At 41.2% G+C, this 72,089-nt stretch overlaps 1 protein-coding gene and 1 long non-coding RNA gene across 5 annotated transcripts in view; one reads left to right on the top strand and one right to left on the bottom strand.

Moving 5' to 3' along the window:
• LOC121034521 (uncharacterized) overlaps positions 1 to 8,563 on the top strand; it is a 15,341-nt gene extending 6,778 nt beyond the window's left edge. For both annotated transcript variants that reach the window (XR_005792478.1, XR_005792479.1), the window contains exon 3: positions 8,357 to 8,563. This is a non-coding gene — a long non-coding RNA (uncharacterized LOC121034521). The remainder of the gene's footprint in view (positions 1 to 8,356) is intronic.
• A 5,290-nt stretch (positions 8,564 to 13,853) lies between these two features.
• Positions 13,854 to 62,590, bottom strand: MTAP (methylthioadenosine phosphorylase). Of its 3 annotated transcripts, none has more exons than XM_040481378.1 (8): positions 62,041 to 62,582; positions 52,914 to 53,000; positions 51,632 to 51,690; positions 48,555 to 48,722; positions 28,206 to 28,308; positions 23,400 to 23,639; positions 17,926 to 18,048; positions 13,854 to 15,365 (listed from the first exon to the last, which is right to left on the bottom strand). In XM_040481378.1, the coding sequence occupies exons 1-8, from the start codon at positions 62,071 to 62,073 to the stop codon at positions 15,327 to 15,329; spliced, it is 852 nt and encodes a 283-aa protein (XP_040337312.1). In that variant the 5' UTR covers positions 62,074 to 62,582; the 3' UTR covers positions 13,854 to 15,326. The 3 variants fall into 3 exon arrangements, with proteins under 3 accessions (XP_040337312.1, XP_040337313.1, XP_040337311.1); XM_040481379.1 differs by lacking the exon at positions 13,854 to 15,365 and adding an exon at positions 16,402 to 16,509 and having other exon boundaries at positions 62,041 to 62,588; XM_040481377.1 differs by lacking the exon at positions 13,854 to 15,365 and adding an exon at positions 16,544 to 17,214 and having other exon boundaries at positions 62,041 to 62,590.
• Positions 62,591 to 72,089: the final 9,499 nt, after the last annotated feature.

The following is a 72,089-nucleotide window of genomic DNA, read 5'->3' as shown; positions in this document are numbered from 1 at the left end:
ATTTCCCTCTTCACTCTGCTAATTGTTTTCATTGCTGTACAGAAGCTTTTTAGTTTGATGCAGTCCCACTTGACTGCGATGCCTTTAGCTTTGTTCTTTCTCAAGATGGTTTGGCTATTCTGTGTCCTTTGGGATTCTATATGAATTTTAGGATTTTTTTTCTGTTTCTGAAAAAAAAAAGCCATAGGATTTTGATAGGGAATGCTTTGAAATGGTAGGTCACTTTGTGGACCTTTTATCCACTGTGTGGATCTTTTAATAATATTAGTTCTTCCAATCCATGAACATAGGATGTCTTTCCATTAATTTATGTCTTCTTTAATGTCATTTATCAACTTTTTTTTTTTCAACGTTTATTTATTTTTGCGACAGAGAGAGACAGAGCATGAACGGGGGAGGGGCAGAGAGAGAGGGAGACACAGAATCGGAAACAGGCTCCAGGCTCTGAGCCATCAGCCCAGAGCCTGACGCGGGGCTCGAACTCACGGACCGCGACATCGTGACCTGGCTGAAGTCGGACGCTTAACCGACTGCGCCACCCAGGCGCCCCTAAACTTTTTAAAGTAGTCTCCATGCCCAGTGTGGGGCTTAAACTAATGACCCTGAGATCAAGGGCCGTATGCTCTACTGGCTGAGCCAGCCAGGCACCCCTCATTTATTGAAGTTTTGAAGCATTCGGTATACAAGTCTTTCACCTCATTAGTGAAGTTTATTTCAAAGCATTTTGTTATGTTTAATGCTATTGCAAATGGGACTTTTATTTCTGCATAGTTCATTGTTAGTGTATAGAAACACAATTGATTTTCTATATTGACTTTGTATTATAACACTTTACTGAATTAATGTATTAGTTCTTACAGGTTTTTTTTAAGTCTTTAGAGTTTTCCACATGTAAGATTATGCCATTTGTGGAGATAATTTTACTTCTTCCTTTCTAATTTGGTTGCCTTTTACTTTATTTTCTTGTCTAATTGCAATGGCTAGGACTTCCAGTACTACATTGAACTGAAGTGGAAAGAATAGGCATCCCTGCTGATTTTTCAGTTTCAAGAACGGCTTTCCATTTTTCACTGTTCAGTATGATGTTAATTGCAGGCTTTTCATATATGGTCATTATTATGTTAGGGTAATTTCTTTCAGTTCCTACTTTATTGACTGTTTTATCATGAAAGGATGTTGAATTTTGTCAAATGTTTTGTCTGTTATCTATTGAAATAATTACTGTGGATAGTGTTTTTGTTACTAATTTAATCTTTTATTGTAGATCTGTTCAGATTATCTTCTGCTTGAGTCATTTTAGAAATTTGTGTGTTTCCAGGACTTTGCCTACTTTATTTAGGCTAATTTGCTCATACAATTGCTCATAGTATCCTTTTATAATCCTTTTTATTTATTTATTTATTTTTTTTACATTTATTTTTGAGACAGAGAGAGACAGAGCATGAACAGGGGAGGGGCAGACAGAGAGGGAGACACAGAACTGGAAGCAGGCTCCAGACTCTGAGCCATCAGCCCAGAGCCCGACGCGGGGCTCGAACTCACGATCTGTGAGATCGTGACCTGAGCTGAAGTCAGATGCTTAACCGACAGAGCCACCCAGGCGCCCCAATCCTTTTTATTTCTATAAGAAGAGTAGGAGTGTCTCATCTTTCATTTCTAATTCCAGCAGTTTGAATGCCATCTCTTTTGTCTTTGTTAATCAAGCTAAAGTTTTATCAATTTTGTTGCTCTTTAAGAAAATAAGCTTTTTAATTGATTTTCTATATTTTTAAATTTTGTTTTATTAATTTCCACTCTGATCTGCTATTTACTTTCTTCTTCTTGCTTTAGGTTTATTTTGCTCTTCTTTTTCCAGTATTTTAAAGTGGAAAGTTAGGTTTTTGGTTTGGGATCTTTCTTTTCTTTTTGAAATGTTTCTGTGAACACTGCTTTTGCTACATCCCTTAAGTTTTGGTGTGTGTCTCCATTTTTATTCATCTCAACTTTGAGATGTTTTTGAGATTTTTAAAGTTCCCTTTTGATTTTTTCTTTGACCTATTGATTATTTAGAAGTGTGTTGTTTGATATCTTATGTTTCTGAATTTTTCACTTTCCTGTCTGTGGTTGATTCCTAATGTTGAAAAACATATCTTTATATCATTTCTATCCTTTTAATTTTTTAATGATTTCTATTCTATATACTTTATTAAAACAATCCTTTAATTATTTCTACTATACTTTAAATTCATTGAGTTTTGTATTATGGTCTATGATCTATTCTGGAGAATAGCTCATATACACTTGGGAAGAGTATGTATTCTGTTCCTGTTTTGAGGACCATTGTATAAATGGTTGATTTATAGTGTTGCCCAAATCCTCTATTTCCTTGTTGATCTTCTGGCTAGTTTAATTGTTCTATCTATTATTGGAAGTGGGGTATTGAAATCTTAAACTATTATTAAGTTCTTATTATTAAACTATTATTAAGTTCTTTATTTTAATTCCAGTACAGTTAACATACAATGTTATATTAGTTTCAGGTATACAAATAGTGATTCAACAGTTCTATACATTACTCAGTGCTCATCATGGTAAGTGTACTCTATTCCCCTTCGCTTATTCCACCTATCTCTCCAGAACATTTTTAGTGTTTATTTGTTTTTGGGAGAGAGAGACAGAGCATGAGCAGGGGAAGGGCAGAGAGAGAGGGAGACACAGAACTCAAAGTGGGCTCCAGGCCCTGCACTGTCAGCACAGCCTGACGCAGGGCACGAACTTACGAACCGTGAGATCATGACCAGAGCTGAAGTCGGATGCTCAACCGCCTGAGCCACCCAGAAGCCCCGTTTAGAACCTTTTTAATGTCTGCTTTTTCTGATGTTATAGCCACTCCAGCTTATTTGTTGTTGCTCTTTGCATAATGCACCGCTTTCCGTTCATTTGCTTCAAGTCTTTGTATTTTGAATCTAAAATGTGTCTCCCGTAGACAGCATAGAGTGGATCTTTAATGCACTGACAATCTCCGCCTTTTAATCAAATTATTTAATATAGTCACATTTAATGTTATTGATATATTTGGATTTATATCTGCCATTTTCTTTATGTTTTTGTATGTCTTACATCTTTTTAGTTCCTTTATTTCTTCTTTACTGCTCTTTTGCATTAAACTAATATTATCTGATGTACCATTTTAATTTTTAATAGTCTTTTATACTATATTTTTTTCAATTTTTATTTAAATTACAGTTAGTTAACATGTAGTATAATATTAATTTCAGGTGTATAATATAGTGATTCATCACTTCCATACAATCCCTGGTGCTCATCATATACTACATATTTTTTGAGTAAGTTTCTTACTGATTGCTCTAGGCTTACGATATACATCTTATCAGAATCAGCTTTATATTTATATTTATATTTATATTAATATTAATTTAATTCCAGTGAGATTTAGAAACATTACTGGTAAATAGCTCCATTCCCTTTCCTCTGTTTTCTGTTATTATTGGTATACATATTATATCTGTACGTTACAAACCCAATGCATGATTATAATTATATAATACTATGTCTTTTAGACAAGAAAGGAGAGCAAGTACATATTTATAGCTTTTCTTATATTAACCTTCTTATTTATAATTTCTGATTCTCTTTATTTATTCTTGCAGAATCAAGTCACCATTTGGCGTTATTTCCTTAGCCCAATATAACCCCCCCCCCATACCTTTTGTGCTGTTATTAGCAAACGTATTACATTTGTATGTATCATAGGTCCAAGAATACATTACATACATATTGATTTATACAGTTGCTTTTTAAATTGGGTAGGAGAAGAAAGGAGAAAAATGGATTTATGTTGTCTTTTTTATGATATAATTATCATTACCAGTGCTCTTTGTTTTTTAATAAGAATTTAATTACCATTGGGGGTCACTTACTTTCAGTCTGACTAACTTCCTTTAGAATTTCTTATAAGGAGGGTCTGCTAACAACAGATTCTCTTGTTCATCTGGGAATATCTTTCATTTACTTTTGTTTTTTAAAGATAGATTTGCTGAATATACGATTCTTGGTTAACAGTTTCTTACTTTGAGCACTTCAAATATATTATCCCATCGTTTCCTGGTCTCCATTGTTTCTGCTGCAGATGTCATATTTTAATAATTTTGAGGTTCCCTTGAAAATGAGTCATTTTCTTACTCCTGTCAATTTTCTCCCTGTGTTTTGTTCTTCCAGAATTTTTTTTAAGTTTATTTATTTTGAGAGAGAGAGAGAGAGAGAGAGAGAGAGCACGTACGAGCAGGGGAGGGGCAGAGAGAGAGGGAGAGAGATGGTGAGAGAGAGGGTGACAGTTTCCTCACTATCAATGCAGAGCTCAATGCAGGGCTCAGACTCACAAACCATGAGATCATGACCTGAGCCAAAATCAAGAATCAATGCTTAACCCACTGAGCCATCCAGGCACCCATGGTTCTTTCAGAATTTTTACTATGTTTTTATTTGTGGAACTTTGTGTTTTCCTACCTGGAGTTTGTTGAGCTACCTATATGTGTAGATTATTGTTTTTCAGTAAATTTGAGATGTTGTTCATCCATTATTTCTTCAAATATTGCTGCGCTTAATAGTGTCCATATTTCTCTGAAGCTCTGTTCATTTTTCTTCATTCGTTTCTCTCTCTGCTCTTCAGGTTGCATAATCTCTATTATCTTTATTCACATTTGCTAATTATTTCTCTTTTTAAAATTTTATTTATTTTGCGAGAGCATGAATGGGTTAGGGGTAGAGAGAGAGAGGGAGTGAGATTTCCAAGCAGGCTCGGTGCTGTCAGCTCAGAGCCTGGTGCAGAGGCTTCAGCTCAGGAACCATGAGGTCATGACCTGAGCAGAGTCAAGAGTTGGACACTCAACTGACTAAGCCGCCCAGGGCCCCACTACTAATTATTTCTTAATCACATCTACTGTTGAGCCTCTTCAATGAAGTTTTCACTTTAGTCATTGTACTTTTCCAGTCTAGAATTTCCATTTGATTCTTTTTTATAATTCCTATCTCTTTATTGATATTCTGTATTTGCTGAACATGTTCATCATTCCTTTTTAACTCTTTAGTCATGACTCCCTTTAGTTCTTTGAACATGTTTATAATGACTACTCTGAAGACTTTGTCAAATTTGACATCTGGTTACTCTGTAGGCAGTTAGGCACTTTCTGTTGTCTGCCTTTTTTTTCCCCCCAGGGTGCGGGTCATACTTTCCTGTTTCCTTGCATGACTAATCATTTTTGTTGGAATCTGGACATTTTAGATAATATATTTTGGCAACTCTGGGTACTGGTGCCTCCCCTCTTGTTGTTTGCTTGTTTATTTGTTTAGTAACATTATTTTAATAGAGTCTGTTTCTCCCTTGCACTGATAAGCTTCTGATATTGTTCTTCAGGGAGCATATCCTTGGGTTATATGCACAGTCACCCTGGGTTAATGATGGTTTTTTTCAAGGTTCTCTTTGGTTGTCTCTTTTCCTGATCATACCCAGTTGTTAAACTCTAATTGCTGGGTGATTTCTTTATGGCTTTCAATCAGTACCCTGGGGCATAAATTGCTCATCAACTAAACCAAAGAAATTCAGACTCCTTTGAAGGGATAGTTCTGGAAGGCAGTTATTAATATTTGTTCTGACCCTAGACAGTTTCCTGTAGCTATGTTCTTCCAGGTTCTCTCCTGCACACTAGCTGGCTCACAATTTAACTTATATGTCCAATGATTCTACCAATAGCATCCCAATTGCCCTTCAGTACTTCTTCCACTAGTAGTGAGACTAGTTTTAGGGGGCACCTTTAGGCTTAAACTTCTCCACACTCTCTTGCAAATAAAGTCATTTCCTTTAGGAAAAGCTTTATTGCCTACTCTCCCTCCAGGAAAAGTCTTGGAGTTATGGCTATGGACCTGGAAGCGAGGACAATGGCAAGCTTCTCTCTCAATGACATTCCCAGTTTAGGAGCTGAGTGCTCAGTGGTGGTGGTTAGGGGTGGGGTGGGCAGTATCTTCTGCTTTTTGTTTTTGTTTTGTTTTGGGTTTTTTTGCTTGATTCTCCCAGCATGTAGTCAACAGACTGGTGGAAAGATGATTGGGGTCCCAATATTCTCAGCAACACCACACCCAGGGTAGAGCTCCTTAGGGACTGGGTAGAAGAAAAACTCCACCTCTATGCTTGCCTATAACTTAGCCTCAGTAGCAGATCGGTGGGGGAAAGATGAGAAATACTGACTTCCTGCCCCTCCTGGGATGATAGCTTTCTAACTGGGAACTAGGGGAGATGAAACTGTGCTCTTGCCTGAGCCAGCCTAGAGTGAAGTTTCCATCTTGCTGAATTAGGAGGAAGGGGAAGCAGATTTCTCAGTTCAAATACCACAGACTGTCATGGTTCTTCACACATTTTAATAAATTCTCTTGAATGTGTGTTTATTCAGATGTGTGTACTTAACCATACTGAGCAATTTTAGCTGGTTGTTTTAAAATTGTTTTCACTGGGTTTGCTGGTGACTGAGTCTACGGAGTTCCTCAGGCTGTCATGCTGAGAGTCTGAGGAATGCTACCCATCTTTATTTCCTCTTTCTGGAACATGTATTCTCTTCAGTAAGATTTACATTGGAACTTCTGCCATGCTTTACATTTCAAGCTGTCATATTTTCCATCTCTTTATTTCTGTTATATTCTTTTCTGTGTAAGCTCTACACCCAATGCGAGGCTAGAATTCAACTCATAACCCCGAGATCAGGAGTCACATGCTATACCAACTGAGCCAACCAGGCGCCCCTATTTCTTTGTACATTCTGAGTTTATTTTCTTTAGTTCATAATCCATCTAACCAATTTTCTCTCCAACTCTGTCCAATATTCTGAGTTACTCTTGAATTTTTAATTTTATTTGAGTAATTTCATTTTGATTTTAATTCAGTTTTATTGAATTTTATTTTAGTTTTATTTATTAAAATTTTATATTTTAAATTTTCTTTAGTACTATTTAGTTCTTTTAAAAATCTGCCTGGCATTTTAAGATAGGGTCTCACTGACTTCGTGTATTTTCTCCTCCTATGGCTTTGTTTCTAATCATTTATCCAATATGTATTTCATAGTATATATCTGATCCATTCTTAAATTCTAAGGAATTTCTGTTTCTTGTTTACTAAGCTTTTTTGCCATGAATGACTTAAATTTTATGAAATGCTCTTTCTGTATATATATTAAGATATTTTTAATCTTAAACAGGGAGGCTGTCACCTTACATTTCATGTGTTTAAATGGAGGTAACTTTGAATCAGAATATCATTTTTTTGCAACCCAATTTAAATTAATGGATAGATGGGTCATCTGGGTGGCTCAGTTGGTTGAGCTGTCCAACTGGACTCTTGATTTCAGCTCAGGTCATGATCTCAAGGTCATGGGATTGAGCCCCATGTCCGGCTCTGCACTAAGCAGTGGAGCCTGCTTAAGATTCTCTTTCTCTTCCTATCTGTCTTCTCTCTCTCCTTCCCTCCTTCTGTACCTCTTCCCTCCTCACACACTCTAAAAAATGTTTTTAAATAAATTAATGGGTAGAGGCATTAAAAGCTGATGGCTACTAACATCCAAGAGAGATGAGACATTATGTGCCTCCTGATGAAAGAACATACCACCTCCTCTGAAGTAGCCTTGAGAAAAAAATCTATCTAGATTCAACTAATCAACTTAGAGGAAATCAGAAGACCAAGGATTATGTTAAACTACACTATGGAGATGCAGTTAATAGAATCTGGATTATATGAAACTCTCCAGGACAAACAACTGGCTTTCCTCACCAAGTAAACTGTAAGGAGAGAGAGCAGGAGAGAACACATGAAAGATGGGGAGGGAAAGGGAAAGCAAAAGAGCCAGCAAGAATGGGAGAGTGAACTCAGAGGTTAAAAGAAACATAAAATACATATAAACCAATTGCTATGTGTGGAACTTAACTGGATCCTGATTCAAATAAAGAATATGTAAAAAAAAAAAATGGCATTCAGGAGATATGTGAAGTTTTGAATATTCATTGCATATTTGATGTCACTAAGGAATTTTAATTTATTTTCAAATGTGTGCCAATGGCATTGTGCCTATCTTAAAAATAGTGATCTTTTAGATGTAACATTGAAATACTCATGGTTGAAATTATATAATGTATGTAAAATGCTTCAAAATAACATGTGATGAGTATAGTATAGAAGAAACATATAGGCTATGAGATGATAATTCTTGAGGCCAGGTAATAGATAAAGTTTCATTACTATTCTTTGTATTCTCTTATACATTTGGAATTGACTTTGCTATTACTTACTGCTTTAACCTTGTAATCTTGATTCTTACAGGGAAGGAATTTTGCTAAAGTGAGGTCAAAAAGAGCAGTTAACAAATGCATCATCACATTCCGATGTGTAGACTTTTTAAACCTGAATCATCTGTAAAGCTGAGGGCATCGTTTGAAAACACTGACAATTTCCTGTTAATTTTCCCTAAATGAAATCATCAAATGCATTTGTTTTTATTCTGAAAAAAATGTGCTTTGCTACAAAATACTTATGGAATCAAGCACACATCTCTTTTTTCGGTTCTGAAACACTTAAAATATTTCAGTGTCTGTACTTTTTCAAAAATCATTTTTTCAGGATCCTATTGATATCACAAGCTGTTCAGTTTTTGAGTGTTCAGTTTAAACTACTGATTGAGGCAAAACCAACAACTTTTTATTAGTTGCTCATTAAACGTAATAAGACATGGGCACCTTGGGAATGGCACCTAAATCAATCCATAATTTATAGAAACCTACAGTCTCCTTGGGAAGACAGATTACATGACAAGATGAACAAGAGAAATGTGTAAAAATAATTGTCAAGGCAACAGAATAAATTATATATATGTATTTTTTGTCAACTCAGAATTCAGTACCCAGAATTCCTAATTCCCTCCATCGTAAGTATTTTTTAACTGTATTAAACCTTGATTCACCCCCACCTCTGCTGAGATAACAAGGGGATATAAATGGGCAAAATAGAATGGGTAAAGGGCTCTAGTAACGTTAATTAAGGCACCAACATACTATCTGTAAATATAGTCTTTCCCTTCTTGAAAAACATGGACTTTTGGTTTCTGCCATGCCAGGACACTATGATCTTTATCCTGAATTGAACTGTTACAAGGAGCCAGACTCTAGTCCTAGGGAGAAGTGATTTGAAATGGAAATGGAAGCATCACTAAAATTTCAATAGGCAGAAGCATAATGGGTTTATACATTTCACAAATATATATAGTAATGCTTATGTGTCAGTCACTATGCTAACTGGACAATCAGGCAATTTAATACAGTGTGAACAGGGTGTTTGGGGAACACAAAAGGAAGGACAGCCAGCCAAGTGAGGCAAATGAAAGAGGGTGGTGGTGGAGCAGTCAGGTGGAGAGATAACAAAGGGCAGAAGTAAGAGGGGGTCCATCCTGCTTGGACCAGAAGTCTAAGAGCTGCTCTGATATGGCGGCCATTAGACACATGTGGCTGTCGAACACTTGAAATAAACTTACTTGACTGAGAAACAATTTGTAATTTTAGCACATAACTTAAATTTAAAAACTGATAGGTTTCTTTTTTTTTTTACTTTTATTTTTTTTTCAGTATATGAAATTTATTGTCAAATTGGTTTCCATACAACACCCAGTGCTCATCCCCAAAGGTGCCCTCCTCAATACCCATCATCCACCCTCCCCTCCCTCCCACCCCCCATCAACCCTCAGTTAAAAACTGATGTTTCAATATACTTGCAATGAGTATGTGGATCTACTTTTCCATAGTAAAATTTATAAAATTTAATAACAGATCAAATTACTTCTAATGAAAGTTTAGCATCTGATTTGAGATGTGCTGGTAAGTGTAAAATACACATCTGATTCCAAAGATTTAGTATTTGCAAAAGATGTGTAAAATTTTTTGACTTTTCACTACTGATTACATGTTGACATATTTTGGATAGAGTAAGTAAATATATTATTATAATTAATTGGCTTTTAAAAAATGTGGCTCCTAGATTTAAAATTACATATTGGCTCACATTATATTTCTAGGGATAGCACTAGTCTGTAGTGCTGTCAGGTGTGGGAGATAGAAAAGGCTGGAGTAGGCCAGAATATGTCAGGACATGCAGGGCTTTGCAAATTGTGATAATCAATAAGAAGCTGTACATTCAAAATAGTATTGGCTTGAAAGCCTACCAAGTGCCACTTCCTGGTCCCTTGGGATATCTATCAGTGAACAAGATTTCTGCCTTCACAGTGTGTACATTTCTAGGGAATGGGAGTGGAAGTTATCAAAAATCAAACAAACACAAATAAATATTAGATTTGTTGGGAGGTGTTAATAGCTTATGAAAGAAAAAAATTGAGTCATGTGGGAATGGGCAGGAGGGCAGGGGCTGTGGAGTGAGAATCATTGCCCTCCATTAAAATAGGATGTTGGGTTGATGCACTGTGATTTTTGAGCAGAGATTGGAAGGTGATAGAGTGAACCACGTGGTTATCTAGAAGTTTTTCAAGTATTAGGAATATAAAGCAAATATTCTGGTATTAAAGGCAGGAGAGGGCCTGATCTGCTCCAGGAAAAGCAAGGCCGGTGGTACAGAGGATGGTAGTTAGGAAGTCAGAGATGAGGGACATGTGCAGATTCCATGAGGACTCGTGGACTATTGTGAGGATTTGGGCTCTTATTCTGAGTGAAAGAGAGTTTGAGCAAAGGAATGACTCATGTTTTACAAGGATCATTCTGGATCCTGGGTTGCTGTATGGGACTAGAGAAGAAGAAAAGAGGACCAGTTAGAGCACCCAGGTGAGAGGTGAGTGGCTCAGACCAGGGTAGAGGTAGTAGCTGTTGTGAGGGTGTCAGTTTCTGGATATATTTTGGATGGTAGAATGAATAAATATCTTCCTGGTGTGAATGTGGGTTTTGAAGAGTTCAGGATAACTCCATGATTTTGGTCTGAGGGACCAGAGCCATAAAACTGCCAACTACCAAGAGATGGCAGAGATTTGGTGGCGGCGAGGGTGGGGGTGGAGATGGGAAACAGTCACTGAGGAATGAGTGAAGATAGAGAAGTCCAAGAATTGAGCCCTGGGGCAGGGAACATTAAAAGATCTGAGAGAACAGCAGGAATCAGAAAAGAAGATTGAGTAGCAACCATTGAGGTAGAAGGAAAACTGACTGTAGCATCCTTGGAAGCCATGTGAGGAATATTTATCACGGAGGAGGGACAGATGAAATCTATCAAATGCGGCTGATAGAAAAAGAAAGATGAAATCTTAGAACTGACTGATTTAGTAAGGAGGTGACCTTGAAAATGGTGGTAGTGGTGGTGCTGAAAGTAGAGTGCTGGAAAAGCTAGATTCGAGTGAGCTGAAGAAAGGAGGAATTGGAGACAGAATAGATCTTTGGGGGTTATATTCCAATGAAAGGCAAAGCAGTAAGACAAACAGCATACTGGATTGTGGCCAAGAATTCTTTTTTAATGGGAGAAAGTAACAGCATTATTTGTGTGCAGAGAGAAATGATGCAAAGAGGGAACATTTGAGCATGGAGAGATGGGCAACCACTAGAGTGAGGTCTTTGACCAGGTCAGAATTACACAGGAATGATCAGATTTTCATATATGCAAATATTCACTGAACTTGTGCCAAGCATAAGGAACTGAGGATTCCAGTGAAAAAGACACAGTTCCTGCTTTTATGTAGGTTTATCAAAGAGTGAGGGAGATAGGGAAGTCCTTAACTGAATGATAGCCCTTTATATATTGGGAATTCTCAAAGTTTTCCCTTCAATGGTTAGAAATTCTCAATTCCTTTAACCACTACTTATGTGGCATGGTCTTTCCAATCCTCACACCTTCCTAAACTGGTGCTTTTTAGATGGTCAGTGTTCTCCTAAAAATGTTGTGCCCAGAACTGTGTTCCAGACATGATTTAACAGAATTCAATGTCAAACTAAGAGATTATTTTATTTTACAAAGCCAGGTCTCCTCTAGAGTCCACTCCTTAAAAGGTATCAATTTAAGGGGCACCTGGGTGATTCAATGGGTTAAAGTATCCAACTCTTGATTTTGGCTCAAGTCATGACCTCACAGTTTGGGAGTTTAAGTCCCGCACTGGGGTTTCAGACTGACCGTGTGGGGCCTGCTTAGGATTCTCCCCCCCACCTTCCCTCTGCCCCTCCTGCACATGCTTTCTCTCAAAATAAATAAACTTTTTTTTAAAGGTATCAATTTAAGAGAGTAGATGCTTACAGTAAAAAGCTCAAACAGTGCAGAAAGACATGAAGTACACAGTAGATCTCTTGATTCATACCTCAGAGGTTATCACCAAGCTTCTTACCAGAAACTTTCTATGAACATAAAGCATAAATACACTATCCACACATCCAGTATTTTTCTGACTTCCACTTGTAACAGACATCATTCCATTCTGGTGCATAAAGATACACATCATTTATTTGAGCTGATGTATCTTATTTAGATGCCCCCACTCCTTTGAGAATTTTAGCCATTCCTAAGCTTTTGCCTACTATAAACAACTCCAGAATGCACTCAGGCTAACTTGCAAAACATGTCAGGTTTCAAATATAACCCTGGTATTCCACCCTTCTCCTTTTTTGGTTAACACTCTACATATGAAAGATTCTGGTTTATCCACAAAATCATGAAAAACAATGCAAAACAATGCATTGTCAATAAAGTTTTTAAGTAGATGCAAATGCACAAATCAGTAACTTGGCACTCTTCCAGAGGGTTAAGTCACTATGCTACAACTTTTCCATTATGCCCATAACCTTCACTAGGGAAACTGAAAAGTATTTCAAAACTGACCAATGTGTTCCCTTAATTTTGTAGCAAAAAAAAAAAAAAAAAAAAAAAAAAAAAAAAAAATCATGTAAAAAACACCCCATGAACAAAGTGAACAAAGTACTTAAGAATAAGGTATAAGCTAGGGCACGTGGGTGGCTCATGTGGTTAAGCATCTGACTTTTGATCTCAACTCAGGTCATGATCTCATTGTTCCTGAGTTTCAGCCCTGCGTCTGCCTCTGCACTGATGGCTAGGAGCCTGCTTGGGATTCTAGCTCTACCTCTCTCTGCCCCTCTCCTGCTCGTGCATGTGCGTGCTATTTCTCAAAATAAGTAAACTTTAATTTTTTTAATGTTTATTTTTTGAGAGAGAGAGAGAGAGAGAGAGAGAGAGAGCGCGAGCAGGGGAAGGGCAGAGAGAGAGAGAGGGAGACAGAGGATCTGAAGCAGGCTCCAGGCTCCAGCTGTCTGCACAGAGCCCTATGTGAAGCTTGAATCCCTGAAACCACGAGATCATGACCTAAGCTGAAGTCGGACGCTTAACCAACGGAGCCACCCAGGTGCCCCAAAATAAATAAACTTAAAATGCCCCCCCTTTGCTCATGCTCTTTCTCAAAAATAAACATTTTAAAAAAATGGAAAAAAAAAAAAAAAGACTGACTGATGGGTAACAACAAAAAGACAGGAGTATATGCCAAATGAGAACTCTGAAAATGAGGTTGCTAGAAAAGGCTACTGAATCAAGAAAAGTACCTAAGTCATTGGGGGAAAACTGTGCTTTCTGAAGGCAGCAAGAAAAATGCCCACGTTTTTGCCTTGATATCCTCAGACTTCTAAGAATGAAGGAAAGGAAGGTATAGTATTACAGAGTAGTGAATCAGGGTTTACAGACCCAGACAACCCTGGGTTCAGATTCATTAGGCCATCTGTGCATCTCTAATGCGCAACCAGAGTTGAATCATTGTATTGGAGAATGCGAGAGTCATAATCACATGTAACCCAAACAGCTCCATGTTTTAATGCTGGGGGTAACTGGTTTATTTTATTGTTTATAATTAGCAGATTATCTTGAAGCCAATCTCCTAGACACAAACACATGGACTTTACAGACTCTTTAAACAGGATACATCACTAAAGGATCCAGTAACAGCCCACAGTGAAAAGTAATAATTCTGAGGAAAAAAAAAAAGATCTCCCTGTGACAGAACAAAACACATTCCTATAAAATTAACAAAAAGCAGTGTAAGAAGCAAGCTTCTATTTTATGAAAAAATCTAAACCACTAACTCATGTAAAATAATTCATCAACTCAAAAAGTAGAAACAAAGATCAAATATTAATTTTAAAAATACCTGACACACTATAATGTGTGTATATAGTCTCTTACATGGTTTAAGACTATGTGAGTATTAAACACCCAGTTTTTCTCAAGTTGTGGCAAGCCCAAATATCGTTCTGACTGTACAGTCACTCATGAAGATCGAACTCAAACAGAACTCTTCTTAGAATTACCATCTTAAATTTTGTATCATTACACCTGTAATTTTTTCAAGAACTGGGTCTTTTTTATTTTTAAGACAGCTTTACCATTTGATAATATTCACTGTAGAAAAATGTGAAGACACAGAAAAATATAAAGAAAATAAAAATTGTTTCCCTCCCCCAAATATGGTAACAAAAGATTATAATATATTCATTTCTAGTCTTTTTATACATCAATGCAGAATTTAAAGACAAAATTAGCAATGTAAAATGCTTATGCATATCCTTTTGTCATTTCATATTACAGAGCAGTCATTTCTTTAGGACATTAAATATGTGAAAACATGATCTTTACTTGGCTGCTTCACAATCTAATTAGAGCTAGGTCATAATTTACCTCCAACTGTTGAATATCCAGATTGTTTTGTATATTTGTTGTTATAACTAAAACTATATTAGATATCCTTCTTTATACATAATTCTTTGTATCTCTGATAATTTTATAAAGATAAAGTCCTAGGACTAGAGTAGCCAGCACAAAAGGTGTAAGTATTTTTAAAACTTTTTAAAACTGTAGGAATTTTACCAAACTGCCCTCCAGAAAGACTGTATGAATTTACAATTACACCAATAAATAGTCTAGGAATTCCAGTTCTTCTTCATATTTCCTTGGTAACATAGGAAGCTGGATGTTATCTCCTACCCTGTATTATTACAAACTTACTGGGGGAAGGGCAAATGGGGTCTTGTCTTTTTAAGAATTTTTCCACGTGTTTAACTGGTGATTTGCTTTCCTTCTGTTTTCTGAAGCAGTCCAAGCCTTCTAGAAGGCATTTCTGATATGTGCATGTCTTGTCATGTTCTTCCTTAGCAGGCAGGGGCATGAGAGCTGCATGTCTTTCCATGTTTTTTCCATTAACTAGGCAGAAATTTCCCAAATGACTGGAATTAGAAAGTCTTCTGGTCTTCTAGGCAGCCATGCTCTTTTAATGTCTTGGTAATAAAACAGAAAACTGGGCTGTATTCTAAAAGGAAGAAAGCAGGCATAGATTACAGTTAAACAAGCACTTGCTGTAGGTAGTGATTCTTAGGATCAGGATAATCACCTAGAGTACTTATTACAAACCAGATTTTAATTTTAATGTTTATTTTTGAGAGAGAGAGAGAGAGCACGAGAAGGGGAGGCCAAGAGAAGGAGACAGGGTCTGAAACAGGCTCCAGCTCTGAGCTATCAGCACAGGGCCCAACACAGGGCTTGAACTGACAGACCTCAGGACGGTGACCTGAGCCAAAGTCGGATGCTTAACCGACTGAGCCACCCAGGTGCCCCAAACCAGATTTTGATTTCAGAGAGTGAGGACTCATGGTGTACACTCCTCAGAAAATTCTCATGTTCACCAAAGCTTAAAAACAACCAACCAGAGGTGGGACTTGGGACATAGCTCATAACTCTTTGTTCCTCTGTCTCTCTCTCCTTTCCTGTAAAGTGTGTTTATTTCAAAGAAGGTTGTTCAGATTCTCTCAGATCTCTATTCCCTTTCACATTCACTAGGACACACTTTATGCACCAACCTCCAGCCTCGATTAATTTAACGCAATCTCTGTCATTCACCTTATCCCACTGGAAAAAATCCTTGAAATTTTAACATACTGGTATCTCCAAACATAATAGGATCTTCTTTATCACAGCGAGTCTTATATATCTTTATAAACCACAGCTGGACACACAACGGGTACTAAGTGTTTCTGAAATGCATGAGTGAATGTATGATACACATTTCAGTGTACAGAGGTCTGAACATGCTACCCCAGAAAACCCCAAAAGAATAAGCGGTTATTAGCAGGGTGTCCCTTAATGTGATAGAATGGAGGTCATGATTCTTAGTTTTGTCTAGAGCAGCAATTCTTCATTTTCTTCAGAATCTGATGATCAATTTCTTTCCTGAGAATCTGATGAAAGCTACACCTATTAACCCTCTTTAAAAATGCATATATACAGAAATACACTATTTTTACATACTTTTCAGAAGTTTCTCAGAAGGAAAGGAACACATGAATTTCTACCATTCAAGCATTTTTTACTTAAAAATGAGGCTGAAATAATTTATTGCTTGGGAAATTATCTTCAAATTCAAAAGACCATGGTCAAAATACGGTCAGTTGGAAAACCTAAAAAAAAAAAAAAAACCCATCATATTTTGCAGGTGACATTAGCCTCAGCAGCTGCAAAAGTATGAGTCATATTTCCCACAATCAATAGTGTGCTTGTTTAGACAAGCTAACGTTATGCTGCTCCTACTGCACCGCACTCAGGAAAATATAACGGTTTCTGGTTATAACACTCCCTATTCTTAGAAATTATTGTTTCCCTTTCCTTCTTAATTATAGGGTTGCCTGTATTCAATTATGATGGGGGAAAAGGGCTATCGTTTACTCACTTAAGAACATGTAGTATTTCCTAGGTATACAGGTTGAAACCAACACAGGTATTTCCTGTCCCTTATGGACTTGAAGTCTAGTGGGAAAACAGAATACAAATTCCAATATTCTTGACTTTGCCAGTCCTTAAGGCTAACAGACACCTTGTTATAGGGTGTGCTGCAGCCTGCTATATCAGTTTGCAAGAACCAGCTCTGTGTATCTATCAGTGGCTTTGTGTGGACAGCTTGAAGTCAGCTGTGCTGGAGCATTTATACCATGCAGTCAGCATCCACTCCAAATCATGGTTCCTCCAAGCCCAGCAGTTGTCCATCACTGACCACCACACGGTGTCTTCATCACACTGAAATCGTGGCTCTCATTCCAGGGCTCCTTGGTAGTAGCAGTTCAGGTAGGGAGGGCTTTTACCAACTTTTCAAATCCTCTCTCAACTACCTGTCATAAGATCCAAGAGTACAGGTGTGTTCTAGGCCTTAGAACATGCTAGTTACCTTCTCTGGATAGTAGGGGAATATAATATCCAATCCATTTGAGGCAATTCCTTATCCAATGGGGTTAATCATCAGAGTCACAAAATGTCCAAATAAAAATCATGAGTCTCTGAGTTTAGCAGTCTGTTTAAATTATATTCTGGGAATTACTACTAGAGTTGAAAAGCTACCAATCTACAACCCATCCCATGTTTATCATTAATCACTGTCTTAATTTGACACAACATCAGCCCTAGGTAGACATTCTTTGGCACCGTTTTGGTATTGCTATCTTAGTGTTTTGGCTTTAAATTTTGCATGGATCTGCCAAACAGCAAATAGCTTTGTCAACAATGTAAGCCATGTGCACAATAAGCACAATCAATCTTCTTTAAAGTATGACTTAGTGATACCTTGCAAAGCATGACAATGTTAAGAATCTGGCAGACTAGATAATAAAACTCTCACCACCTCGACTTTCAACAGTCTTGCATTATTAGCCAAAACATAAAACTACTCAATTTTAGTATGATAGTAAAGAGCATGAAAACTTGTAGAGAACTTCTAGACTAGTATAAAATACACGACGGGCTAAATCAAGGTGAAGTGAAAATAAGAGAAAAAGGCAGCTGAAGGTCTATGGAAGGGTCGCTTGAAGATGGCTAAGGATACTTACCTTCAGGTTCTGGAGGGTTTCTGACCATTCCATGGACCCTATCTGAGGTATGGTAGTGAGGAGTAAACTTTTGGCTTTATTGGCATTTTCTTTCAGGGTCTTTAAGACCCGGTCCACTGAAACCTAGAGAAACAACAGCACAGGGTGTTACTAGCAATTTATAATTCCACTGCTTTTCGCAGACCATTTTCCCGAGTTTCTACCTCATCTGTGAAGTCAGTTTACTCCAATTCCAATCCCCTGAGCACCAGCTCTGCATTTTTCAAGGCAGTCTTGCTTCCAGGGGGAAGGTCTTGGAGAAACCTAATGACATCTCTGAAAAGCACCACTGGTTCTCAATATAATGCCTGAGAAACCATCTCAGAAGTATGTGTTAGCATGGTCTAGAAAGATGTGGCTAATTCTCCTCACATCCACAGTAAAATGGATCCCAGTCTTAAAACCATTGCTACACTGGCTAACCAATCAGAAGATGAACATATTTCTCTTAAAAAAAATTTTTTTTTTTAATAGAACTACCCTATGATCCAGCAATTGCACTATCAGGTATTTATCCAAGGGATACATGCTGTTTCGAAGGGGCACATGCCCCCCAATGTTTATAACAGCACTATCAACAATAGCCAAAGTATGGAAAGAGCCCAAATGTCCATCGATGGATGAATGGATAAAGAAGATGTGGAATATATATACAATGGAGTATTTATTACTCGGCAATCAAAAAGAATGAAATCTTGCCATTTGCAACTATGTGGATGGAACTAGAGGGTATTATGTTAAAGTAGTCAGAGAAAGATAAATATCATAGAACTTCACTCATATGAGGACTTTAAGACACAGAACAGATGAACACAAGGGAAGCAAAAATAATATAAAAACAGGGAGGGGGATAAAACATAAGAGACTCTTGAATATGGAGAACAAACAGAGGGTTACTGGAGGGGTTATGGGAGGCCAAATGGGTAAGGGGTTTTAAGGAATCTACTCCTGAAATCACTGTTACACTATATGCTAACTAACTTGGATGTAAATTAAAAAAAAAATCTTTTTTAATGTTTATTCATTTTTTGAGAGAGAGCGAGCGCATGAATGGGGGAGGAGTAGAGAGCAAGGGAGACACAGAATCTGAAGTAGACTCCAGGCTGTCAGCAGAGGGCCTGACGCAGGCGCTCGAACCCACGAACTGCGAGATCATGACCTGAGCCTAAGTCTGACATTTAACAGACTGAGCCACCCAGATGCTCCAGCACATTTCCCTTTAGAGACGTCTTCAAGACGAATCAGTCTCATTATTTTTATAGCTCCCAATGAATTAATGGATAAGCTGCTAATATCACAGAAACAACAACAAAAAAAAATCCCAAACCAAACAAATAGTCCACTTTAATGAGCTTCCTGATGGGAAAACTAAACACTACATCTGACACCTGAACTGGATCGAAAAATCTTTAGAACCAGCTGTCAATTTACAGAAAATAATACAGTGGACAGAGAAATCTTTCAAACTATCCCAAGGAGATGATTTCAGTGATCCAGACGGTGGGAAACTCTATGGGTCAAATGACCTGGTTTCTTTTCAGAACACTTGGAAGTAAAAAACTGTGGTATTAGAGATCACTAGAAACGTGAACTCTGCCTCGATAGGTTAAGGAATTATTGTTGGAAAGTGATGATAATGTATGTTGTTAGGTGTCTATGGATAAAATTATGGATCAGAGTATAGATGAAATATGGTTGGCCATTAAGTTGGTATGTTCATAGATGAAGCTGGGTGTTGATTTATAAAAGCTCATACTATTATCTACTTTTGTATATGACTGAAATTGCTTCATAAGGAAGTTGAAAATTGTGAATGTAAAATGGATAATTAGAGGTGGAATATTTGTCACACCTCACTGTACTTCAGAACGGATCTGAGGTTCAGGGACACAAGGACTATAATACTTTTCTACTTATTTCCTGGAGTTTATATAAAGTCCAAATCCCTCCCACAAACACCGAGGTGTGTTTTGGAAAAAAATGATGAGCACCGTTCACTGCGGGGATACGAAGCAGTGACGGGCTGGGTGCTGCCAGGTACATGGAGAGGCATACTTTAAGCAGAGTCTTCCAGGGCAGGCTCATGAAGCACCCAAGGGATTTACCTTATATTTGCTTTTTTTTTCCTTACACTTTTCCTTTTGACTGATATTTCTATAGACTCTGACCTCTCTTTTCTTTGTTCCTAATGTTGGGTTCTACCCAAAATGCCCACTCTACTAACCTCCTCATAATAAAATCTAACCCTCTGTTTAAAGTTTATTATTTATTTTTGAGAAAGAGCAAGTAAGAGCTAGAGCAAGGGAGGGGCAGAGAGGGGGAGAAAGAGAGGATCCCAAACAGGCTCTGCAAAGCCCAATGTGGGGTTTGATCTTATGACCATGAGATCACGACCTGAGCCGAAGTCAGAGGCTTAACCGACTGAGCCACCCAGGCGCCCCTCTAAATCCTCTGTTTAATGTCTAGCTCAAATGTCAAGTTTTCTTCACACTTCTGCACCCCCCTCCGTCATAGCTGCCATCCGATGACCACCCCTGCATAGGAGCCAGCATGGTACTTGCTCAACATGTATCATTTGGTTTAATTCTCCCAGAAATCCTGCAAGGTCAAAACTATATACACCTCCCCCCCCCTCACTTTTGGCTCCATCCCACAGAAGAGTAAATGGATCAAATAACCTGCCCCGTCTTACAAGTAAATGGAGCAACAGGAATTTGACAGCGGGTTTAGGCAACTCCCAGATCTTCACACCACGCCAGGCTGCACATCTGGTCTAAAGCACAGTGACACACATGGCTGGTTGATGATGCGAACTTCATCTATGCTTTTCTTGTGGCATTCAGCGTTATCTGCCTTCATGCCTTACCACTTACGCCCAGCTTAGTTTCTCTGCTTTCAACTCAAGCGACTCCAACTGACTGCTTTCCAAACCTCATGTATTAAAGGAAAGCACCATTTGCTCTGCAGAGGAGACCGATGTTACCAGACTGAGCAGAAAGCCACAGGCAGGAAGCAATCTGCTCTTGGGGAGTGGCAGGGGCTGGAGCCTCCTGCTAATTGGAGGCAACTTCTCAACACCGCAAGTCTGAGCTGTCCCTTAGGTGACCAGAGCTGCCAAGTCAGAGATTATGCTGTGTCAGGATCTGGAAGTCTCTTACACACAAGCTACTGATGCAAAACAAGGAACCTGTGTTCAAGTATAACCCAAGCTCCATATACACAGATGGACAGACAGCAAGAACATCTTACTCGGTTTTGTATGAAAATGGACGGTGAAACAAGCAGTTCTGATGTAGTGGGAAGGGTCACCTTGGAGAAGATGTCAGCTCCCCTACGTGTGCTCAGAACAGCCAGCCCTGTACTCGTTCTTTACTTCAAAACTCCTTGACTGTACTTTTGTCCCTTTCTCTATTTTAGTCTATGTGCTGCTGAAGCGAGCACTCCCTTTCTCTTTTTTTTTTTTTAATTTTTTTTTTTTCAACGTTTATTTATTTTTGGGACAGAGAGAGACAGAGCATGAATGGGGGAGGGTCAGAGAGAGAGGGAGACACAGAATCGGAAACAGGCTCCAGGCTCTGAGCCATCAGCCCAGAGCCCGACGCGGGGCTCGAACTCACGGACCGCGAGATCGTGACCTGGCTGAAGTCGGACGCTTAACCGACTGCGCCACCCAGGCGCCCCTCCCTTTCTCTTTTAAAATGAGATAGAGGACAAGACATATGATCCAGTTTCTTCAAGTAAAATCCAAGGAGTGAAAAGACCGGGGAATATTAGATTGAAAGAGATATAAGAGGCGTATCATTCCAGGGGCGCCTGGGTGGCTCAGTTGGTTAAGTGTCTGACTCTTGATTTCAGCTCAGCACATGATCTCATGGTTGTGAGATCGAACCCCGTGTTGGGCTCTGTGCTGAGTGTGGAGTCTACTTAAGATTCTCTCTCCCTCTCCCTTTGCCCTTCCTGCACAAGCTTGTATCCTCTCTCTCAAAACAAAACAAAGCAAAACAAAACAAAACAAAAAAAGGTATATCATTCAAATGCAATGTATGGGTTATAAGGGACCCTGATGTGAATGGTTGTAGAAGATTAGAAGGAAAATGTCAACAGTCTAGATATCTGATTACACTAGGAATTCATATCAGTATTTTGGGGGTACAATAATGGTATTGTGGTTATTTTGTTATTTTATTTAAAAAAATAAAAGAGACTCCTTTTGGAAAAATATTTACTCAAAATAATGAGGGCAGGGGAGAGAGAAGTGGGTAGGGGTATATTTATATGACCCAAGACTGTCCATAGGAAAGGTGGGTGCTGGGTAACTGGGAGTTCATTATACTAGACTCTCTACTTTTGTAGCTGTTTGAAGTTTTCCACAATGAGAATATTTATTTTGGAAGCCTGACTGAAGTGGTCGAGTGTCTTCAGATACCAGTTGGACCTTGCCGTCTTTCCTGCCCAGAACTCCTTACTAATCTCCCCGCTGAAATCCTTATATAGTCTACATGGCGCTGCCTGCCTCCCCCCCTCCTCTCCACTCCACCCACGCATGCCTGCCTTTCCCACCGCACATACACCAGAAAGGCTTCTCAGACTTCAAATGCTTGGTTGAGTCAACTGGATATGTACTTCTCACCATACTATTTCTTTATAAGCCTGAGCTTTCTTACAATGGTCTGCTTAACCTCTGTAGTTCCTCCCTAAGCCCCCCAAAAACTCAGAATGTTAGACCCTTACAGGCTTGACTGTCTGCTGTCATATTCCTACACCAAGCATCATCCATCCAGTCATGGCAGGTTAAACAGATATGAAAACAGAGTCCTCTTACCAGGAAGAGGTAATAGGTCTTTCCCTTTGAAAACAAACAACCTGTAGCGCAGGATAAGGAAATTACAACCAAAACACACTTTCACCTTTAAAATAAGGCCCAAGTCTCGGGGTGCCTGGGTGTCTCAGTTGGGTAAGCATCTGACTTCTGCTCAGGTCATGATCTCATGGTTCGTGGGTTTGAGCTCTGGGTCGGGCTCTGTGCTGACTGTTCAGAGCCTGGAGCCTGCTTCGGATTCTGTGTCTCCCTCTCTTTCTGTCCCTCCCCTGCTTGTATTCTCTCTCTCTCTCTCAAAAATAAACATTAAAAAAATAAAAAATAAGGCGCAAGTCTCAAAATGAATTCCCACTGCACCTACATGTCTACAATGTACTGTTTACTGTTGATCCTTGGAAAGAAGTGTCTTGTTCTCTCTGGAGACCTATTTTGTATCTTCCAATGAGAACTATAAAGAAAATATTTGACCATATATAAAAAGCTGACTTTAAGACCTGGTAGAAAGGTGGTTTCTGGAACTAATACAGTAGAAACAAATGGTTAAGGCACTCTCTCAATGGCTCTCGTGGCACCCGGAAACCCAGGCGGTATATATTCAGAAGCAAATTCCACCTACCGCTTCCTCATGCTCCTTCCAGCAATCATAATCTGTCGCCATGGCGATACTTGCATAGCAAATTCCAGCCTCCTTAGCAAGAACCACCTCGGGAACCGTGGTCATGTTGATAACATCCGCCCCCCAGGTGCGGAACATGAAGCTTTCTGCCCGGGAGCTAAAGCGAGGTCCCTCAATTGTGACCATTGTCCCTTTTGAGTGGCACCGGAGCCCTAACTTTTTAGCAGTCTCTATGAGGACCTAGAAAACACACAGAGTCACAAACTCAAAACATACAAATGTAAGTAACAGTTTAATATTGGTTTTTTTTCCCTCAATGTTGAACAAGTTAATTACTTAAGTATTTTTCTATAAATGGCTAGTACCTGGAGGCCCTCAGACAGAGCCTGGGAGATCACAGAAATGTGTTTCCTGCATCCTCACCTTCCTTACATAATCCTGTTCCCCCAGCGCCTTGCACATATGGCTTACAGCAATAAAAGCAAACAGTGAGCTTTTTCTATACACTAGGCATTTCTTTTTATACTTTAATTTCATTTATTTCTTAACAGCTTGAAGAGACTAAGCTGGGTTGTGAATATGGATTTGAGTCTGAGCTCTTCACCCCAGAGGCTGAGCTAAGGTTCTGATTCTAGTCACATCTCAAAGACATGCTAGGAACAGTTTCCAAGCTCCTGAAAGGTCTTTCATACACAATCTAAAGACCATTGTAAAAGCTTTTCTTGGCTAGATGATTTCTTCATAATCTCTTTTGCCTGTTGCCTCTCCCACAAACATACCGAAACAGAATGAGGCTGTGCAGGTTTTTTCTCTCTAGGGATAAATTTTTCATGGCATCTCTTTCAATGGTAAGGCTGTGCATGGATTTTAAAAACATTATTTTTTTTTAACATTTATTTATTTTTGAGACAGAGAGAGACAGAGCATGAATGGGGGAGGGTCAGAGAGAGGGAGACACAGAATCTGAAACAGGCTCCAGGCTCTGAGCTGTCAGCAGAGCCCCACGCGGGGCTCAAACCCACGGACCGCGAGATCATGACCTGAGCCGAAGTCGGACGCTTAACCGACTGAGCCACCCAGGCGCCCCTAAAAACATTATTTAAAAGCCTGATCAGTTTTTCCAGTATCTAATTAATAATGCACATCTAACCTTCAGGTTATTAATTTCTAGCCTGTGCTTCAACATTCCTTTTTAATTAAAAACAAAAATGAAGTCCTAAAAAAAAAAAAAAATTAAGTCTTTTAAACTTAACTGTTAACCTACTTAAGCACTGCCAGAAATTCACTTAATCTTTGTATGTTGTTTTCTCATCTGTAAAATGGTAATTAAGATTGTATTATAGAAGTGTTGTGCAGGTTAAAGGAGCTAAGGAATATACATCACAGAACTGTGTTGGGCATATTGTAAACACTGTGTAAAAAGCCAAACCGGTCTTCTAACAATTGCTAATTTTGGCACCTTCTACACACGTTTGCCAAATAATTGACAAAGGTTCCTGGGGTGCTTTAAATATAAAATGGAGAGACTCAATGTCAATAAAGTCTCCAATTTAGGCCAAAGTATGTCTAGCCTGCATGTGTCGGAACCACATAAGCAAATTAACCTATTTCTTAAATAATTTTGGCAACTCCAAATTTAGAAGCGTGACAAGTCATAGGACAGTGAACAGTTGATGTTATATCATGTTTATTTATCCCAGATTATGTTGAAAATAAGAATATGCTTAATAAAAACTTTTCCCTAGAGTACAGGTTATAAATTCAAAGGCCTAAATCACTCCTCTTTCCCCTACCTACCCCCGCCACCCCCAAATTAAGAATATACCCAGCCTAGGGGTGCCTGGGTGGCTCTGTTGGTTGAGCATCCAACTTCGGCTCAGGTCATGATCTCCCAGTTCGTGAATTCAAGCCCTGCATCAGGCTCTGTGCTGACAGCTCAGAGACTGGAGGCTGCTTCAGATTCTGTTTTTCTCTCTCTCTCTGTCCCTCCCCGCTGGTGCTCTGTGTCTCTCTCAAAAATGAATGAACATTTAAAAAATTGTTTTTAAAAGATATAGCCAGCCCAGTCCTGTCTTCATTAAATGTCTTTTAAAATCCTGAATACCTAAGCTGTATGTCTGGCCAAACTTGAGCACCTCTAGAGATGAGTGAAGGAATAGCACAACCACTTGGTACATTGGATTATGGCGTGTTAAGTTCTCACGTCACTCTGGGAGGTGGGTGGATGATGGTGAGGAGGAAGAAGAGAAGGCTTCTTTGGGTGTGGGCCAGCTACAGTGACAGACCCCGGGGTCTCGTCACTTTGCACCCCCCACAAGAACAGAGAACTCCAACACTATGTACCAGAGATACAAACCACAGGCTGACTGAGAGATCTCTGGGTCTGAAGTCAAGATGCTTTCATTTACATGTTTTGAGCAATCATGATGGAATTCCTGAACCTACCACCATCCTTCAAATATTATCAGCAATATTAGATCACCAAGCTAAATATATTTTATGTGTTAGAACTTCCAAAGACGGTGTCTTCAGATTACCTCCTAAAACGACATGAAGTGAAAATATTTTGGGGGTAGAAGTGACATGGGACAAAAGATAAACACTACAAAAGGATATTATTCTGTGACGAGTATTTTTTCCACCCACGTCCTAGTGAGCCAATTCACCTCCCCAAGGGAAATCACTAGTTTTTTGGGTCAGTTTTCCAAAAAGACTATTTGCATGTAAATATTTTCATATTTACCTCTTTATATATAACACAAGTGGTAGAGCAGTACAACCATTGTTCACACCTTGTTTGCCACTTGACAATTCACCTTGACAATCCTTCCTCATCAGTACATGAAAAGTCATGTGAAATGTTCAAAGTTAAGGTAATAATTACCAAGGGGCAGCACCATATACTCTTTACATTTCTGGAAAATATTTACAAATCTCTCAGAGTATGTAGGAATAAAGTTATATTCCAAAGGTTTCTTTTTCTTTTTTCTTTTTTTTTTTTTTTAGTTAGAGAACACGCACAAGAGGAGGGGGGTGGGAATGGGGAGAGGGAGAGAGTGGGAGAGAGGGAGAGAGAGAATATCCCAAGCAGGCTCAACATTCAGTGTGGAGCCTAACGTGGGGCTCCATCCCACAACCCTGGGATCATGACCTGAGTTGAAATGAAGAATTGGACACTCACCTGCCTGAACCACCTAGGCACCCCTTTCCCATTTTCTTAAACTGCCTTTCCTAGCACTCTAAATGTTGGGGGGGTCCCTTGACTTGGCTAGACCAATAACTGCTGAGTTAATGTGGTCTCAAGGGAGGCCAAACTCTGTTACTGGAAACTATCACCAAGCCACCACATTTGCATGAGTTCTGAAGACATCATTAGTATTTCCCTTACCCTACCTCTACTCCTAGTACTGTAAATCAGTGTTTTCTCTGTGGGACAAGATCTCAAGCATATCTCTCCCTAGTCTATTTCTTCCCAAGCTGCCCCCATTTGGAAATGGATGACAATTTTATATACATCTAATTAACCCTGGAAAACAAATTCATTATGTGGACAGATCTGTGTTTCAGAGGGAAGACTAGCACCAACATTTTGATATATTCTGCTAACTACCCAGAAACATATACATCCAAATACAAAAATACAAACTTAACCTTCCATTTTTTTAAAACAAATAAAAAATTACTTTCACAGAAATCAGAGGGAACCAACAAGCAGTGGTATATCTGAAATGGCTTCCCTGCCCCCCGATCCCCCGCAACTCCTGGTTTAAGATTCTAGAATTTTGAGATCACAGTGAGGTTAAGATGCCCTTGCTATTAACCACAAGGAACCTATTTTTACACAATTATGCAGGGTTGAACATAAAAGTTCTTCTACTTTCCATATGTAGGTGTTGAAATTATCTGAATGAGTGGCATGGGTAGGTACTTCCACTGGCATTTGTAGGGCTAACCCCGTAGTTCTGAGAGTTTACTATAATCCTGGAAAGGAGGCTGGACAGTAATAGCCAAACTCATCTTAAAAGTCAATGATGCCAATCTGACAGTTTACAGATTATCACTAATAACTTAACTCATAAAAGCAGGTCCCACTCATTGGATGTCTCATAACAGGTATAGTTCAAAGCACTTTATGAGTAATAACCTATCTATCCTTCACACATTTCTATGAGGTACAGGTTATCATTATCTTCATTTTTCAAATGGGGAAACTGAGGCTCAGAGGCATTAAGTAACTTGTCCAACAAAACACAACTAAGCAGAAGAGCAGAGGTTTGATCCAAGAACCAAGGTAATCTTGTTCTAGACTATACATCCTTGACTAATACGCTGTCCTACACTAAATTATTTAAAAGGTATTCTGGGCCACCAGGGTGGTTCAGTCAGTTAAGTATCCGACTCATGGTTTCAGCTCAGGTCATGATCTCATGGTTCATGGGATCATGCCCTGAGTCGGGCTCCATGCGGACAGCTCAGGGCCTGCTTGGGATTCTCTCTCTCCCTCTTTCTGCTCCTTCCCTGCTTGTGCGCACATGCACCCTCTCTCTCAAAATAAATAAACTTAAAAAAAGGTTTTCTGACAGCAAAATCAAGTCCTATAAAAAGTAGCTTGCAACTTTGAGTGATTCAGCTTATAAATGATCGAGAGGCATTACTGACACGGAGAAACTCTTCGTGAAACCTTGCCCAAGAAGCGAGCTTGAGAGGTGGAAGAGGGACCACGTGCTTGGCCAATTAGTCTAACTCTGGATGCCACCCCAAGCCCTTACAACTTATTTTAGCGCACCTTCTAGAAAGACTACAAACCTCTCTCGTTTTGGGGCAGAACGGCTCGGCCATGGGAATATGGCATACTCCTCTGGCACAGGAATGGCTTCCATCATAGAAGGTCTGAGGCCTTATGGTGGTCCTATAAAATAAAGTGAAAAAAAATTTTTTTTAAAAGCCATCACTCCATCCTCTGGAGGCTGGTGAATCAACTTTATCTAGGTCAGCATCTTGGTGCCTGCTCCAGAATCAATAGCTCTGGATATGGTGAAGGCAACTACTGGAAAAGCCACTCTGGAATGGTATTTGGCTTTTTTGGCTCTGGGTTGGTGGCAAAATGCTTCCCACCAGGTCTGGTGACTCTGACAGGACAACCAAAGTGGACTGTAGGCACAGCTCAACTTTGGGCTTGGGAGGCTGGGTAAACCACTTAAGAAGTCACTATAAAATTCCCAATCATTGTAGATGTAGAGGACTGTACAGTGAACCCCATATATAGCCATCACCTGGATTCAACAATTCAAATGTTGTCAAGCTTGCCTCATCTGTTAGCTTTTCAATGATTGCAAATCTCAGACTTTGTCATTTTACCCCTCATTAGATGGACCAAAATATGTGTACTTTTCACTGCAATGTCATTATCACATCTGATTAAAATTAATTCCTCAGCACCAATACACAGACCACATGCAAATTTCCTTGATGCCCTCAAAAATGTCCTTTTTTTTTTTTTTTTTTTTTAAGCAAATGCTTTTTTAGTTTCAAGTTCCAGATGAGGTCCTAAACTTGCATTTGATTGACCTGTCTCTAATGAAAGTAATTTCTGCCCTCTACCCCCAATCTTATTTTTTCATTGCCTTTGGCCCACTGAAAAAGCAGCCATTTGTCCTGCTCCACTTTTGGGAATCTCTTTGCCACCCCATTTAGCTTGTTGCTCTACCCATCATAATTAGTTCTGAACTCTCTTAGTTCAACTTTTTGGTAAAACATTTTTGAATCCACAAAGAAGAGGTTAAAATTAACCCAGAGCCAGAGCCAAATCACCCTGCAATTTTCACCCGAAGTTTTCAGAATAAAGCGCTTTCTATGTCCTTTATATTGTTCTCAACTTGAACTCATGAGTAATACAGGAAAGAGACTCTTCATCTTTCCTACAGAGGGGAGGGCTGGAGAGGGCCAGACCAAGGGAAAACAGGGGAAGGTAGATCACTTAATGTCTACTTCCGGGGACGGGAGAGAAGGAAACGGCATGGAGAATATACTGGTTCAGTTTATACAGCTGGTGGGTCCGCCTACCAAAATTAATCTGTTACTTTCATCCTGTCACATACCAAACAGGGACACTAGCTGGCACCAAAGTCACCTGGCTCAGTAAGGAGGCCTCCGTGCTTTGCAGGGATGAAAACCTAGCCTGTACTCCTCCCAACCTTTTGTCATGTGTCTCAGGGGAAGGCTAAGTTAACCCCAAAGCAATTCCAGATGGGGTTGAAGAACAGGTCAAATGACTGTTCCAGCCCATATAAACAGAGGCTTTTCTCTTTTTGTAAAACTAACCAATAAAATGGTGCCACGTACTCCAGCTCTGGCTTGGTATCTGCCTTCCATGAGTCAAGTATTAGCAATATCCCCATTTACAACCATGATCGAGTACAAAAACAGGGCCACAAAAACCTCTAGCAGCTATACCCCAATGTCCACGCAATAGAACCCACACCGTATCTCTGTCCCTCTCTCCTCTATTTCTACCCTTTCTTTGCCTAATCACTCCTCTCTGTTCTGAACTTCTATCTTAAGACAAAACATGTATTAGTTATGCTTTATGTTATGTCATATACATGTGATAGTATTAACTATAGTTTTCATTTCCTCTGTCAAGTGGAAGATTTTACATTTTTCACTTTATTTTTTTTTTAATTTTTTTTTTTAACCTTTATTTATTTTTGAGACAGAGAGAGACAGAGCATGAACGGGGGAGGGGCAGAGAGAGAGGGAGACACAGAATCTGAAACAGGCTCCAGGCTCTGAGCCATCAGCACAGAGCCCGACGCCGGGCTGGAACTCACGGACCATGAGATCATGACCTGAGCCGAAGTCAGACGCTCAACCGACTGAGCCACCCAGGCGCCCCTTACATTTTTCACTTTAAATAAAGCTCTTTAACCACTAGCTATATGGCTTAGAGCAAACTGCCGTATCTTTTTGATTTTCCATTTCCAATCATAAAATGTATTTTATCCACCCATTTATACAGGTATTATGAGGATTAAGTCAATCAAGATGTCCAGACAAATGCCAGCAGCTCAGAAGTGAGGTCTGGGCTGGAGATGGAACAGAGAGCCAGCACCAAGGAGAAGCTGTGGTTGAGGCTGAAGCCTCAGAGCACTCAAGCCTGCAGGGGCAAGTGAAGGGGACAACCCTGAGGAGGAAATGAAGACTTTAATACTAATATTTCCAATGGTTTCAGGGCTAGACTGTCGAGATCCAGCAAAGGAAGGAGCAAATGAGAAATACCTTGCTTCACACAGCCTGCCCACCTATCCGTGGTGTTTCATATAACTTAAGTGTCAGTACATTCAATGAAACATTTAATGACCTAAACTTCAATTGCTATAAATAGCAATACTCCTGTCCAGCATAAAATAAGGCATGATTAATGTTGAAGGAAATGCTGACCAAGGGCAATGGGAGTTTACAATCATAGGGGACAAGAATGGAGTCCATTTTCTTTGATAGGTACAGTAAAGTATATAAATGTATTTTCTTTATGATTTTCTTTTTTTAAATGTTTTTATTTATTTATTTTTGAGAGAGAGAGAGAGAATGTGCACGCACACGACAGAGAATCCTAAGCAGGCTCCACGCTATAAGCACATGGAGCTTATGCTTGTAAACTGTGAGATCATGACCTGAGCCACAATCAAGAGTCAGATCCTCAACAGACTAAGCCACCCAGGCGCCCCTTCCTTAGAATTTTCTTAATGACACCTTCTTTTCTGTAGCTTACTTTAGTAAGACTAAATATATGTACATAATACATATACCAGATAAAATTCACGTTAAATGACTGTTATCAAAGGCTTCTGGTCAACAGTAGACTATTAGTAGTTAAGTTTTGGGGAGGTTAAAAATTATACATGGGCTTTCAACTCAACAGGAGTCAGCACTCCTAGCCCCCATGTTGTTTAAGGGTCAACTGTAATTTGTTACAGCATCAACAGGACACTAATACATATGCTCACATGGTTTAAGATACAGTCAACTGAGTTCTGGTTTCTGCAAGTAATAAAGAAATGACGCTGAAGGCTGTCCCAACTCTTGCTACAGTTAGCAAACCTTCCCAGCTAGGCAAGAGGACTATCATTTCACTTCCCCACTAGCTTAGGACCCCACCTGGCAGAAAGACTCTTGAAGTGACTGATCTGGCTGGCTTTACCGCTTACTCAATAACTCTATGCCTCTAGGAAAGTCAATCTGATGTCTATGCACCTCAGTTTTTATGTTTTCTCATATTCAGAATGAGAAGTAAGTAATACCACCTGCCTTCCAAGATTGATGTGAAGACTGAATGAGACACATGAAGCAAGTGCTCAGCACTAGCAACTACTGTTCAGGGAAAATCTACTTCTGTACTTGCCACGTGCCAACCTCAGAGCCTGATGTGTGTGTGGACCTCAAGGCAAAGGTGCACAAAAAACTGTGTGAGGCTATCAAACCCGGATACATGCTAAGAGACGTTACGTGTACATACAAACAAAAAACTGCCCATGGTAGAGTGAAGGAGGCAAAATTGTGTTGTGTACCGGCAAGAAAAATGACTTCAAGACTGCCAAGGAGAGAACACTGGGCACTTTCACACACAGAATAGGGAAAAGCCTAGAAAAAGACGGACTGGTAGGTTGTTTCTGAATCAAGACTCTTAAATCAGCCATAAGACAGTCATTTGTTAATAATTTTCCTTTGAAGAAATGCTGAGTTGCAAACAACTTGTCCTACAGCAGAAGCAAACCTAACTGCACATCTCTGAGGAGGCACATGTCCCCAACAGGCCTCAGCATGCAGGAACATGAGTCAATTAATATACTGGCAAAGCAGGGCCAACGACTACTCATAAGGAGCATGGCTTTGGGGAAATGATTCCACCCACATCACTTAAAAGATATCCAAACAATAATGTGCATGGGCAGAGACAAACTCAGTTTCTGAGAAACCAAAATGAAACAAAAAAACCTCCCAGTCCCTCTTTTCATTACAGCCTGGGCTCGGAGGGAAAGTGGAGGTGTTCTAGGTAGGTCTGTCACAGCCACCTTGACGCCCAGAAGCTGTGCTAGCAATTTATCCTACAGGGATGTTCACACAAATACAAAGATAACTGGACACACCAATGTTAACTGAACCAGTTAATACAAACAGGAAACTGAAAACAAATTTCTCACTTAGAAGGCAACTTAAATAAATCACATACCCAACAATGGAAGAGCGTATAGCTGTTAGGAAGAACGTGATATATCTGACTACAGGTATGGAAAGCTAAGAGAGATGGTGAAAAGGGAAAACCGCATGTTGTGAACTGGAATAGAATAAAAAGAAAAACTTCTTTTTCTAGAATTCCTACAGTCATACAAACGTATTTTCTTTGTGTTAAAGCATATATAAATGTATATAATATGGACTCACAAAATGCTTGATTTAGTTAACAATATCTCTTTTTTTTAAGTTAATGGTACATCTCGACGATTTTTCTAGATCAGGACATAAAAATCTATTTGTTTAAAGTGCTAAATAGAAAGCCACAGATAGGCCAGTATATTTATTATACACAAAATGGGTAATTAAAAAGGGTACAACCAGTATCTCTGCATGAGCTACCTTGTACACAGTTCTCAAAAAACCAAGAAAAGGAACTGTTTCGGTCAAAGGCCACACACTTTTGAAGTTTAATAGATCTTACCAAACTGCTTTTCAAAGGGCTGTAGCAAGGCATACACCCACTGGAAACATAGGAGGGTGTCACTTTCTACCATATGCTCTCCTCTACCATTTTCATTTTATTCCGTTACAAATATGCATTACTCTTTAAACGCTTTAAAACACAAGACTGTTGGATAGCATTTTAGTTTTAGCACATATTACAACACCAGAGACAATTTAAATTAAAAATCTGAAAAGTATACAAACAGGCGAAGATGGCAAAAAAAAAAAAAAAAAAGGGCCAAGTCACCAACTGATTAAATCAGAAGGGTTATTTATATCCTAGGAAACATGCATAGTTTTAAGATCAACAGGATTAAGAATGAGCCTTCTCAATTTCTAGGAGTATATATGTGTGTAGGTGTACACACACATATTTGTGAACAGCATTGTCATGAGCACGTTTATAAGTGAAGGATCAAATCCTAGAAGACTTGGGTCAAGGGTTCTCCTCTGGAAAAGAAAGGTAGGGCACATGGGGAAAGGAAGATAGTATTTAAAACTGCAGTGGGTAGAAGTAGAGGAAATTCTGATGTGAATGGCAACAAATTAGGCCACGACGGAGTCTGCTCTATTAATCAGAAGAAACCGAAACCTTCTAAATTTGGACAAAGGTCATTAAGATCCCACTATTGTTCTGATCTAATGAGTGCTTATGGTGCTACAGAAAAGGAGAAAACCCAATGATGTTTATATCCCAATGAGGAGGCAATACTGCTCAATAAATAGCTAACAGTTTCCCTTCTTATTCTGGACTTTTCATGAGGTCTTGCTAAACAGAGGATGCAGAGCAGTAGCCAAGAACAAAATCTCGACTCCGACACAGGTGGTGAGTAACAATCTCTTTGGATCTCAGTTTTCTCATCTGTACGAGATGCTTTCCAGTGCTGTGATAATTAGCAGTACTAGGAACATGTTACGACTACAAAAGCAGCTTTGTTTTGCTGTAAAGTATCATGGACACCACTCCAGGTCAATGTATGTAGCTTTACAAGATCCTGTTTGCAACTTCACGACATTCCACAGGATGGCTGTCAACCACTGCTTTAGGCTGCTCACTCAGGAAACAATATACATATATCTTGGTATGTGTCTAGAAAAATTTGCTGCTTTTATTCTTAGGACTGCAAACTGCAAAAGGGAAAGGCTGGTTGGAAAGACATGCATACTTTAAACCTTAATAAGAAGTCAGACTGCCTTTTTTTTTTTTAATTTTTTTTTTTTTTAACGTTTACTTATTTTTGAGACAGAGAGAGACAGAGCATGAACGGGGGAGGGTCAGAGAGAGGGAGACACAGACTCTGAAACAGGCTCCAGGCTCTGAGCTGTCAGCACAGAGCCCAACGCGGGGCTCGAACTCACGGACCGCGAGATCATGACCTGAGCCAAAGTGGGACGCTTAACCGACCGAGCCACCCAGGCGCCCCCAGACTGCCTTTTAAGAAGAGTTCTAACAATCTCTACCAGCAATAACTATGTGAGTTAATTATCCAGGACTTAACAGCACCTGACATGTGGGAGGAGCTTAATATTTTATTTCACTTCAGAATTACACAGAAATAACTTCATGTTTACAATCACTTATAAACATTAATAACTCACCGGGGAGAGGGAAATGGGCAGGGATACTAAGCACAAAGGCAATGGAAGAAACTACCACAAAGGTGACCAGATATATGTCAAAGATCATTGGCATCGATGACAAAAGGAACTAGGAAAAAATTACATCAAATTACAGGAAGAGCTGAGGTCTTCTACAAGAGCTTTTTTTTTTTTTTTAATTTTATTTATTTCTTTAAATTTACATCCAAGTTAGTTAGCATATAGTGCAATAATGATTTCAGGAGTAGATTCCAATGATTCATCCCCTATGTATAACACCCAGTGCTCATCCCAACAAGTGTCATCCTTAATGCCCCTTGCCCATTTAGCCCATTCCCTGACCCACAACCCCTCTGGCAACCTTCAGTTTGTTCTCTGTATATAACAGTCTCTTTGTCCCCCTCCCTATTTTTACATTATTTTTGCTTCCCTTCCCTTATGTTCATCTGTTCTGTATCTTAAATTCCACATATGAGCGGAATCATATGATATTTGTCTCTCTATGACTTCACTTAGCATAATACCCTCTAGTTCGATCCATGTTAACTGCAAACGGCAAGATTTCATTCTTTTTGACTGCTGAGGAATACTCCATTGTACATATATACCACTTCTTCTTTATCCATTCATCTGTCAAAGGACATTTGGGCTCTCTTCATACTTTGGCTATTGTCGAAAGTGCTGCTATAAACATTGGGGGCACATGTGGCCCCTTCAAAATAGCACAACTGTATCCTTTGGATAAATATCTAGTAGTGTAATGCTGGGTCATAGGGTAGTTCTATCTTTAATTTTTTTTTTTTAATTTTTTTTAACATTTGAGAGACAGAGAGAGAGCATAAGCATGGGAGGGGCAGAGAGAGGAGGAGACACAGAATCTGAAGGAGGTTCTGGGCTCTGAGCTGTCAGCACAGAGCCCGACGCGGAGCTAGAACTCACAAACAGTGAGATCATGACCTGAGCCGAAGTCAGACACTTAACCAACTGAGCCACCCAGGCGCCCCTATCTTTAATTTTTTGAGGAACATCCTTACTCTTTTCCAGAGAGGCTGTACCAGTTTGCATTCCCACCAGCAGTACAAAAGGGTTCCTATTTCTCCAGGTCCTCGCCAACATGTGTTGTTGCCTGAGTTATTAATATTAGCCATTCTGACTGGTGTGAGGTGGTATCTCATTGTAGTTCTAATTTGTATTTCCTTGATGATGAGTGAGGTTGAGCATTTTTTCATGTGTCTCTTAGCCATCTGGATATCTTCTTTGGAAAAGTGTCTATTCATGTCTTTTGCCCATTTCTTCACTGGATTATTTCTTGGGTGTTGAGTTGGGATAAATTCTTTGGAGATTTTGGATACTAACCCTTTATCTGATATGTCATTTGTAAATATCTTCTCCCATTCCCTTGGTTACCTTTTAGTTTTGCTGATTGTTTCCTTCCCTGTGCAGAAGCTTTCTATCTTGATGAGGTCCCAATAGTTCATTTTTGCTTTTGTTCCCCTTGCCTCCAGAGACGTGTTAAGTAAGAAGTTGCTGCAGCTAAGGTCAGAGGTTTTTGCCTGCTTTCTTCAAGGATTTTGATGGCTTCCTGTCTTACGTTTAGGTCTTTCATCCATTTTGAGTTAATTTTTGTGTATGGTGTAAGAAAGTGGTCCAGGTTCATTTTTCTACATGTCACTGTCCAGTTTTCCCAGCACCACTTGCTGAAGAGACTGTCTACATTCCACTGAATATTCTTTCTGCTTTGTCAAAGATTAGGTGGCCATACACATCCGTGGGTCCACTTCTGCGTTCTCTATTCTGTTCTATTGATCTGAGTGTCTGTTTTTGTGCCAGTACCATACTGTCTTGATGATTACAGCTTTGTAATACATCTTGAAGTGCGGGATTGTGATGCCTCCAGCTTTGGTTTTCAGGATTGCTTTGGTTATTCAGGGACTTTTCTGGTTCCATACAAATTTTAAGATTGTTCTATCTCTGTGAAGAATGCTAGTGTTATTTTGATAGCAATTGTGTTAAATATGTAGATTGCTTTGGATACTATTGATATTTTAACACTATTTGTTCTTCCAATCCATAAGCCTGGAATATTTTTCCATTTTTTTGTGTCTTCAATTACTTTCATAAGCTTGCTATATTCTTCAGTATATAGATTTTTTACCTCCTTGGTTAGGTTTATTTCTAGGTATTTTATGGGTTTTGGTGCAATTGTAAATGGGATTGATTCCTTGATTTCTTTTTGTTGCTTCATTATTGATGTATAGAAATGAAACCAATTTCTGTGCATTGATTTTATATCCTGTGACTGCTGAATTCATGGATCAGTTCTAGCAGTTTTTGGTGAATCTTTTGGGTTTTCCACATAGAGTATCATGTTGTCTGCAAAGAGTGAGAGTTTGACTTCCTCCTTGCTGTATCAGATGCCTTTTATTCTTTTGTGTTGTCTGATTGTTGAGGCTAGGACTTCCAAATACTATGTTGAAGAACAGTGGTGAGAGTGGACATATCTGTCCTTCCCTGACCTTAGGGGGAAAGTGCTCAGTTTTTCCCCATTGAGAATGATATTAGTGGTGGGTCTTTCATATATGGCTTTTAAGATCTTGAGGTATGATCCCTTTATCCCTACCTTCCTGAGGTATTTTATCAAGAAAGGATGCTACACTTTGTCAAATGCTTTCTCTGCATCTATCGAGAGGATTATATTGTTCTTGTCCTTTTATTGATAGGATATATCACATTGCTTGTTTTGCAGATATTGAAACAGCCCTGCATCTCAGGTATAAATCCCACTTGCTCATGATGAGTAATTTTTTTAATGTATTGTTGGATCCGGTTGGCTAGTATCTTGTTGAGGATTTTTGCATCCATGTTTATCAGGGAAATTAGTCTGTAGTTCTACTTTTTAGTGGAGTCTTTGTTTGGTTTTGGAATCAAGGTAATGATGGCTTCATAGAATGAGTTTGGAAGTTTTCCTTCCATTTCTATTTTGTGGAACAACTTCAAAAAATAGGTGTTAACTCTTTTTAAATGTTTGGGAGAATTCCCCTGGAAAGACGTGGACTCTTGTTTTTGGAAAACTTTTGATTACTAATTTGATTTCTTTACTGGTTATGGGTCTTTTCAAATTTTCTATTTCTTCTTGTTTCAGTTTTGGTAGCTTATGTTTCTAGGAATTTGTCCATTTCTTCCACATTGCCCAATTTCTTGATGTATAATTGCTCATAATATTCTCTTATTGTTTGTATTTCTGCAGTGTTGGTTGTGATATCTCCTCTTTCATTCTTGATTTCATTTATTTGGGTCCTTTTTTCTTTTTGATCAAAGTGGCTAGAGGGTTATCAATTTTTTTAATTCTCTCAAAGAACCAGCTCCTGGTTTCACTGACCTGTTCTACGGTTTCTTTTGGTTTTGTTAGCATTGATTTCTGTTCTAATCTTTATTATTTCCCATCTTCTGCTGGTTTGGGGTTTTATTAGCTGTTCTTTTTCCAGCTCTTCAAGGTTTAAGGTTAACTTGTGTATCTGACACCCTTCTTCCTTCTTTAGGAAGGCCTGGATTGCTTCCTGGATATACTTCCCTCTTATGACTGCCTTTGCTGCATCCCACAGGTTTTGAGTTGTGGTGTTATCATTTTCATCGGCTTCCATGTACTTTTTAATTTCCTTTTTAACTTCTTGGTTAGCCCATTCATTCTTTACTAGGATGTTCTTTAGTCTCCAAGTATTTGTTGTCTTCCAGATTTTTTCTTGTGGTTGATTTCAAGTTTCATAGTGTTGCGGTCTAAAATATGCATGGTATGATCTCAGTCTTTTTGTACTTGTTGAGAGCTGATTTGTGTTCCAATATGTGATATATTCTGGAGAATATGTGAGAAGAATGTATATTCTGCTGCTTCAGGATGAAATGTTCTGAATAATATCTGCTAAGTCCATCTGGTCCAGTGTGTCATTCAAAGCTGTTGCTTCCTTGCTGATTTTCTGTTTAGGTGATCTGTCCGTTGCTGTAAGTAGGGTATTGAAGTCCCCTACTATTATGGTATTATTATCAATGAGTTTCTGTATGTTTGTGATTAACTGATTTATAAATTTGGGGGCTCCAACATTTGGAGCATAAATGTCTACAATGGTTAGATCTTCTTGGTGGATAGACTCCTTAATCATGATCAAATGCCCTTCTTTATCTCGTTAGTCTTCATTTTAAAATCTAGATTGTCTGATATAAGTATGGCTACTATGGCTTTCTTTTGGCAACCATTAGCATGATAGAGGATTCTCCATCCCCTTACTTTCAATCTGCAGGTGTCTTTAGGTCTAAAATGGGTTGCTTATAAACAACATATAGATGGATTTTCTTTTCTCATCCATTCTGTTACCCTATGTCTTTTGATTGGAGCATTTAGTCCATTGATATTTAGAGTGAGTACTGAAAGATATGAATTTATTGCCATTATGTTGCCTGTAGAGTTGGGAGTTTCTGGTGGTGATCTCAGGTCATTTCTAGTCTTTGTTGCTTTTTTGTTTTGTTTTGTTTCATCTTTTCTCCCCTCAGAGAGTTCCCCCCTAAAATTTCTTACAGGGCCGGTTTAGTGGTCACAAACTCCTTTAGTTTTTGTTTGGGAATTTTTTTTTATCTCTCCTTCTATTTTGAATGACAGCCTTGATGGATAAAGAATTCTTGGCTACATATTTTTCTGATTCAGCACAATAAATATATCCTGCCACTCCTTATGGCCTGCCAAGTTCTGTAGATAGGTCTGTTGCAAATCTGATCTGTCTTCCCTTGTTGGTTAAGGACTCTTTTTCCCTTGCTGCTTTCATGATTCTTTCCTTGTCTGTGTATTTTGTGAATTTGACTATGATATGCCTTGTTGATGATTGGGTTTTGTTGAATCTAAAGGGGGTTCTCTGTGCTTCCTGGATTTGGATGTCTGTGTCTTTCCCCAGGTTAGTAAAGTTTTCTGCTATGATTTGCTCACAAAAGCCTTCTACCCCTTTTTCCCTCTCTTCATCTCCTAGTACCCCTATGATTCAGAAGTTACTCCTTTTTAATGAGTCACTGAGTTCTCTAATTCTTATATCATGCTCTTTTGCCTTAGTTTCCCTCTTTTGTTCTGCTTCATTATTCTACATAAATTTGTCTTCTATATCGCTGATACGCTGTTCTGCTTCATTCATCCTTGCCCTTGTGACATCAATGCGAGATTGCATCTCAGTTATAGCATTTCTAATTTTGTCCTGACTAGATTTTACTTCTTTTGTCTCTGCAGAAAGGGATTCTATGCTTTTTTCAACCCTAGCTAGTATTCTTATTATTATGATTCTAAATTCTGGTTCAGACATCTTGCTTGTATCTGTGCTGATTAAGTCCCTGACTGTCATTTCTTCCTGGTCTTTCTTTTGGGGTGAATTTTGTCATTTTGGAGGAAGAAAAGGAATTAATAAAATAAAAATTGAAAAATTAAAAGCACCACAAAATCAAATAAAGAACTGAAGATCCTAGGTGTGTTTTGGTCTAGTTGTTGAAAGAAGCTGGACAGAATAGAGAAAAAAGGGAGGAAAAGAAAAAAAAGGAAAAAAGGAAAATGTTTGAAAATTTAAAAACATAAATACAATAAAAAAGAATAAAATGGAATGACGAAGTAAAATAGAACTAAAAAATTTACAAAAAAGTAAAAGTATAGTAGAAAAAATTAAAGAAAAATTTTTATTAATATGGAAAATAAAAATAAGGTTTCCTTAAAGAATAAGAGAAGAAATAAGAGAAGAAAAGAAGAAGAGAAGAAAAGAAGAAGAGAAGAATAAGAGAAGAAAAAAAAATTCAATAGATGGACCAACAGAATGAAATATGATTGGAATTATGTTCAGTTTCTCTTGGAAGTCAAACTATGAAGCACTTTATGGTCTTAAACTAAGCAGGCAGAGACGTGTGGTGTTCCTCTAGAGCACAGTTGGCACAGTTGGATGGGGCTTGGTATAATGGCTCTGTTCTCCACTAGATGGTGCTGAGTTTACCAGGGTGGGTCATTTGTGGTGCATGCACAGGAAGGGTGAAAATGGTGTCACCCAGCTACCCAGTCTCTAGTATCAGAACTCTGTGTTCTCCCCAACAGGCAATCAAGCGCCCCTCCTTTGTCTCCAGCTTCCATCCACTCCCCTCTTCTACACTGTCCTTGACCAAGCCATCAGCCTGCCAGGCGGCACCTCCCTCCTGAGCTTTATCTCAGATGGAGCTGTGTTTCCAAACCCCTCACTTCTGAGGGACCTGTGGCTTTGACCCACTCCAATCCTCTGGGGGAGGGTCTCACTGAGCAATGGCCAGGTGCCAGCCTGCCCCAGAAAAAGTTCAGATCGTGTAGCAGCAGCATTCCAGGGATTATGGTAAATCACAACACACATCTGGTGCCAGGCTTCACCTTTAACATCCTTGTTCCAACACCAGCAAATGTGGCTGTCCTCCGGGGTCCACTGGGACCTTTGCCTGCGGGGAGGCCGCACAACCTCTACCAAATGTCCTCTCAGCAGGGGAACCACTTCTCCCCATGTGGCCTGAGGACCCCTCAGACCCTGCTGTCTGCTCCTAGGAATTCACCTTTCCCACTAGAGCTCCAACAGGTATCAAGCTGTGGAGTTTCAGACTCTGCACTCCCCTGTTTATAGTGTCTTAACGGTATTTAAACCCTCTTCTTTGTATTTTCTCCTTTCTCCCTTTCTTGTTAAGCCCCTTAGAGGTGTTTCCACTCTTTCCCTTTCTCTCCAGCTGCTTTAGGGGGAGTGCTTTTCCTGTTTTCTCTCCCCCACCCCAGTCTCCATCATCTCTCCGCAAGCAAAATCAGCTCTCTACCCTCTACGGCTTCTCTCTCCCCTAGTTCACTTCTGCGTGCCATGTAACTGCCAAGTTCTGTGCTTCAAGTTGTGCAGCCTGTCGTGTTAATCCTCAGATCAGTTTTTAGGTGTGCAAAATAGTTTGGTCTTGATCTAGCTGCATTTCAGGGATGAGAGAGGCAAAAAACCCTTCCATGCTGCTCCGCCATCTTGGCCCCTCCCAAACAAAGAGCTTATTAGGACATTCCTTCTCCCCAGGCTGTATTGTTAACTCAGCCCTGTGGGTCTGAGCTGGTACTAATCACCACTGTGTGACAACCCTAAGCGAGTGCTCCCAGAGAGTAGTGGATGCTTTGTTTCCAGCACTTTCCTGATCATGTCTATCATGTCTTTGTTTCTGTTCTATTTTCTGGGAGTAGTCTGGAAACCAGCTTTGCAGGAGACACACTGGAGAGAAGGAGGGATGTGAGGGAAGTAGTTGACAGAGAACAGAGGGTGGTTCAAAGCACACACAGGTATGACCTGAGGATGGACTCTCCATGCAGGGGTGACCCAGAGCCATGGCACTGACTGCCAGGTTGAGGCAGCACCATGGGTATGATCAACTTAGGAATTTTCCAAGCAGGGAAGGAAGAGCTGAGGTGGGGTGAGAGTGTGGGGTTAGAAGACATCCAAGGGGGGTAATTTAATCTTGAATTACAAAGTGTGAGGTATCTCTGGGACCCTGTCCTGTATCTAGTGGCCAGTGGGATCTGAAGGGGGAAGGCGCAGCTGGGAAGTCTGTGTGGGAAGGGTGGGTGAGGTCACAGGCTCTGGATGCTAACTGGACTTCAAACTCCATGGGTCCCACTTACTAGAGAGTAATGACCAGTATCTTTGAGTTTTAAGTCTCTTCAACCATAGACTGAGAAAATTACACTTGTACGTGGTGAACAGGATTAAGGGATTTGTGGCACTTGGTAATAACCCCCAAATTGGGAGCTTATCAGCATTTTTAATAAGAGAAGGGCTATGAAGCGAGGCAGTAATAAGAGAACTAGGTTGCGGAGCAGAATGAGGAAACTCTCGGGAACGTGGGTATAGCTGCCCCTGCTTCCTGGACAGGTGGGCAGAAAGATGGTAAAGGCTGGGCACGCAAGTAACTGGTGAGAGGGAGGGGGAAGGAACATGGTAAGTTATGCCTAATAGCTTCTGTTTTTTCATAAAGAAGTAATACTCTCAACTAAGAGTGAAGGAGAGGGGCAGGAAGCAGTCAGGGTTTGAAACAGCTGCTCACGGGCATGGAAAAAGGGCTAAGGGAGGGCTTCCTGTGCAATCCTTTACCAGAAGCCCCATTAGTACCGATAAAAATCCACGCCATGCCCCAGAAGTTCAAAGACTGGTGATATAATGGACAGCAGAGCACACCTCAACCTCCGGGTCAGTCCTTGGCAGGGGCCCGTTCAAACAATATTACACCATGACCTCAAGGGGGGAAGCCCAGGGCTTTGGGAGGGGGAAATAAACTGACATAATCCCTTACCACTGTGTTTACAGCGGGACTTTCCTGATGAGTAAGCAAGCAAGCATCACAGCCACATTACTCAAACCTTTCCCTGACGTAGTGAAAAAAGAACGCTAGGAAGAGGGAGGCTATCAACTCAAGAACCAATCCAGCACCCTCATTTTGCAGATGAGGACACTCAGTGACAAAAGAGTTTGGGGGCAAAGCCAGGGAACAATTCTGGACGTTCTCACTTCTAAGCTGGGGCTTCTCCCACTGCATTCTCCACCAGAACCTAACTGGGGGCCTCAAACGTAACAGGCTAACATGTTAACAGCATTTTGCAGAAAACATCTGGCAGTAGGAATCACACCCTCTTTTTCATCTCAAATTTTTTATTGTATTTTTCTTATTGTTTAAAAAAAAAAAGTCCTTATCTGCATAACATTCCTGATAAAAGCCACTATTAGAAAGTAAGAATCTCAGGGGCGCCTGGGTGGCGCAGTTGGTTAAGCGTCCGACTTCAGCCAGGTCACGATCTCGCGGTCCGTGAGTTCGAGCCCCGCATCGGGCTCTGGGCTGATGGCTCAGAGCCTGGAGCCTGTTTCCGATTGTGTCTCCCTCTCTCTCTGCTCCTCCCCCGTTCATGCTGTCTCTCTCTGTCCCAAAAATAAATAAACGTTGAAACAAAAAAAATTAAAAAAAAAAAGAAAGTAAGAATCTCATCTTTGTCCTTCACAGATGTTTGCTAGCCCCAGCTCGAGATAGTTCCGATAGCTATAGCAGTTTAATGGGTCCTACTAATCTGCATCTTAAAAAACAAACAAACAAACAAAAAAAAAACAAACAAAAACTTAATAGAACGTGGGTATCTTTCCAAATAGCGTACCCACATATAGAGAATTCAATTCCTTTCAGTAACTATCAGGATTGATGGTGAAGAGAAGAAGAGTCATGTATGGAACTGCTGGAATCCTCTACCCATGTGTACCAGGCACGACATGGAGAGTCAGTAGTTCGGGGTGACAGGTATACGCTATACACACAAGGGTTTGCATCACAGAAGAACCCCCAAATTATGAATCTCGGAGCATCTCCCTTGTGAGATCCTTTTAAAGTATAAACAGCCTCTCAACAGTCTCTTAAGACAGACAGAAAGATCAAATTCCTTCCCTAGTTCAAAGCAATGACCATGGAATGACTGTCAAGGAGTGAAACAAGTCCCATTCTTAACCATGTTTTATCCCGAACTGTCAAATGACCTGTGGCTCTGACAACAAGAACCTCCATCAAGGTAGAAGAAATGGATCAATCAAACCCAGTTCCATCAGAAGGCATGAGGCACTGAAAAAACTTACTGTGGACGAACCTCCTACAAGTTTTCAGTACTTGTAGAACACCATTTGTAACTGGTTTCTGAAAAGCGTTGTGCCTGAAGCCCAGGACCCAGGGCAAGGGAAGAGTGAAGAAACCTGTCACCGTGTAGGAAGAATAGGAAAATGACAAAACCAACACATTCTTCTGGTATTTAAATTCTAGATCATCCATTTTGCTTTCCACAGCTGCCCTAATCATAAGCACAAGATATTATTTTCACTTTAAATATTTGCTAAGGCATTTCTTTGCATGTCTGAGAAAGAGATGCATGACTGCACACACCCCAAAAATACTTGGAGCCACTCCCCTCCCCACCTGTCTGCTGTCCTGCTCTCTCCATGTCAGCCACACCCAGGATTCCCCTTCTCTCAGGCCCAGGCTTTCAACTTTTCACAGGCTGGAACACAGCTGGAGAGAAAAAAATTACTTTCAGAAGACAATGAGCTTGGGGCACCTGGGTGGCTCGGTCAGTTAAGCGTCCAACTCTTGGTTTCAGCTCAGGTCACGATCTCACAGCTTGTGAGTTCGACCCCCACACGGGGCTCTGCGGTGACAGTGTGGAGCCTGCTTGGGATTCTCTCTCTCTTCTTCTCTCTCTGCCCTTCCCTAACTCATGCATCTCTCTCAAAATAAATAAATAAACTTTAAAAAAAAAAAAAAAGAGGACAATGAGCTTATTTTCTTAAAAGAGCTTCTAGTCCATCATACTCCTTTAAGGGTGTATTTCATTTTTAGGGTAGAAATCTAACATTTTAAAAACCACCATAAAATCAGAGCCTGCTGTCACTCTTAACGTTAATGGCCTCTAAGGTAGGCTTGGCTGATAAGCCAGGCTGGTGGTGGTTTTCTCTATGCTGGACACTTTTTTTATGGACGGCAGAGAAAATGACATGTTTTAGTTCTGCCATCTATTAAGTAAGAATAGTCACACTACTCCTTCCTGATTCTTTATCACAAGTTTCTGTCGGGGATATTAAAACAATCCCACTTAATCCTCTGATGACCACTTTAGGACAAGGATATTTTCTCTAAGATAATGTGCCGACAAAGTGACAGCAGTAAGCAAAAATATGTTTCTAGATCAGTCCCTGTAGAAGAATCCATATGTAGTGCAGAGAGAAAGAGCCTAAGCAATGTGGGGCTCAACCTGGATTTAAGAGAGGGCAACGGGCTGCTGATCTGGCTGAGGATAAACAGAGCCAAGAGAAAACCTCATAATCCAGGGCTCCTGTCCCCGTGGCTATCACCCACTGGGTGGCTTTGCAGAATGTTGCAATTTTGTCACCCAAGCTGAGGCTGGGTGGGTGGCTACGGGAACCTCAAGCTACAAACAGCACAGCCGCTCGCTCACCATTCTGTGTCTGAGGTCATCACCCAGAGAACGCATCAGGTGCCTGCCTGAACACACCAAGGTTTACCTTAAATACACGAAGGCCATTACTCATAAGGCAAAAAGTACCGATTCTCCTCTCCTATGACAGGAACCTACTCACGGTGACTCAGGTACGTACCCAAGCTTGGTTACCTGGCCCAGCTAGTGGCAGCATTATTCAGAAACACTGTCCAATAGCAGTATAATACAAGCCACTTAGTCATTTTACGTTTTCTAACACATTAAAAAAAAGTAAAAGAAACAAGTAAAATTAGCTTTAGTATCTTATCTAGCCCAATAAATCCAAAATGTCATCATTGCGATATGTCATCAACATAAAACTTCAGATTTCTTCTAAATGATATTCCCTTAAGAGAAAGTCTCTTCTATTGTTACCAAATAATGTTAACTACAGACCCACCCAACCCACATGCCACAAGCACAATAATGGCACCCAAGTACTGGGAAGGTAGTACGTGCTGGATAAAAGGCACTTGCTAGACTCTGAATTTCCAAGGTAAGAGCAAGGAGTCAGGTTATCTACACTTCACATAAAAGAAAACAGGTATCGGAAGGTGTTAAGGTTACACAGCTAAGGAGTGCTACGACGGAACGAAACCACATAGAAGGGCAACGCTTGTTCTCTTTCTCTTCTCCATCACCCCAACTGCTTTCTTGAAAGAGCCAGTATGGGAAACATCTACATTTGCTATATGTGAGGAAAATATCTGGCAAACACCACAGTTACACCATCTAAGTAACAAATTAACCCAAGGCTTAATGCCCAAGTCAGACATTTCTTTCCAGCACCATCTATGATACTTAATAAATTTGGATCAGTCTGAATACGGAGTTTTATACTCTGCTATACTTTTTTTTTTTAAGTAGGCCCCACACCCAATGTGGGACTTGAACTCACCACCCTGAAGTCAAGAGTCCCATGCTCTCTACTGACTGAGCTAGTCAGGCAGCCCATGTACTCTGCTTTATTAAACACAAGCATATTACAGCCATTTTCTCAAGTCATTACCTCCAAGCACAGGGACTCTTGACAACCATAGAGATTTTGATCAAGAATTCCAACCTCTCTCTTCCTTCGAACGATCACGTTCATGCAATTGCTAAACAATACTGACTGGCTGGTTCAGTCGGTTAAGTGTCCGACTCTAGATTGCAACTCAGGTCATGATCTCACAGTTTGTGATATCGAGCCCCGTGTCCAGCTCTGCGCTGACAGTGGAGCCTGCTTGAGATTCTCTCTCCCTCTCTGCCCCTCCCCTATTCATGCACTCGCGCTCTCTCTCAAAATAAAGAAAAGAAACTTTAAAAATAAATACTGACGGAGCAACTACAGGCCATGCACTGTTTTGAGTATTAGGGATAAAAGTGGCAGATAGGGTCTTTACCCTCACATGGCCTATATTCTAGAGGGAAAGATGAATAATAAACATATGGTGTCAGGTGCTGAAAAAATGACAGGAAAAATGATACATGAAGGTCATGTAATGATTTTCGTCTACCCCCATTATTTGTTAGGTGGAGCCACATGAAACTGCTGATATTCAACCATTTCTGACCTAGAGAATGGTCAATTTCATGTAGTTCAACCTAACAGTTTCACTCCATCAGGGAATAATCAAGAATGCTTCTGATGGACTCTAACTAGAACAGATCCCTCGCAGGCAGAAGACACAGAGAACCAGACTGAATAAACTTTCCTTGCATAGAAGAGGTATGAGAGGTGTGTGGGTGTAGTAAACTCAGACAGAGCAGATGGGAAGGGAGTGATAGACACAGGTCATGGTCTGGGGACTCTAGTAGGAGCCACCAAGTGGCTTCCACTCTGCTACTTCTCCCCATCACTGACTCAAGGTGCAGAGCACAGCCACCTGTCTCCATCCAAAACACCTTGGGAGGTGGTTCTTTTCACCATGAATTGTAGGGGGGCAGGGTGCAGCAGGCAGGAATCCCTAGGAGACCACCCATTCTCCCTTGTGACCTCTTTAACTATTTCTAAGTCCAGAAAAAGCCCAGGAGCTTGGCAGTCTATTACTACTGAATTTTTTTGGTAAAGGACAGTTATAAATTACTTGTGCAATTAAATACAAAGAAGTCCGTAGTTCCTGAACCAAATGATCAACCTTAACACCGTGTAAAGACAAGCAGATATCACGTGCCTGCTGGTACAACGCGGAAGGGAGGGTTCTTGCCAAGAATTTGAACCTGGTTCTTATCAGGCCTCCAGAGCTACCCACTGGTTTACAACAAACACAGGACACAAGGGAACACCCTAAGTGACACTTAAGGATGCAGTCAGTAAAATCCAGATGGGGGACACTACAGAATAACAAGAAAAAGGAAAAAAGGAGGTGGATGAAACATTATTAGCTCATGCATGTATGAGTGGACCCCCCCCTCTGGACCCGTATTTGAACAAACCAACTTAACAAAAGTCTCTAAGATGGTAGAGAAGAGGGGAGCACTGTCTAGACTGCTAATACTAAGGAAATATTAAGTGATTTGCTTGTTTCTAACAGAGTCCTTATCTTTTCAAGTTACAGGCTATAGTGAACTGATATATGGCAAAGCTGGGAACTGGTAACCGGAGAGATTCTTATTCTGTTTTGCAGATGTTTAAAACTCCCACAATGAAAAGCTTAGAGCAAGTCTGTGGGCCTGCCCTCCGCATCTCTCCCAGGTACCCACCAAATGTCCATTTGAGCTGGGAATGATCTTACATGAGCCTAAAGCATCTTCAATGATCTGCTCACCTGTCGATGAACTGATCGATAATGACAATATCACCAGGTTGAATCTCTTCCCTCAAAGAACCGCAAGCTGTGGTCACTATGACATGTGTACAGCCCTCCTCCTTCAGAGCCCAGATGTTCGCCTGGTAGTTGACTTTGGAAGGCATGATGCTGTGCTGTCTCCCATGCCTGTGGGAAGAATACAGCAGATGAGTGAGCAGGGCACTCGAATACTGTTAGAATAGAAGCAGTATTTCATAGAGTTAAAATTATTCTGGGCTGCTTGAAAAACTACCAATACTACATGGAATGTTCCACCACAGAAAGGCAAAGTGTCAAGTCCAGTGTCCTTTACATGTGGTAATACAGAGGTAAGCTTTCAAGGAAGTAACCGAGCACACACAAATCTCTTTCTAGAATGACGATTAAGTTTGAGCTTTGGAGTAAAACTGCCTGGGTCCAAATCCTAGCATTGCCATTTACTACTGGGGTGATCTCATCACAGCCACTCAGCTCTCTCAGCCCAGTTTTTTTCATCTGTAAAATGGATATTACCTGCACCATAGATTGTTATTAAATATCCCTTATATCATCCCATATTTATATTAAAAAAAAAAAACTTTAATCTTTACCAACAGAATTATGTAAGACATCAAAATGCTCTGTATATAATGTCAGACTTATCAGGGAATAGCTTATCAGGGTTTTTATCCTGAGTTGACAGATGACTTCTCAGAAGGTAGGGGTTCATGAATGCCCAGAAAGCATATGCATTTTCCTAAGACTGGTCTTCAAAACACTAAAAAGATTTTCAAAAGAAAATCAAAAACCAAAAGTAGACAAGAGGGGTGGGTGGCTCAGTCAGTTAAGTGTCTGATTTCGGGTCAGGTCATGATCTCATGGTCCATGAGTTCGAGCCCCACATAGGGGTTCTGTGCTGACAGCTCTGAGCCTGGAGCCTGCTTCGGATTCTGTGTCTCCCTTCTCTGCCCCTCCCCTGCTTGCTCTCTGTCTCTCTCTCTCTCTCTCAAAAATGAATAAACATTTAAAAAAAAAAGCAGTTAGGAAACACTGCACTAGACATGCACGAGGGTGGCTTAGTTGGTAAGCATACAACTCTTGATCTCAGGGTTGTGAGTTCGAGCCCATGTTGGGTGTAGGGATTACTCAAAAGTAAAATCTTTAGGGGTGCCTGGGTGGCTCAGTCCTTAAGCATCTGACTTCGGCTCAGGTCATGACTCACGGTTCTTGAGTTCGAGCCCCACATCAGGTGAGCTTGAGCCCCGCTCAAGCCCCGCTTTGGGTGAGCCTTGCTTCTCTCTCTCTCTCTTTCTCTGCCCCTAGCTCACTCGTGCCCTCTCACTCTCAAATAAAAAAAAAATTTTTTTTTAAAGTAAAATGAAATAAAATCTTAAAAAAAAAAAAGAAACACTACATTAGAGGGACAAATAGTTCACAGTCCATCACAATTCAGTTCAATTGGCAGTAGTATAAAAGCCTCACCATGGGGCCACACCACTAGCTGTTTTCTCTTAGAGCCTGGAAAAAATTAATCAATCCTCCCGCAATGACCACAGACTAACAAAGAATTTTGCCTGAAATCAACCCATGTAACCATCTAAACCTAAATTTAGTTTTACTGAATTCAGCAAAGTCACTTCTGTTTTAAAAATGTGGTGTGGCAGACAGGGGCACCTGGGTGGCTCAATCAGTTGGGCGTCCGACTTCAGCTCACGTCATGATCTCATGGTTTGTGAGTTTGAGCCCCGCATTGGGCTGGCTGTGTGCTGAGAGCTCACAGCCTGGAGCCTGTTTTGGATTCTGTGTCTGTCTGTCTGTCTCTCTCTCTCTCTGCCCCTCCCTGGTTCTCAAGGTCTCTCTCTCAAAAATAAATAAACATTAAAAATATTTTTTTTTAAAAAGGGGTGTGGCAAACAGACTCTAGGGTGATCTCCGTTTTCACGCTCCACCTAATTCCCTCCTCCCTCCACTGCAGGTGGATGTGAGATTTGCTTCCAGCCAATGGGCTACACCAGAGGTGTTGGGGTCACTCTCCTGACTAGGTTTCACCTGGCCAGCATGTACTAGAGCACACCCTCCTTCTGGCCTTGAGGAAGCAGGCTGCTATCCTATGACCTACGCCCCCAGAACTGAATTCTGCCAACAAGCACTTAAGCCTGAATGAGGACCCGGAGCTCCAAATGTTGAGAACAAGTGCTGAGTGTACCTTGTGTGACCTTGTGTGACCCTGAACACAGGAGTCAGCTAAGCTGCACCCATACTCCTGGGGCTCAGAAAGTGTGTATTGTTTTAAGCTGCTAAATTTGTGCTAATTTGTTCTACAGCAACAGAAAACTAATCTATGTAGTCTAATTTCCAACCATGTGATAAAAATGATTTGCCCCCTCTGTAATAGTGGAATAGTCCTAGCCTGGTCAAGAAAACAGAGTGTGGATACCAAAGGGAACCCACTCCCCGCAAACCTAGAACTGTTACTACACCAGGGGTCGTGAATGAAGCAGTCTGCCTTATTAGAAGAAAAACAATGGGGGTGGCTGGGTGACTCAGTCAGTTGAGCGACTAACTCTTTTGATTTCAGCTCAGGTCATGATCCCAGGGTTGTGGGATCAAGTCCTGCGTCAGGCTCAAAGCTGAGCATGGAGCCTGCTTGAGATATTCTCTCTCTCTCTCTCTCTCTCTCCCTCTCCCTCCCTCCGCCCCTCTCCCCTGCTTACAAATACACTCTTACTCTCTAAAATAAATTTTTTAAAAAAGAAGAGAAACAACGGACATGAGAAAGCCTCTCTCCTCTTGAAGTTAGAACTGAAACCAGAAGCTTCAATTTTTGTCAGACTTGCTGTACTGCTCATTAATTACTCTAACCACTTGCCTAGTCTAAGGGGGGTGGGGTGAGATCTCTGTTCTCCAGAGTCCAGATAATTTACCCCAAAACCATAAGTAGTAAATAAAGGTGACCGAGAGGCTCTGGCTCCACCAGCACATAAAAACTCAATCCTGTGTCATTACTCTCTTCAGAATTCAGGTCAAATTTAAATCTTCCTTTGGTACCAACATTCAAAAAGCTTAGAATATCTTACCTTGCAAGGAGGACGCAGTCCACATTCTTTATCTTCCCCAAAATTAAGGCATCAGAAGGCTGAACATAATGAAAAATGGTTACAACCCAGTGACGTGGATACACTCATATATAAACAATTTAAAAACTGCCACTTCCACTGTTCAACCACAAAAGGATTCATGAGAACTTGGAAGATATGCTTTTAAAGAAGTACAAGAGTCTATATTTGATTAACTTAGTCACTAATACTGAGCCTTCTACAAGCACAGAAAGTCACAGGACCTGGAGAGCTGCCTTGGGCGCATGGGGTAGACCGCACTTAGCAAGAACTATTTGTAGCCAAGCGCCCCGGGGATTCTGATGTCACTTACACCGATCAAAGAGAGATGTGTCAAGGGAATCGGGCGGGTACAAGAACAGGTGCAGAAAGGAGTTCGCTGTCACAGAATGTAAGGACTCCGCACTGGAACAGTTTGCCATGTTAACCAGGTCTAAGATGGTCATGGGACGACCTGAGATAATGGAGAGGAAGGTCCCGACGACTTGAAGGGGGCGGGGGGAGGGGGGGGTGTTAAGAAAACAGGAGACCGTGAAGTGAGCCAAGGCAAAAGCAGGACTTAGAGAACATAAGGTCAATCTATAGCCTTGGATGAAAAGGAGGACTGGGTTGAGACTGCCAGATGCAGGGATCTTACAGGACCAGGAGAACCATCGAGTTTGGAAGCAGCACTATGGAATTAGAAGGCAGACACCTCATCCTAGCTGGATGACACAAGAGCTGCAAGAACAAATAGCCTCCATGCAACAGAAAAGGAGTGTTTTATTTCCAGTTTAGTTATGCTATTGTGTTCTGCATCCTCAGGAAATCCCCCCTTTGGGCCAGGGCTTACTGAGAAGAGGCCACTTTGCATTATTTGCTACCGTGTGTCATCAGTCTGTCTCCAAAATTAGTATGGAAGACACACAGGCCCGAATCAGAAGCTGATTTGAATGCAGAGGTCTGAAGAAGTGCAGTTGCGGTCTCTGAAATGAGTATCTGGCTTCTAGAGATAAAAATTGAGAAGTTGTGTGTGCACGTTCAAAAGCCATGTTCTGAATCCTGTGAAGTCCAAGGCACTCTTAGGGACACGGTCTCAGCTGGCAGAGCCCAATGACAGGAATACTGGCCCCTCTCAGCCGGGGGCAGAGAGCCCTGTGCTGCCACGACAAAAGCAATTTAAAAAAAGTTCTTTTTAACTTAAAAACCAAGCCAGCAAGAAGAAAGGAAGAGGCCGGTATGTCTCTGCTAACTGGATATGAACCTTGCCAAATGGAGTATCCACGTATTTTTCTGCTCGTCCTTCCAAGATCTCAGGATCATCCAGGCCTGTTCCACCAATTATTCCAATCTAAAGGAGACAATAAGAAAACGACATATTTGGTCATTTTTCATTGTAAACAAAACCATTATTTCATGCAAGTTCATTTATTCATACATATATGCTCTTCACCATTCCTGCTAAGTCCTAGTTATCTTTAAAAAACTGAACATCACAGGGGTGCCTGGGTGGCTCAGTCGGTTGAGCATCTGACTTCCGCCCAGGTCATGATCTCACGGTCTGTGAGTTCGAGCCCCGCGTCGGGCTCTGTGCTGACAGCTCAGAGCCTGGAGAGTGTTTCAGATTCTGTGTCTCCCGCTCTCTATGATCCTCCCCCGTTCATGCTCTGTCTCTTTCTGTCTCAAAAATAAATAAACGTTAAAAAAAAAAATTAAAAAAAAAAAAAAACTGAACATCACAGAAAAACAATCACTCATTCAATACACATTTGAGAGCCTTCTGTATTCCAGAAATAACCAAATGCATGGGACATATTTTGGACTATATGACATCTGTTTCTGACTATGGGAATAACAAAGGTAGCATAGAAAGGTACTTTAACTAGCTTAAGTTAGAAAAGCAAACCTAAAAATGAGGCATGTGGTTCTAACCAATCTTGTTTTCTCTACTAAATGGGTTATGGAGTAAGGAATGCTCAAAAGACGGCCAGGACAGAAAATATTCTGTATCCCCATCCAGTAATGATTTCTCTTCATTATGCCATTTGATAAAGAAACAAGAAAGATTTTCTTTCCTAGGCCACTGAAATCACAGAGCTGTAACAGATCATGATAGAAGAGTCTGAAAAAGCATAAAAAGTTAGCTTCATGTATACTTATAAAATCAAACTATCCTTCATATATAGATAAATATAAATAAGTAATGCAAGTTCTAAATTAAAAAGAATTTTTTTAAAGTTTTTTGTTTTAACGTTTATTTATTATTGAGAGAGAGAGAGAGAGAGAGAGACAGAGCATGAGCATGGGAGGGGCAGAGAGAGGGGGAGACACAGAATCCGAAGGAGGCTCCAGGCCCCGAACTGTTAGCATAGAGCCCAATGCGGGGCTCAAACTCAATACTGGCGAGATCATGACCTGAGCCGAAGTTGGACGCTTAACTGACTGAGCCACCCAGGCGCCCCTAAAATTTTTTTAATGTTTATTTATTTTTGAGAGAGAAAGAGCGAGAGGGGGAGGGACAGAAAGAGGGAGATACAGAATCCAAAGGAGGCTCCAGGCTCTGAGCTGTCAGCACAGAGCCCAATGAGGGGCTCGAACTTGTCAACTGTGAGATCATGACCTGAGCCGAAGTCAGACGCTTAACTGACTGGGCCACCCAGGCACCCCAACAAGTTCTAAATTTTTTAAGTTCAAGTGTTGTATTGCATTTTCCAGAGATGAACTTATTAGTCCTTGTCTCCAGGTGCTAATCGGAGTTACAGGAACCTGATACTGCAATTCCAGAGTTAATTTAATTTGATGACTAAGAAACACAAACAAGAATAATTACAAAGACAACTAAATATTAACTGAACAGTTAACTAAAACTTCAATGGCTGAAATCATTCAGGTTTCCTGGGCTGACAGTTCCTCAAAGAGAAACAGGATTTAAATTACTGATGACAGGTTAAAGAGAGGACACTTTACTAGAAACTGAATGGAAAGTGACCTGCACGTTTTCCTTTTTTTCAACAAAAAGCTTTAAATCTATTGTCACTGGAGTAAAATTTCCACTAAATGAAAGAAAGCAGCTCCTTGAGAAAAAATTCCAGAGTTAAGAATTAACTGAACATCTGAGTGATTTTCAGATCAAGTGACACAAGTTGACTTCTTTTTAATATGTGGGAAAATGGCCACCTCTCTGGCCCGCGGTTTTCTGGAAGGAAAACCAAACAGAATAAAACAACGCAGGTAATTTAGTGAGATTTTACTGAAGAACTGCTAGTTACAGGATCCAGACCTTTGAAAATATCCCCCCAACGTCCTCAAGTGGCTAAACCAGTTTTTGAAGTTGGTGCCACCTTGTGGTATGTTAAAACCACAGCAGGTTACACATTCGATGCCGACCCCACATTTCTCTCGTACCTTGCTACCACATAAGACAAAACCCACATTGCAGTTTTGAAATCAACAGAAATGTTCATTTAAGTCAGTCCATTTAAACCATGCCAATTTTGACAGAAAAAAAAAGTTTTTAAATTCGGTTTTATATAATCCTAACCCTTCCTTTCGCTGGGCCAGGGCATCTCACGTCCGGATCCAATACTGGATTCTCAGACTTGTACATACGAGACAACACAGACTTTGTTGTGAAACCACCTCGGTTTGGGGGAAGCTAGCCCAGCCTCGCAGCAGCGATGAAGAAATGCCAACCAGGGATCCTGCTGAAGTTTGGAACCCCTGGGCCCGCTGTCAGCAGCCCCAAGCTTCAGTCCGCAGCACCCTGGCTGCATGACTGCATTCGGTAGCTGGTAACTCAGCCCTCAGACAGGAACACGTAGTTTCACTGGGCATGAAAGCAAGAGCTGCTACCGCTCCCCAGAAGGTTGGAACAGGGTCTCGGGCACTGGAATTACCTATAGGTGAACACATCCAGTCATCTAACCGGCTCCAATTGTTCATGGAAAACCACATCTCAAAAGGGATACAGAACACATGTAGCAAACTGCGTACTGCCATATCGTATCGGGGAAATAGACCTCTAACCGTTTTTCTGCTGAGGAGGGAGGCCGGCAGTGCCAGAATGGGGCAATGTTGCCACCTGCTGGCTCCACAGCAAAGTACAACTAGGAGGGAACTCTCTCAAGCACCCATGGCCTAATTGGGTGTCACGTGGAGCCTCTCAATTCAACAGTCCATCTAGTACCTGCCTTGCTAATGCCTTAGTGATGAAGTAACTGTGTCTGAGTACTTACAAGTCACAGGCATTAGGCTGAGTGTTTCAGATGCCTTACCTCAAATGATCTTCACAACCACCCTGCAAGACAGGCCCCACAGTGTCACAGTCACTTTACCAAAGACAAAACAAAAAAAAAGCATCAGATTAAGAAACTTGTCCAAGAAGTAAGGAACAAAGCTGGAATAGGAACCTAGGTCTTTCACGCTCAACTACAACGATGTACTACTACCTTCCAATATCCCCTGGAGTCCTTTACAGCATCATACCGTACTGGGAAAGTTCTTCTGTCTCCGTGTATTAAGGAAACTGATGTCCAGAGAGGTCAAATTCTGGACCGGGGTCACAGAGCGAACAGAAATAATGACTCTGGCATCTACGCAAACACCTAAGAAGGGAGGGGACTCTCCATCAGTGACTTCATCCACACTCAGGAAGCAACGACAGGACCTTACCAGGCCTCTGGGTCAGAAGCATCAGCCCTCCATCCAGGAAACCCTAGACTGCTAGAAATAAATATGTTTGGAGACAAGGATGGAATTCCTAGGTCACTTTACACCAGATAAAGTTCTAAAATAGAGACCCCCCCCCCCCCCCCGGCCCCAACCTGGTCAATCATGGTCACTGCCAAATTATAACAGCTACTGGTTCATTCCACACTTTCCCACTGAGAGACCACCGAGTCAACTTCCTTCAAAAGAGAAGAGAGTTTGACTTCCTGAGAGTGCAAAAGCATTTTATCTAAATGTTGGCTTACCTGACCAGAATGGTTATTTCCAGCAATGCTAAAAGGGCTCACACTAACCCCCTATCCTGTGTCCTTTTCCCCTGGTACCTAGACCCAGGAGATTTCACATATCCCACTTGGTTTCAAGAACCACTCACCATCACTTTGAGGCCCAGATACACTACCTGAAGGAACCTAGCACTCCACGACGGCATTCTCAAAACACCGTAACCCCAAGCAGTTGAGACTAGCTCCTGCCAGAGAGGTGGTCTTCCTCTGAGTGCTTCAAGCTCACGAGGAGGCAAGAAGGCCAGAGCTCAAGCTGGCAGCAATCCCTGATCTGAGCATTTCAGTCCTGCAGCCCCGGCTGCCGTTGACCTATTTGGCAAGCACAAGAGACAAAAGTTCTCCTTTAATTGAGCCAACCTGGCTCTGAGCCTCCCAGGGCCTTGCAAAATCCCAGAAGCCCAGCTGTATGGGGACAGAGTGGCCAAATGTCTCAGTCTGGGTGGCCTGTTGAAAACCTGCAATACGGTCCAGATAGCTGGTGGCTCCATCTCGGACAAGATGCCCTTCTCCGTAAGCCACCCTTGTAGGTGATGGTTATGGGCTGAACTGGTTCCCCCCAAATCCGTATTTTGAAGCACTAATATCTAATATCTCAGAATGCAACTCTTTTTGGAAATAGGATCTTTGTTGAGGTAATTAAAGTTAAATGAAGTCACAGGAAGGGCCCTAATCCACTACGACTGGTATCCCTATAAAACAAGATTAGGAACACAAACACACAGAGGGAAGACCGTGTGAGGCACAGGAAGCTGGCTGACTGCAAGCCAAGGAGAGGCCTCAGAAGCAACCAACCGTGCTGACACCTGGATCTTGGCCTCCCAGCCTCCAGACAATGAATAAACATCTGTTGCCTAAGTAACAGTTTGCGGTACTTTGCTATGGCGGCACTGGGAAACTAATCTGGTCATGTGATATTCTGATCAGAGATAACCTTGGGGCTTAGAACATCCGTAGCTTTACTTAACCAACCACCCCTTGCAAAGTCAGGATGTTTATTCTAATGGGTAGACACCCCCCTTGAAGATATAATTCACCTCCTGAAATGGCCAATTTTTTTTTTCTTTTTTGAGAAGGATTTTCCTCAATGCTAATTGTATTCTGTAGAGCTTTCCTTCCCTTGTGGCACAGCAGCAGGAATGTTCTCGGTGTTCCCCCTGGGTCAGCTCCCGGATACGAGAATCCTGCAGGGAACTTTCAATACTGAAGCTCAGGTCCAAGATTCCAGAGACTCTGATTAACCGGGCAAGGCAAGGTTTGTGTTCTTAAAGCTCCTCAGGTAGTTCTAATGTGCAGCCAGAAATGAGCACCCCCACCCTATGGCCCAGACCACGAATTGCCAAAATCTGGACTAGCTGAGGCTAAATAAATAACGCTCCTGAAAGAGATCCTGTCTGTGTCCTAAGCCCCAGAACCTGTGAATGTTACCTTACTGGATTAAGTTACAAATCTCGAGACAGGGAGATTATCCTGGATTATCTGGGTAGGCCCTAAATATCCTTATAAGATGGTCAAATGGGAAAGAAGGTGACGTGATCCGGGGCCATGAGCCAAGGAACACTGGTGATCTCTAGATGCTGGAAAAGCAAGGGACCGGACTCTCCCTTGGATCTTCCAAGAGGAGCCACTCTACTGACACTCCCATTTTAGCCCAGTTAGGACTCATTCTTGCACTTCTAACCTCCAGAACTTCGAGAAAATACATCTGCATTGTTTTAAGCCATCCAGTCTGTGTAACGGTTATAGCAGCCATGGGAAACTAGAACACCAAGAAGCGTCTGAAGGGCTTGTTAAGAGTGCAGAAACCTGGCCTTTTCAAAGCTCCCTGGGTCAGCAGCTATCACACTCTAGTGGGCTTCTGAATACACTGAGGCTCTTTAAAACCAAGATTGTTGGACCCCCCCCAACCCCCAGAGGTTCTGATTCAGCAGGCCTGGGGTAGGCCTGATAACATGCATTTCTAACAAATCCCCAAGGTGGGTGCAGATGCATCATCCACTTTGAAAACGATTGCTTCAGATGTTTCTGAGGCACAGACTAGAATACCATGATCATGGGGCACCTGGTGGTTCAGTCGGTTAAGCGTCCTGACTTAGGCTCAGGTCATGATCTCGCAGTTCAAGGGTTCGAGCCCCGCGTTGGGCTCTGTGATGACAGCTCAGAGCCTGGAGCCTGCTTTAGATTCTGTGTCTCCCTCTCTCTGTCTCTCTCTCTCTCTCTCTGCCCCTCCCCTGCTCACGCTTTCTCTCTCTCAAAAATAAACATTAAAAAAAATTAAAAAATAGAATACCATGATCACAATCACAGTTAGGGATTAGAGTCCATTGGACGCAAAAGTTTATATCACCTGTTTGCTCATCAGTACTGAAAAGGAGATCCTTAATCTATAGAATGATGAGAATCAAGTGAAATAATGCATTAATATCTGTCACCGTTTCTGTATATCTTCCCACTTCCAGCAAAAACAAAACAAAAATGAACATCCCTCAAAGCAACAACAAAAAGCCCCCTATTGCTTGGTCTTTCTCTGCCGGTCGGAATGCAAACTGGGCTGCTCCGGCATCTCCTCACCAGGTAGTCTCTGCCTCAGGGATCTGGCCCAGGTCCCTCAACCCAGCGTGTACTGGCTCTCCTGGGAGTGTCGGGAAACCCATGGGGACACTTCTGGCTGCCACAACAAGGGGGCAGGAGCGCCACTGGCATTTTGTGGGGAGGCATCCAGGACGCACTATTATGCCTGGCAATGCTCAGGGCGGCCTTACAAGCATCCTGTCCAAAATGCCACTGTGACCCCAGGCAAAAAATGAAGGCTCCCTGGCCTCTACCTTCCAGTTGGGGCCTGGTTTCGGAGAGTCGCTCAAGGACTCTCAGTCTGAAGGCCTCTGCCAGCCACACTCAGGCAGCCAAAAGGAGGGCTCAAAAGGCCCATTCATCAGTCTAGACTCCGTGACTTGCCTGTCTCTCTCCATACCATTTTGTTGATAGCTCACTGCACACTTATGATGGAACCGTATTTCCTCCTTGTGATAACAACCGTGATTAATAAGGCTTATTTTTAATCCCCCAGAGCAGCTGCCTGGGGGAACCATAGCCAGCTGAAAGAGCCCTTTAGAATGTTCTGTCTGGGTGCCAAAAACCAGTTTAGCCCTCTGCATGGTCATACGTACAGCCTGCCCGTGACTGATGTTGGAGGATGATGTCTCCCTGAGATCCTCCCAGACAACAGCTATCCTTAATAGTAACGTGGGAGAGCAGCCAGTGGGCACGGGCAGGGGGGTGCAGGCTGCATGATCTCTCTACTCACACAATAAAACAGGACATGTCGTATTTTGGAACTGCCTCACATCTAGTTGGGGGCACACAGGCTCTGGGCCCAATTCTATCACTATCTAGGTCCAGCTGTATAGTCCTGGACACCTTAGTCGACCTTTCCAGGCCTCAGCTTTATGTCCACAAAAAGGGTCTGTGTGGCTATGTGGTCTTAAATGTTCCAGCTCTACATTTCACAATCTGGGGACAGGGTATGGTTTTTAGAGCCCATTTTGCTCTGCACGCTGGCACCTTTTGTCTCCTGCATAGGACGTAGCCTCAGCAGTCTGAGGGATTTGGCGTTGCCATCATGGTTTCTCAAAGCACAGCTGTCACCTTTCTAAGCTCAAAGAGCAATCAGCCAGCAGGCCTAGCACTATTTGTCCCTCTTAATTTTATATTCAGAAGCTCGCCAAGACCAAAGATATACGTCATTCAGTATTTACATCAGGGCTCTAGTCAATGCCCGTTCTGCACTTAAGTGTACTGCACTAATTTCACAGGGATTGTGTGACTGGAGAATGTCAAACAAGACTGAAGGGAGGCTGTTTCCATAACCATCCCTCTCTGCTCCTAATGTCACTTTAAGTGTACTCCTATAAGGGAAAGGTGATCACTTCCGCTGCTTAGCCACTGAAAGCTGTCATCTAATAAGACCTAGCAAAATAATTGTTGGAGAAAAGACCTGTAAAATTTATTTCAGCTCCCCCACTAATAAGCACTAACATCTAATAAGTTTCAACCATGTGCTAGACAGATTAATTGTCACCATCCCAGCAAACCCTGCAGGAAAATCCCCACTTAAAAGACCGGCACCTAAGGAACTCACCTACTTTGCTCACAAGCATGGTAAACATTTTCTGCTTGTCCTCTGCTACTGACAAGGGAGAGGCCTTCTACAAATATTTGTTAAACGCAAGATTCTTTTCAAAATGTCAAAGCTCAGTTTCATGTCTGAGTATGAATGCAACACTCTCTACCCTACCCCTTCTCATTCTAAGTGTCTCATTAAGAGCTGCAAGGGCTAATAAACTCATCACTCTGGCTGAATACACACCGCAGAGATTTGCCTTCTCCCAAAAGAAGTGAACACAAAGGCAGGAATCAGGAGATAACCGAAGAGGGATCTACCCCAGACCTTCCTATCCCATCCGCCAAGAATTTCTAAAGTCAAACAAATTTGCTGAGTTCTTAGCCAATCATAAACAACCTAGAAGAGATCTGAAGTTTCATCATCAATATTTCCATTGCTCTGTAATTCTACACTCTCTCCGGAGACTACAACCAGGATGTATTTAAAAAGCCCCAGGGAAGCTCGAGGCACCCTTCAGAACTCGGGCCCTCCTCTGGCCAAAGCTTCCACCGAACAAAGATCCCTTGTATGGAGACCTGTGAGGTCCGAGGGTACAAGGAAACCGATCTCTAACTGTTTCAAGGTTGCAAACAAAGCAGCTTAAAGCCAGAGGCCTCCAAACAGGGAGCGGCCCGGTACTCCATTTCGGTGAGGTCAAAAAGTCTCAGAATTCCCCAAGCATTGCGCTGCAGGGAAAACTTCAGGACAGAAAAGCCCTACGTTTGAAAGCATAAGAAAAAAACCGGAAGCTCGCACAAGTTCAAGCACCCAGTTCTCCCACGTGGGCCGCGGGCAGCGAGCCGAGTTGGAGCGGAAGCATGAGTACTGCCGGCACCGGGGGCGGGTCTCAGCAGTTGTGGGCGCCCACACTGCTAGTCCAGCAGCTGCCCGCCGGAAAGGAGTGGAGCTGGGGAAGCGTTTTGGGGGGGGGGGGGAGTGTGGGGAGCAAGCGCAGCCTCCGCCCACCGCCCTTCTCCACTTGCCCACTCCTGGCGCGGCGCAGGTGCCTCTGAGCCCAAGGGGTGGGGGGAGAGGAGCGAGACTGCAAGCATTCTCTCTCCCCCAGCCCACGCCGCTGGGCCAGCGCCCCCGGGGCCGGACCCCAGACCCTGCCGGCCGTGGCTGGGGCGCACAGGCCCGGCGCGTGGCCCGAAGGCGCGGTCCCCCACCCACCCAGCGGGAGCAGGGCGGACTGCAGCCGCCGAGACGGCTCATCTCACCTTCACCGCCGCGGGGGTGGCACCTGAGGCCATATCTGCGCGGGGAAGCGGCTGCGGTGGCGGACGCGCTGAGTCCGGAGCCGACCGAGTTGTAGTGGTGGCACCGCGCGGAGCAGTGCGGAGTCCCGGGGGAGGCCCTGGCTCCTCCTCTTCCTCCCCGAGACAGCTGGATTGGCTGCTGGTGTGGGAATCGCCCCCGCCACCCCCCTCCTCAATTGGAGGTTCTCGCGTCCGGTCCTTTTGGCAGACCTTTCCGGTTCTCCGCGGTTTCTTTCTCACCCCAGTTCTAAGTAAGGGGTTCACAGTTATGATAATAATAATGGAGACCGTTAGTTGAGCCGTTGCACTGCCCCAGATTCTGTGCCTTTGCCCTTTAATCAGATCTGTTACCTTTCGCAAGATCCCTACGAGGAAGAGCGCCACTCCCTGCTCTGCCCACTGGTAGCTGCAACCTCGGCCTCCTCTGTAAAATCTGGCTGGTCCGTGTTCCAGAAGTTCTCGCGGGAGGGAGACTCCTCTGGAGGAAACTGGTTGTTCACAGACATTCTGCCCAACTGCTAACACCCGGCTGCCGAGCCTTGCTCTTCCTACTCTCGCGACCCAATCGGGGGTGTGCTCCTGTCCCTGAATTCCTAAAGGACCGAGTAGGGATGAGGTTGACGCAAGACTCCGAGGTAACAGAAAGGAAATAAACAGCGTAACCGGCTACAGGATGACCTTTCTGATGTGCATACTATACTCATCTTAAATTTGAGGGGAGCCTTTTGAGGGAATGAGACACTGCCAACCCCCAGTTTGGCTTGATGCAGGCCAAGGCCATCTTTAACCTCTCCCACCCCAGCCAATGTCCAATACACCGAGATTCAGAATCCAGACTCATGGTCTTCATTGTTCGACACCGACTGATCACTCCCGCATCCTCCTGCTGCATGCCCCCCTCCCCAACCATCCCCAAGGCAGAGCACCAGCCCTCCACTGGGATAATCGTTTCCTTTCAAAGTCCCCATCCCTTCCCTGCTGGGATAATCTAGTTGAACCTCCCTTGATGGATTAAACTCTCCTAAACTAAATGCTGGGTGGCAGTAATGTTCTGAGATACAAAAATACTGCACATAAACCTAGGGGTTGGGAGGATGGCTGTGAAAGAATACACTTTCCTCTTTCCCTACAGCAGCAAAGCACTGAAACAAGACACAAGTACACTTTCATTTAAAATATCACTGTGGGGGTGCTGCCCATGTAAGCTGTTTACTGAAATAGTAAAGACTTCCACTCTGTTACTTTTTGCTCTAGGTCTACCCTTTCTTACAATGTAAAGGTTGTTTGTTTATTTTAAGTTATAAAATGAAATGGCTAAAGAATAAATGTAGAAGACGGGGGTGTTCCTTTGAAAAGGCAGAAGGCTGGGAGTCCCTCAAAGATGTAGTTTTCTGGGAGTCTGCTGATTTCTCTACTGGGGAGCAGGAAGCCCAGTGATCAGAAGGGAACCATTGTGGGAAGGAAGATACCCTGGGTATGATTGCTTTGTAACTGGGGGATCTTGACCAACTTCTGTGCTTTAATGTGACCAGCAAGTCCAGTTTCTGTTCTGTGCTGCCTCTCTGCCCAAAGTTAGACCCTGTGAATAGAATGGATCCTGTAAGCATTAGAAGACTCTCAGAGAAGGAGTTGGAAACTTGGAAGGGGTTAAACTGGACTTCTGGACTTTTGTACTGTAACTTGCAGGTCAGGGCTCAAACTGCTCTTTTTAAAAAATTTTTAATTTTATTTATATTTTTAAAAATGTACATCCAAATTAGCATACAGTGCAACAATGATCTCAGGAGTAGATTCCTTAGTGCCCCTTACCCATTTAGCCCATCCCCCCTCCCACAACCCCTCCAGTAACCCTCTGTTTGTTCTCCATATTTATGAGTCTCTTCTGTTTTGTCCCCCTCCCTGTTTTTATATTATTTTTGTTTCCCTTCCCTATGTTCATCTGTTTTGTCTCCTCATATGAGTGAAGTCATATGGTATTTGTCTTTCTCTGACTAATTTCACTTAGCATGATAGCCTCCAGTTCCATCCACGTAGTTGCAAATGGCAAAATTTCATTCTTTTTGATTGCCAAGTAATACTCCATTGTATACATATATACCACATCTTCTGTATCCATTCATCCATTGATGGACATTGGGCTCTTTCCAGACTTCGGCTATTGTTGATAGTGCTGCTATAAACATTGGGGTGCATGTGTCCCTTCAAAACAGCACACCTGTATCCCTTGGATAAATACCTAGTAATGCAATTGCTGGGTGGTAGGGTAGTTCTATTTTTAGTTTTTCGAGGAACCTCCATACTGTTTTCCAGAGTGGCTGCACCAGCTTGCATTCCCACCAGCAGTGCAAAAGAGATCCTCTTTGTCCGCATCCTCACCAACATCTTCAAACATGTGCTCTTGAACATGTGATGTCTGTGAAGGGAAAATTGTCCCAAATCTGGTCTGGGTTTTTGAGTGATATAATTCACAAACCATCAATAGGAGGAAATTAGCACTTCTAGACAAAATGTAAGCAATTTTCTAACCTCTTGTAGGAAACCAGGCACTTCCCCCGCCCCCCACCCCCAGCTGATTGTCATGCACTATTTATGTGTGTGTGTGTGTGTGTGTGTGTGTGGCATATAGTTCAAGACAAATGGACCCACCTTCCAAGGGGACTGTATTAGTTTTTATCATGATGCATTATGAGAAAAAAGCAGGCAAATACTGAGAAGGATTGGACTGGCAAACTCTAGGTGATTTGAACTCACAGCAGCCACTATAGGGTTCTCTTAATATAAAAATCCAATTTTAGAAGAATGTGTCAAAATAAGTTTTCAGATAATTAAAAACACAATATTCAAATGAATATATAGTCCGCCTGTGTCAGAGATGTACTTAGTCTCTAAAAAATCTCTTAGTCGTTAGTAAAGGATCTAGTGGAGTGGCAAAGCTGATTCAAAGGAGGAGAGTAAGAAGCTGAAACAGCAGAAAATAGTATGTTAGAAGATGGCAAAATTAGATACAAAACTGTTTTTGCAAAACAATAAAACTGTAGCCTTTGGAGTTTTCTTATCTACCAACAATCCTATTTGCAGCTTTGCAAAAAAAAAAAAAAAAAAGTAACTTATCAACCATAACAAACAAGAAATCTACCACCTGAGTCTAAACACTTATCAATAAGAAACAATAAAACAAAGTTACAGCCCCTTAGGTAAGGTCTGCAAACCTTACCTATTAAGAGGCAAAAATCAAGGAGTATGTGAAGCTTGAAAATGTAGACAATGTCTAATTGAATGAGCATGGCTATATTCCAGTACAACTTTATGGACACTAGAATTTGAATTTTATATAGTGTTTACATATGACAAACTATAACTCTTCTTTAGAGTTTTTCATCTCCCACTTAAGATTATAAAAACCATTCTTAGTTTGAATCTATGTAAAAACAGGTAGAGAGCTGGTTTGGCTAAGGGTGAGGGCCATTGTTTGCCATTCACCCCTGGAAGGAGATGACCCTTGGGCAGACTTGTTTGATAATGACTTCATGTGTCTTTGAAAAGACAGACAGTAACCTTTTTGGCTTATTTCCAAGTTTTAGATAATTTTTTTTTTCTTAGTAAGCCCTCAAATCAACAGAGGGCAACATTTTTAATAGTTAGTGGTCTCTCTTTTTGATTGGTATGGGGAATTCACAAGAGGGTTAGTATATGAAAATAACATCTTGCTCTATCCTTCTGTTCTTGCCCTATAAATTCTCTCTGTTCACCTGTACACCTGTTTTTTTCTAAGAAATTCTAAAGAAGCACCCAGGCCACCTTGTAACAATTCTGATTATGACACTGTACAGGTATTTCAATAGCTTCTTCTTTTTTCGGGTAATCCCTCATACATACCTTCCCAACTTCCAGCTCCCAGCCAACAACATACTGAGAGGGTGTTGCTAATAGCTGTCCATATCACATCTTGAGCATGACCTGAGCCCAAATCAAGAGTTGGATGCTTAACTGACTGAGCCACTCAGGTGCCCCTACAAATACTTGTTTAAATATTATTTTTTTCCTAAGGATAAATTTCTAGGAGTGGGGCTGGAGAATCTAAAGGAATGAACATTTTGCAAGCACCCAATAGGGTCCAATTATCTTACAGAAAGCTACCACCAAGAAAGCTTGCACTACTGGGAAGAAAATGAAATTGTTTCCCACATACTCACCAATAATAAGCATTATATTTATAAATATAAATCCATTTTATGGTTAATTTGTATTTAACTCCTTGTACATCTGAGCTTTTTCTCATATATTATTAGCCATTCACATTTCAAGTGTTTTGTCTTGATCCATATGCTGAATTAAAAAATATATTAAATAGATACATGTATAAATACTTTCTTTCTAAACCCCAATTTTATGTCCTAATTCTACAGAAATAGTCAGCCATACTTTCTAACTTGAACTAAAAAGAAAACTCGCTATCTGAAAAGACATTTATTGAAAAAATACCTACATGTCGATTATATTACAGTTACATGTGAATTACATTTAACAATTTAATCTCCTAAAAAAATCTATAAGATAGAAATTATTATTCCCACTTTAGAAAGAGGAAAACTCAGGATTAAGGATGTCAGGTCAATTTCCATCTTCTACAAGGATGAGATATTGGGACATGACAAGATTTACATATACGTATATATGATGATATACATGTGCATACATATATATACATATGATGCATACACATATACATGTTTATATGTATACATATATGATGATGGGGCTAGACTTTTCAACTTTCAACATTCAAATTCCTTAGTGTGTCTTCTTAAAATGGTGAAATTTGACTTCATACCTACTTGAAAAACCTGAATGTTCTCTGATGCTTCTTAATTTTTTTTTACCAAGTGATATACTTCAGACTAGTGAGTTTGCAATACAGGGATGGGGAGCTTGATAAGTAGGACTTGGGGAGGAGAGTGATGATCAGAGGAAAGGAGTGCCAAGTCACTTCTTGAGTCTGTCTTAGTGTCATTGGCTCCTAAGAGAAAGGTTTTGTAGGTTGGACATGCCCAGATCTAAGCAATAAACTAGTGACCAAATCACTAGATCCTTAACTTTAACTGTGGTAATTTACAATTCAAATGGCAAGACTCCACAGTTTTCACAAAATGTTGACGGAGTGCTTTACATAAATATTTGGTTTTCCAATCACAACCCAGTTGATTGCCCTTTGTGTTGGCACCACCCTGGGGCTGTTGCATTAAATTGGTTGAGAGCCCAAACTCTTCAGTGGTGACAATGACCATGCTATTTTTGACAACATTAATCAGCTAATCAGATTTCGTAAGAAATAATCTCGAGTAGGAGTAGCCATGATTAACTTTCTTCCTGGGACAAACTTAAAGAATGCCATATGAGCCTTTGTGATTAGCTGGTTATAAATTAGAAATAGCTCAGTGGTTCTTACAACTATTCATGGTGCATACATAATAAGTTTTCTGATGGGATGGATATATAAAATTGGGAAATATCTGAGTGTAAAAGAAATTGCTGTTATTGAAATCTTTGCATTTCCTTTCTGGCCTGACAATAGTAAGCTGTGAGTAAAAAAAGAAAAGAAAAGAAAAGAGAAAAAGCCAACCCCAAACCAAAAAAGTTGATTTGCTATATTTCTGAGTATTATAGGTAATTCTATAAGTATATAAATAATTCCATCTAAAAAATATTTGAGTTAATGGAAATGCTTTGCTTATAGGTATCTTAAATGTGTCTTGTTAGAAATGTGAAATGCTTCAATATAAAATGAAATATGTAAAATTTTTGAAAAATTTAAAATTTTTAATTGAGTCTAATGACAAAAGAGAGCTGAGGAAAATTATTCTGTTCAATATAGAAATGTTACCAATAATAGTTAATACAATAATCAGTAAAAAAGTGAAGATATTTCTCATTGTACCCAATGTAAAAATAAGACAATTTGTAAACTGAATGTAATTACTGAAGGAATACTTACAACTTGTTTTTTATTTTGTGGCCTTAATAAATTGAATATTAATGTTAAAACCAAATAGTTTAAAACACTTCTTTATATATATGCAGAGCTCTCTACTCCATCTGACTCCAGAATATTAAACATAAAAACAAAGCCCTCACATTGATTATTCCACCAAGAGTGGAAACTGACTAGACTGAAGAGCAAAAGGAATGGTCTGGAAGTGAGGAAGAGACAAGAGATACCTCCCTCCTGAAGTTTGGAAGTGAAAGGAGGCGACACTGAAGCACGATAAGAGGAGAGGAAGTCAATGTTGGTTTTCTTCCCCTTTAACGATGAAAGAGTTTTGAATACATTTGTAAGCAGAGGGGAAGAAGTTCACACAGAAGGAAAAATGGAAGATACTGATAGAGAGGGATGACTAATGGGGCAGGATCTCAGAGTTTCTCAGAGGGATGGGATCAGAAGTACTGATGAAGAGAATGTGGGTCTGGAAAAAGGAGGTAAGAATGGGGAGCTCGAGAAAAACTTAACAGAAGGTTCCTGATGGCCTAATATTCTCAACACAGTGAGAGATGAGGTTGCAAAATGGCTTTGAAGATAAATGGCATACTTTTGGTTGTGGGACTATGTCAGATTAAGGACCATAAATTTGAAATGGTACCAATCTACAATGGTGTATAATTTTCCCTCGAAGCCCTCTGTTGTCTGACTTGCTAGGGTCTCAAGGAATGGGCGGAATTGGGAAGGTGAGTTTATATCATCAGTCATGGGAGTCCAACCTTCTAGGGAGCAGAGGCCAAGAAGGAGCTGGGTGATGGTAAAAGGAACTGAAGATCGCAAAAAAAAAAGGCTCGGCGCAGTGGTGGTAGGATGAAGGGGTGTGAAAGATGGAAGGAGGGGAGGTCCTGAAGGGAGATACTGAAGCTCAAGGTTTTAGAAAAATAGTCACCCCAGGTTATGGCAAGATCCAAAAAGTGTACAGCTAAATCAGATCATTAGATAGGACAGAAGATATTGTCTGTGTGCATGGTCTGAGATCATACTGTATCTCCATGGTCTATAACAGAACTTGGGGAAAGGGGAAGGCAGGGAGCCAGGATCCAACTGCTGGAGGAACTGGCAAGAGAGAACTACAAGGCTGGTCAGAGACCTCAATATAGTATTAGTTTTATAGACATCAGGAAGCAAACCAATCTGGAGTTGGCAGTTGAGGGACTGGCAGTCCCATGATACATGAGGAATGCTAGAACATTTGGCCTCTCCTGGAGAAAGTTGTGGAGGGAAATGGTTGACTAGGCTTCAATAAAGGCAAGGAGGTGGAAAGAGTGATCGAGAAGGAGGGTGAGGTTGTAGGGGAGCTTATTAATAATTAAACAGTCATTTCACGGAGTGCAGTGGAAAATGTATTTATAAAGTGCTGAGGGAAAATGCGAGAGAGGAGTTCTTAATCAGACTGGTAGCTCAGGAAGAATCAGGAAAAACTTCCCAGAGGTGGTGATATGTGATGGGGCTCCTAAAAGACAGCCCCTAGTTAGCTACGTAAAGTGGGGAGGTAGTTGCCAAGTTTCAAGCCAATGGACGATATTTCATGGAGAAATGGCACTCCTGTGGCATTGCCATAGGTTCCAAGCGGCTGAATTGAAGAGTAAGTGATTGGCCATCGCTGAGGTAGCTTGTGATCGAACTGAAATTATCGCTTTATGGCCAAATGGAGCAAAGGTTAGTAAAAGGAAGCACGGTGTTGCTGAGAATTCCACAGGCCTCCCCCGAGATCTTATACCAGATGCAATATTTTATTCTAGATCATCGGACAAGATATTTCAGAATTAAATTAAAACATTAGTTTGTGTGTTCGAGCCCCAAATCTGACTCTGTGCTGCCGGCTCAGAGCCTGGAGCCCGCTTCACATTCTGGGTCTCCCTGTCTCTCTGCCGCTCCCCCACTCAAGCTCTGTCTCTCTCTGTCTCAAAAATAAACATTAAAAAAAAGTTTTATGCTTAAAATGGACTTAAAGTAAAAAGGAAACAAGTGGCTATCCTCCTGGTGCTGCCATGACTGGGTTACACTCTGTTCACCGTCCTGCCCACTCTCTCCTCCCCTCCTTCTCCTTGCCTGTCCTCCCTTTCTGCCCCCTTCCCTTCTCTTCCCCACTCTTCCTCAGACTATTATTAAGGCAAACATCACTGATTTGATACAACTGAATGTATGGACTCTAGGGACATTATTTTAATTAATTAATTAATAATTAATTTAGAGAGAGAGGAAGAGAGAGAGTACAAGCAGGTGAGGGACAGCGAGAGAAAGGGAGAGAATCCCAAGCAGACTCGGCTCAGTCAAGGCAGAGCCTGAAGCGGGGCTCAACCCCACCAACTGTGAGATAATTACCCGAGCTGAAACGAAGAGTCAGATGCTTCACCGACCGAGCCACCCAGGCGCCCCTCTAGGGGCATTTTGAAACAGATTTTCATGTCATTTTACCTTGGAATTCTTCATTTTGCTTTCCTTGTCTCAGGTTTTCTTTCCTTGTCTCAGTCACCTTGTACAGCATGGTTCATAGGTAGGCAGTACGGCTTGTATTCATTCATTGAGTAAATAACTGAGTGAACAACTACGTGAATAAATAAAAGCAGGAACAAACACGTTTTGCTTTTAGTTTTCGCAAGAATGAAAGCTCAGATATGCTAAGAAACTTGAACAGCAGGGGGCAGCAAAACTTAGCCTTTTTTTTTTTTTTCTTTTTTAACCTTGCCAGTCAATATTGTCTAACATTTGTCGCACTCACTTTGTACGGGAAAGAGGGACACTCACAGATACATACAGAGGTGTCATCATTTAAAGGTCAACTTTAAAGTCACAAATGTACCCACAAATGGGTTGGCGTGTGCTTTTTCACAGTCCTTTCAAGGACCCCAAACTGGTCATACAGAGTTAAATACCAATGGCCAGCAGATGGCAGTACTTTTCATGGGTCAGGATTACGAAACAAGATCTTGAGGAAAACATAAAGCATACAGAGGGCATGAAATCTTTATTTTAAAAACTATAGAAGTAAAGTCAGTATGAAATAGAAGGTTAAGTCTTATAGGTCTCAAATGTCTTGATGAAAGGTAGAATTTTAACCGTAGCTGCATTGTTGGTTTTGAAGCAAGGTGATAACGAAAACGTTTTAAAATGTCAAGTTTGAGACTGACAAAAGGTAAGCTGTAATTGATGGCAATCATTTGGATTTCACTGTGTACTTTTAGAATGTTCCTTTATCAGATTTTTCAGTGATCAATTCACAGATGTTAGCCAAGGGAGAGACACTTGCACACCTACACAAAGCTTTTAGATTACTGATTAATAGCAGTAAATGACTTCCTGCGTTGTCCTTGGCTACAGTATTTAAGTGTCAACAGAGTACTCAGAGTGTCTTACGTATTATCAGGTCTTCACCTTTTTTAAACATTTAACTACTTTAGTTGGCTTTTAATAATCAGATTAAAAGTAGGAACAATGTCTGTAGTTGGAGTACTTGAACTGCAAAGGAAATGGCAGATCCCCTGGCTTTGAGAGTGACTGCACTTGCCCAGACACTGCACACAGGACCTGAAACTTCCATCGGGGTGAAGGAGCAGAGACCCGTCTAGCACTTGGGCTTCTTTTTAGATCTTCTATCCTTAGCCATGCAGATAAACAATAACTGCTTGGAGGGGCATAAAAAGCATTCTGTTGCATTTCTGCATATAATGAAAAGTCCCCTTGTGGCTCTTGGCGATTCCACATGAAGCCCAACTTGGATTTTACTACAATAACAAAGAGCACTAGAAAAAAACAGAAGGGCATATTTGCTTAAATTGTTGTTTGCACCAAAAGAAACTCCCTAATGGGGTTATCGCTGGGTCAGGCCGCACTCTGTTTTTCACCAAGGCTGAATCAAGGGAAAATGAATTCAGAAAGCTAGGCAGGTTTAGATTCTTTGAACACCGCTGTTTTAATAACGTTTTGCCTTCTTGGCAAAACAGGCTCTGAGCTCTTCTATTTGATTAGCAACTGA

Source organism: Herpailurus yagouaroundi, unplaced genomic scaffold (assembly GCF_014898765.1).
Source record: "Herpailurus yagouaroundi ecotype Mexico unplaced genomic scaffold, PumYag 160, whole genome shotgun sequence".
In the NCBI taxonomy this organism is placed as follows: domain Eukaryota; kingdom Metazoa; phylum Chordata; class Mammalia; order Carnivora; family Felidae; genus Herpailurus; species Herpailurus yagouaroundi.
The sequence above is the reverse complement of the archived record's forward strand: the minus strand, read 5'-3'. Positions and strand labels throughout refer to the sequence as shown.

What these genes read in the sequence shown, in the direction of transcription:
- MTAP (XM_040481377.1), bottom strand. Translation starts at nt 62,073, where the DNA reads ATGGCCTCAGGTGCCACCCCCGCGGCGGTGAAG. An exon ending in GGAAGGAGCATGAGGAAGCG is followed by an intron (nt 18,049 to 23,399) that starts GTAGGTGGAATT and finishes TTGTTTCTCTAG; the next exon opens with GTTTCAGTGGACCGGGTCTT. An exon ending in AAACCCTCCAGAACCTGAAG is followed by an intron (nt 17,215 to 17,925) that starts GTAAGTATCCTT and finishes ATCTTATGACAG; the next exon opens with GTAGTTGAGAGAGGATTTGA.